Raw genomic sequence first — 72,089 nt, forward strand, 5'->3', positions numbered from 1 at the left:
TGTGAGGCACACTGAGGATCTTCCAGTACGGCAAGTCCCAGAAAACAGACCTCGTTTTCCATACCTTCAGCAGCGGCTCTGGCACCTTTCGCTTCTTTCCCGGCTCTGGCGCCTTTTGCTTCTTTCCCGGCAGTGGGCAATATTTCCAATTTTTCAACAGCTCGTCTATTTCCTCGCCGCTCCTCGTACGCGGGCGTCTTCGAGGTTCGGATTCACCATCGAACAGATCCTTGCGTTTTCTCCATGAGTCATCGTCACGAAGCCACCTTCGTTGTCCCATGAACACGGTTTTCGAAGACCCGGGATCTCTATCTAGATGGCGATACGTTGTGTCATCCATGCACCTGACGCATCCAGAAAATCTGTGGACCACCTTCCCCGCGACATATCCGTAACCGAGATAGTCCTGCACCGTCGTGAGCAGTGCGGCTCTCATAGGGAAATATTCTTTCTCTGCGGCGTCCCACGTATTGGCTGGCGTTTTCCACAGCGTTTCTAGCTCCTCTTTCAGCAGCCCCAGATACAGATTGATGTCGTTCCCTGGTTGTTTCGGCCCATCAATTAGCATACTCATGTGAATGTACTTCCTCTTCATGCACAACCAGGGGGAAGGTTGTACATCCACACAAACACAGGCCAGGTGCTATGTGTGCTTCTCTGGCTGCCAAACGGATTGACTCCATCGGTGCTCGCGCCCAGCACGATGTTCCTTGGATCGTCCCCAAATTCTGGGTGTTCGAAGTTCAACGCTTGCCACTGGCTTGTATCCTTAGGGTGACTCAGCATCTTGTCTTTTTTTATTTATCTCTGGATCATTTCCGTCATCTTCTCGCTTCTTCTCCTCCCTATCCGCGTGCCAACGCAGGAGCTTTGCTAGCTTAGGGTCCGCGAAATACCACTTCAGACAAGGAGTGATCGGAAAGTACCACACCACTTTTTGAGGAGCTTTCTTACTCTTCATGTATCGAGTGACGCCGCACACCGGACATATGGTAGACTCCGCGTGCTCGTCCCGATAAATGATGCAATTGTTCATGCACACATGGTATTTCACGTGCGGTAAATCCAGAGGACACACGATTTTTCTTCGCCTCCTCGAAACTGGTCGGGCACTTGTTCCCCTTGGGAAGACGTTCGTGCCAGAATGACATGTTCTCGTCGAAGCATGCATCGGTCATCTTGTGTTTTACCTTCATTTCCAGAGCCATGAGCGTTACTTTCAGGCGGGTATCCTCGGGCCTGCATCCTTCATACAATGGAGTAACCGCGTCTATCTCCAGTTGATCCAGCTTGGCTTTCTCTCGGGCGACAGCTCTTGCGTTATCCGTCTGCTTAAGAAGCAGCTCTTGAATATGAGGGTCCTGCACCCAGCCCATCGATGGTCCATCGTCGTCTGCTCCGGCATCTTCATCTTCATGATCATGCCCTTCGTCTTGACCTTCTTCATCATCATGTCCGGCATCTTCTACATGATGACCGTGTACTGCATCTACATCGTGATCATGTCCTGGAGATTCTTCGTCTTCTCGCCCGCCCTCGCCGCGGTTGTCTTGGTGCCCTTTCTCATTTCTTGCCCGGCCCCCATGGACGACTTCATAGTCATCTTCATCACCTTGCCACCGATAGCCATCCATGAAACCACGCAAGAGCAGGTGGTCCCGACCTGTACGGAATCCGAGTCCATAAGGCTCTTCAGCTTGCATCTTCGACACGGACATCTTATCTCCGTCTCGTTCTTTTGAAGCATCTCGGCCTTCGCGGAGCTCAAAAACGTATTCACGATGCCTTCGGTCATCGTGCGGACCATGGTCGCCTGCGGGGTAGAGCAAAACGATATTTTAGAACCAAATTTTTTTGGGCATGACTTTGCCTAAAATAGGACCAACAAGAATGCATAGTGCCAAATTCTCGCTAAAACAGAAATGAATCAACATTCCGGCAAAATATTGGCAACTATCGCATTTCAAATACCGGTACCTGCAAACACAAACATATGCAACACCACAAACATATGCAACACCACAAACATACGTAGATCTAGGCCATAAAAAGTGTGTACGTTGTTGGAGGGAGAAAAAAGTAGATCTAGAACATAAAGAAAGCTTTCCCCTTACTTACCTATCAAAAAAAAGGAAATTTAACCACTTAATTTGGGTGAATCTATGGTGCAAATGAGGTGAGGGGGAGGAGGCAGCCGAGACGAAGCTTGGTAGAGGTGGAGAGAAATAAGTGGGGAAAGTGAGTTTGGTAGGTGGCTGTCCAAAATATCTAGCTGCTCCCAGGTTACCAATGGCGCACCACCCAAAAATGCGCCATTAGTAACCAGGGTTACTAATGGCGCACCTGGGGAGTGGTGCGCCATTACTAGTTTTTCAAAACTAGTAATGGCGCACCGCACATCAGGTGCGCCATTAGTAATGAGGACATTAATGGCGCACCTGTATCTGGTGCGCCACTGCTATATAGCAGTGGCGCACCACATACATGATGCGCCATTAATGTCCATATTAGCTGTAGCCCGTTTCCTAGTAGTGCTAGCTAGGCATGATGATTTCAATGATGCTCACATAAAAGATAAGAATTGAAACATAAAGAGAGCATCATGAAACACATGGCAAGAACATTTAAGTCTAACCCACTTCCTATGCATAGGGATTTTGTGAGCAAACAACTTATGGGAACAATAATCAACTAGCATAGGAAGGCAAAACAAGCATAACTTTAAAACTTTTAACACATAGAGAGGAAATTTGATATTATTGCAATTCCTGCAAGCATATGTTCCTCCCTCATAATAATTTTCAGTAGCATCATGAATGAATTCAACAATATAACCATCACATAAAGCATTCTTTTCATGATCTACAAGCATAGAATTTTTATTACTCTCCACATAAGCAAATTTCTTCTCATGAATAGTAGTGGGAGCAAACTCAACAAAATAACTATCATGTGATTGAAAATTAAGATCAAGATGACAAGTTTCATGGTTATCATTATTCTTTAAAGCATACGTGTCATCGCAATAATCATCATAGATAGGAGGCATGCTTTCATCATAGTAAATTTGCTCAACAAAGCTTGGGGGACTAAACATATCATCTTCATCAAACATAGCATCCCCAAGCTTGTGGCTTTGCATATCATTAGCATCATGGGTATTCAAAGAATTCATACTAACAACATTGCAATCATGCTCATCATTCACATATTTTATGCCAAGCATTCTATGTAATTCTTCTTCTAGTACTTGAGCACAATTTTCGGAATCCTTCCCATCATTTTCACGAAAGACATTAAAAAGATGAAGCATATGAGCTAACCTTAATTCCATTTTTTGTAGTTTTCTTTTATAGAATAAACTAGTGATAAAACAAGAAACAAAAAGATTCGATTGCAAAATTTAAAGATATACCTTCAAGCACTCACCTCCCCGGCAACGGCGCCGGAAACTGCTTGATGTCTACTACACAACCTTCCTCTTGTAGACGTTGTTGGGCCTCCAAGTGCAGAGGTTTGTAGGACAGTAGCAAGTTTCCCTCAAGTGGATGACCTAAGGTTTATCAATCCGTGGGAGGCGTAGGATGAAGATGGTCTCTCTCAAGCAACCCTGCAACCAAATAACAAAGAGTCTCTTGTGTCCCCAACACACCCAATACAATGGTAAATTGTATAGGTGCACTAGTTCGGCGAAGAGATGGTGATACAAGTGCAATATGGATGGTAGATATAGGTTTTTGTAATCTGAATTTATAAAAACAGCAAGGTAAAAAGCGATAAAAGTGAGCGTAAACGGTATTGCAATGCGTTGAAACAAGGCCTAAGGTTCATACTTTCACTAGTGCAAGTTCTCTCAACAATAATAACATAATTGGATCATATAACTATCCCTCAACATGCAACAAAGTGTCACTCCAAAGTCACTAATAGCGGAGAACAAACGAAGAGATTATTGTAGGGTACGAAACCACCTCAAAGTTATTCTTTCGGATCGATCTATTCAAGAGTCCGTAGTAAAATAACACAAAGCTATTCTTTCCGTTCAATCTATCACAGAGTTCTTACTAGAATAACACCTTAAGATACAAATCAACCAAAACCCTAATGTCACCTAGATACTCCAATGTCATCTCAAGTATCCGTGGGTATGATTATACGATATGCATCACACAATCTCAGATTCATCTGTTCAACCAACACAAAGTATTTCAAAGAGTGCCCCAAAGTTTCTACCGGAGAGTCAAGACGAAAACGTGTGCCAACCCCTATGCATAAGTTCACAAACGGAATCCGCAAGTTGATCACCAAAACATACATCAAGTGAATCACGTGAATATCCCATTGTCACCACAGATAAGCACGGCAAGACATACATCAAGTGTTCTCAAATCCTTAAAGACTCAATCCGATAAGATAACTTCAAAGGGAAAACTCAATCCATTACAAGAGAGTAGAGGGGGAGAAACATCATAAGATCCAACTATAATAGCAAAGCTCGCGGTTCATCAAGATCGTACCATCTCAAGAACACGAGAGAGAGAGAGAGAGAGATCAAACACATAGCTACTGGTACATACCCTCAGCCCCGTGGGTGAACTACTCCCTCCTCGTCATGGAGATCGCCGGGATGATGAAGATGGCCACCGGTGAGGGACCCCCCCTCCGGCAGGGTGCCGGAACAGGGTCCCGATTGGTTTTTGGTGGCTACACAGGCTTGCGGCGGCGGAACTCCTGATCTATTCTGCTCCCCGATGTTTTTAGGGTATATGGACATATATAGGCGAAAGAAGTCGGTCAGGGGAGCCACGAGGGGCCCACGAGGGTGGGGGCGTGCCTAGGGGGGCAGGCGCGCCTCCCTGCCTCGTGGCCACCTCGAAGCTTCCCTGACATCTACTCCAAGTCTCCTGGATTGCTTCCGTTCCAAATATAACTCTCCCGAAGGTTTCATTCCGTTTGGACTCCGTTTGATATTCCGTTGCTTCGAAACACAGAAATAGGTAAGAAAACAACAATTTGGGCTGGGCCTCCGGTTAATAGGTTAGTCCCAAAAATAATATAAAAGTGTATAATAAAGCCCATAAACATCGAAAACAGATAATATAATAGCATGGAACAATCAAAAATTATAGATACGTTGGAGACGTATCAGAGTCAAATGACTCATCAGAAGAATATGAAGATTCACATGTAAAGCCAGATAAAGTAGATGGATCCACTGAAGGTCCCTTTGCAGCAACCCATAAGGTTTTGGGATACTGCTCAGGTTTCCAGTAGGTCCCATCAGCATTGAGTTTCCTCTCAAAGGCAATACCCTCTTTCCTGGGGTTCCTATTGAGGATCTGCTTTTTAAGCACATCACAAAGAGTCTGATGCCCTTTGAGGCTTTTGTACATGCCTGCCATATACAATTCCTTCAGCCCTGCATCGTCAGTGATACTAGCAATGTCCTCAGATGAGGAAGTAGTGATAGTAGAGACAGTTGAAGAATTTGCAGCAATGGAAGCATTTGAGCATTCAGGTGAAGAATTAGCAGATTCACATTCAATGCACTTCAAACATGGAGGAATAAATTCTTCCTGAGTAGCTCTGATTTGTTGAGCAAGTAATGAATCACGCTCCTTCTGAAGATCTTCATAACTCACTCCTAACTGCTCCAGATCCTGCTTTCTTTGAAGAAATTCATAAGAAAGCTTCTCATGATCAGATAAGAGAGTGTTATGATGACCTTGAAGATTGTTAAACTTGGACTGAAGTCTCTGAAGATTTTCAGTCAAAATTTTAGTGCGATCCATGTATTAACCAACATATCATTGCTTTTGTCTAGCATATTTTGAACCTTTTCAAGAGCCTTTTGTTGTCTCAAAGAAATCTTAGCAAGTTTAGAATAACTAGGCTTGAGATTTTCATCAGATTCATCCTCACTTGATTCAGAGGAGGGATATTTGAGTACCTTTGCACCTTTTGCAATGAAGCAATAGGTGGGAGCGTAGTCATCACGCCGTCGTCAGTGGTGTTGGAGAGCTCCTTTTCCTCAGAGTTGAAGATGGACTTGCTGACGAACGCGGTAGCGAGGGCTAGGCTCGCCACACCAGAGTCTGACTCCTCAGATTCCTCCACTTCCTCATTTTCCTTAGATTTAGCCTCAGAGTCCATTTCCTTGCCAATGAATGTCTGAGCCTTCTTGGAGCTGCTCTTCTTGTGAGATGAAGACCTTGAAGGTTTTGATGAAGAGGAATTTGAAGATTTCTTCTTCCTCTTTGAATCATCAGAACTGTAGTCCTTGTACTTCTTCTTCTTTGATATTCCTTTTCCCACTAAGGACAATCTTGAATGTAGTGACCGGGTTTCTTGCATTTGTGACAGAGTCTCTTCTTGTAATCATGGGATGAGGAATCTGATCTTAAGTCACCACTTCTTGAGGATTTTCCAAAACGACCACGTCTTGAGAACTTCTGGAATTTCCTCACGAGCATTGCTAGCTCCTGGCTCAATTCTTCAGGGTCACCAAGGCTGCTACCAGAATCTTCACCTTCAGATTCAGACACTGCCTTGGCCGTCAGAGCTCGTGATCTGCCATAGCTTGGTCCATAGAGATCTCTCTTCTCAGCAAGCTGGAACTCATGAGTGTTTAGTCTCTCAAGGATATCAGCGGGATCAAATGACTTATAGTCTCCACGTTCTTGTATCATCAGTGCCAAAGTATCAAATGAGGAATCAAGCGATCTCAGCAATTTCTTCACCACCTCATGGTCGGTGATGTCAGTGGCACCAAGTGCTTGAAGCTCATTTGAGATGTCAGTGAGGCGATCGAAGGTTTGCTGAACATTTTCATTGTCGAGTCTTTTGAAGCGGTTGAAGAGATTGCGAAGAACGTATCCTCGAGAGTCACACTGTGTTGAGACTCCTTCATTGACCTTGGACAACCTGTCCCAGATAAGCTTTGCTGTCTCCAAAGCACTCACTCTGCCATACTGCCCTTTGCTCAGATGGCCACATATGATGTTGTTCGCTTGAGGGTCGAGTTGCTTGAATCTCTTCACATCAGCAGCGTTGATGGTAGGAGTGACAGAGGGAACACCATTTTCCACAACGTACCAGAGATCGTTGTCAATTGCATTAAGATGCATGCGCATCTTATTCTTCCAGTGGGGGTAGTTCGTCCCATCGAAGGTAGGACACCTAGCAGAAACCTTGATCATACCTGCGGTCGACATAACTAAAACTCTAGGCGGTTAAAAGTGCGTTGAGTCGACTAGAGGGGGGGTGAATAGGCGATTTTTATGAATTCTTCACTGAGGAATTTCAGGGAGAGGAAATTCCTAAGAGAATAACTACTTGCAGCGGAATAAGTACTCAGATGTAAACATAACAGAACATAAGAATGGTCTTCATGATGAAATGAAAACAAGCACAGAGTACAGAAAGCGTAAACACAGGATAAAATAGGATGAAGACAAATAGACTGAAGAAATTGAACTGAGGAAATTGAGAAAGTCTTCAGTCAAAGTCTTCAGACAGATATGAACAAGCACACAACACGGTAATGAGGAAATGGAAGGGTTGAGGAAATAGAACCAGTAGGCTTGGTGAACACAATGATTTGGTAGACTAGTTCCAACTGATGTGACAGTTGTACGTCTGGTTAGGGCGGCTAGGTATTCAAACCTGAGGACACACAGTCCCGGACACCCAGTCCTGAACACGCAGCTCAGGACACTTAGTCCTCACCGTATTCCCCTTGAGCTAAGGTCACACAGACCTCGCCCAATCACTCGTGGTAAGTCTTCAGGTGACTTCCAAACCTTCACAGACTCGGTCACTCGGCGATCCACAATTTCCTCTTGGATGCTCTAGACTATGACGCCTAACCGTCTGGAAGATGCACAGTCTTCAAAGGTAACAAGCGTCAGATCCACGCAGGATCAATCTCTTCAGTGATGCTCAATCACTTTGGGTTTGTAGGTGTTTGGGTTTGGGTTTTCCTCACTTGATGATTTTCGCTCAAAGTCCTCGGAGGATGGGATGCTCTAAAATGACAAGTGTCAGTTTCTCTCAGAGCAGCCAACCAGCTAGTGGTTGTAGGGGGCGGCTATTTATAGCCTAGGGAGCAGCCCGACATGATAAGACATAAATGCCCTTCAATGATATGACCATTAGGTAGGAAGATATTTTGGGACAGCTGGCGCGTAGCACAGCAACGGTCGGAAATTTGACTATCAACTTCCTCAGGGCTATCATGTTCCTCACTTGTAGGCAATTCGCACTGGCGCATTCCTAACTCCTCAGTCAGAACAAATTCCTCAGAGACCAGAAGAGCTTCGTCTCTGTCACTGAAGAAATTGACTGAATTGCATGAGATTTCCAATGGCTTCACTCGAAGGGATTGGTAGGTGTAGGATTTTGAGTTGAGCATCACTTGGAAACTTTTCCTTAGTATTTCCTCGGCCCCCTTTAACAGTACGGTGTTTCCTATGACTCAAGAAAGAGAAAATGAAACTACGAAAACAAAAGTCTTCATGCTTCATGTTCCTAGAATGAATACCAAGTCCTCATGGTCACACCAATTTCTTCACTTTCAAAGTCTTCAGAAATCCAAAGTCTTCAGTTGAAGAACTTCATTTTTAGGGGTCGACTTTCTCTGTAAATATCAAACTCCTCATAGACTTATAAACATGTGTATACTCACAAACGCATCAGTCCCTTAACCTATAAGTCTTCAATACACCAAAATCACTAAGGGGCACTAGAAGCACTTACAGCTTGCACCCGAGCTGCGCGTCGGGGTCGTAGCCGGGAAGGGAGGTGGCGTCGCTGGGAGGGCGGGGGCGCACTGGGAGGGAGGTGGCGGCGCTAGGAGGGCGGGGGCGCGCCGGGAGGGAGGTGGCGGCGCTGGGAGGCGGGGGCACGTCAGGAGGGAGGTGGCGGCGCTGGGAGGCGGGGGCACGCCGGAGGGAGGTGGAGGAGCAGGGAGAGGGTAGTTTTTTAGGGGAGAATTTTTTAGGGAGGGGAGGACGTTTTGGCAAAAAGAACGTTAGCCACATCAGCAAATGGTGGGCTCCATCTGTCATAATCGTCATCAAATGGGCTAAAGCCATCAAATAGTGTTTTCTGCAAAAGATTAGGCCAAGAATCAGTGTTTTTGGGCACAAATTCGTAGAAGTCTTTTCTGCAAACCTACGCTTCAGTGTGGTGGTTTTTTGCAATTCGCTCGGCTATCCACGTCCACGAGTATAAAGTTGAGTAGATGTAATAATATTTTGAAGGTGTCGTCGTGGTCGAGCACTTCTAAGCCCTCCTCACCACAGCACGAAAATAAGATTTTGAAGGTGTCGTCGTGGTCGAGCACTTCTAAGCCCTCCTCACCACAGCACGAAATAAGTTTGCGACACCGCATGTGTATTTCTTCGTGATGGGTCTATTTTATTTTTTCCAATTGAAAACAAGTTTTATTACATCATAATAGGGTTACAATCGAGTGGCAGAAGATCCTCTATATATGGTGATGCTCTATGTAGCCATACCGCGGTGCTACTTTCCATACTATTATAGGACGCCAACCGATTTGCCATCCTATTTTGCTCACGCTTAATTTTCATGGGAATAAACTCTCTTCCTTCCATAAGAAACTTGATCTCTGCTACCAAATGAGAGTAAAATGCATAAAACCACCACTTCAGCGTCATAGCTCTCGAAAAACCACCACATTACAAGGGAAATTTATTAAAATCACCCGACTGATTTTTCGCGAATGTAAACCGCCCACGCTGCGCGTCTCTGCGGGTCGCTCACTCCTTATCCTTATCTTTTCCCCAGAAGAAGCATGAGCCACTTATTGTTCCTTTTCCTCCTTTTCTTCTTCCTTCAAGCAAACATACTTTCCCAGGGGACAACGCTCTCCAGCAATCCCAGTCGTTGCTTACCTCGCGTTCCTGTAGAGCTAGACTGAGAGGACCCTCCTGCCATGGCCGGTGGCAGAGCTGCGTTGGTGATGCGCGACGACGCTGCGGCCACGTCGACGGCGGAGCTGCGTGAGCAGGGGAGGTGCTAAGAGCTGTTGCCATGACCGATGGAGCTGCTGCACATCGACAGCGAAGCTGCATTGCAACAACAAAGAGCTATGAGCTGCTTCCGTGGCGGGGTGGTAGAGCTGCATCGCAGCATGCAGCAGGCGATGCATCAATGAAGCTTTGTCAGTGCGTCAATGAAGCTTCCTCGGAGCTCCATTGATTCGTCGGAGCTCCATTGAAGATTCGCCGATGGGTGAATGAAGCTTCGCTGGAGCCCCAATCAAGCTTCCACGGGGCGTCGTTGGTGCTGCGCCTTAGTTTTTTTGTAGCAATCCGACCTCAAACAGACAAATCTCTGTGCATAAGTGTCATCCCTGGATCGGTAATGCTGACACATACAATACTCGAGGATTTATAACAGAGTGCAATCATACACTTATTACATCAAATATCTCAAAGAGAGTACTTATTACAATAATATGGCTGAAGGCCATCTAAATAAGATATATGCGGAAGCTTCGATGGTAAATGAGTCCATCAACTCCAACGTCATAGCTGAGTGCACGACAACGACCTAGCGCACCTTACTCTTCGTCTGAAAACTCTGCAATATAATACATTGGAGCATGTGTAGGTCAGCACATGGAATATGCTGGCAAGATAACACTATAACTATATGCATATATGGCTAGTGGAGGCTCTATGGTTATCATTTTGCGTAAAGCCAGTTTTCCCCTACATCAAAGGAATATATTTTATTTAACTACAAGTTTGTTGAAAACATTGAGAAGGTTCCTCCAACTCAATCCCAAAATAATAATTATCAACCCAACAAATTAATTAAGTAAAGTGATAAGATCAAATCAATAATTCAAGTATCAAATACTCAAGATGTCCATAACCGTGGACACGGCTAACCATGATTAGTTTATATACTCTGTAGAGGTTTGCGCACTTTTCCCCACAAGACTCGATCTCCTCCGTTGTATTTCTCGCACTACATGGTGTTTGAGAAATGGATGACCGAGACACAGTCTTTCCGAAGAGGTCCCCTTAACCGATAGATAGGCCGGTACACCTACAATCCCCTACATCTGCTAGCCCATCATGGACAGGTTTCCCACAACTTACTCAACTATGCCAGAGCCCATAATGGCTTGTGTCTGCACACGGATGTTTCCAGCAAGAATAATCTTATCATCCCTTTGAGCCTGGGTGGCAAACCATAGGATGATCACACGGGTACTCCGGGATATCCTAGGACAACACTGGATTGCTCTAGGTGTCCGGACAACCACCGGGTGCTCCAGGGTGCCCCAACCAATCCACCCAGATGTGTATTAAAGTAGCCACCTTTAGTTAACCATTAATGATAACTCTCACATCTGTCATGGATCACTCAAACCAATCCACGTCTACGAGCATAGCATAGCAATATCAGCATAACGTAGTAACACCCAGGGTTTGATATAAAAAGGGCAATAGGTTCCTACCTCATCAACTACTTCCCAATACCCACATGTTATCAATCCTACTCATGCAACATTTGAGGGTAAAACTAATGCATAAAAACTAGGTAATAAGGGATATGATCAAAGCGTTACTTGCCTTGCTGACAATCTGAAAACCCTAGTGACTCGTAGTAGCAAGCCTCGCACTCCGGAAACTCTATCGTGAACAAAAAATAGCATACATAAGCACTCAAGCACCCCTGGCCCATGACCATTAGTCCCGGTTTGTGCCACAAACCGGGACTAAAGGGTTGGTCCTCGTTGCGGCCAGAGTTTAGTCCCACCTCGCCAACCGAAGGGCGCTCACACCGGTTTATAAGCCCGTCCCTCTCTGCCTTATTCAGCTCCTCTCAAAATGAAATAGATGCCCTTATACAAGGAATTTCACCTAAATTCATAGTGAGTTTCTCTGAAATTCATAGAAATTTATTATGAATTTAGGTTGAATTTTCTCTATAAGCGCATCTATGCTCATTCTTTTATGTTGGGGTTGGTGATCTTTACAGACTTTTGTGTGTTGAATATGCACCATTCAAAATCAGTCTCTGCTTTGAAAGGTTCATTTTGAACACACAAAAAGTCAGGAGTTCAAATAAGTTCAAGAAAATGAAATCCCTTTGTAACAGATGAGTTTTCGTCCGAAACCCTGATAATTCGAAAGAGATTCTCCATTTTGTTCATGAAGTGCATCCACCTTTTGCCGGGACCCTCTCAACTTTCTTGCACATGCTATGTGGATGAAATGATGATACCGTGCCAACTTTCAACCTTTTCAGAGTTCATTTGAACTGCTTTTCAATTTTAGGGTCTTATAGCTCAAAATAATTAGTAAATGCATGAAAAATAACAAATGAAGTCAGAAAGGATTGAAAAATGATGATGTGGCTTTGAATGGTGCATTTTGAACGCACAAAAAGTCAGGAGTTCAAATAAGTATTTAAAAATGAAATCCCTTTGTGACAGACGAGTTTCCGTATGAAATCTTGATACTTTGAAAGAGATTGTCCGTTTTGTACACGAAGTGCATCCAGTTTTTGCCGTAACCCTCTCAACTTTCTTGCACATGCTATGTGGATGAAATGATGATACCATGCCAACTTTCAACCTTTTCAGAGTTTATTTGAAATGTTTTTCAATTTATGGTCTTATAGCTCAAAATAATTAGTAAATGCATGAAAAATAACAAATGAAGTCAGAAAGGATTGAAAAATGATGATGTGGCTTTGAATGGTGCATTTTGAACACACAAAAAGTCAGTAGTTCAAATAAGTTTTAAAAAATGAAATCCCTTTGTAACAGACGAGTTTCCGTATGAAATCCCGATACTTGGAAAGAGATTGTTCGTTTTGTACACGAAGTGCATCCAGTTTTTGCCGTAACCCTCTCAACTTTCTTGCACATGCTATGTGGATGAAATGATGATACCATGCCAATTTTCAACCTTTTCAGAGTTCATTTGAAATGCTTTTCAATTTTATGGTCTTATAGCTTAAAATAATTAGTAAATGCATGAAAAATAACAAATGAAGTCAGAAAGGATTGAAAAATGATGATGTGGCTTTGAATGGTGCATTTTGAACACACAAAAAGTCAGGAGTTCAAATAAGTTTTAAAAAAGGAAATCCCTTTGTAACACACGAGTTTGCGTGTGAAATCCTGATACTTTGAAAGAGATTGCCCGTTTTGTACACGAAGTGCATCCAGTTTTTGCCGTAACCCTCTCAACTTTCTTGCACATGCTATGTGGATGAAATGATGATACCATGCCAACTTTCAACCTTTTCAGAGTTTATTCGAAATGCTTTTCAATTTTAGGGTCTTATAGCTCAAAATAATTAGTAAATGCATGAAAAATAACAAATGAAGTCAGAAAGGATTGAAAAATGCTGATGTGGCTTTGAATGGTGCATTTTGAACACACAAAAAGTCAGGAGTTCAAATAAGTTTTAAAAAATGAAATCCCTTTGTAACAGACGAGTTTCCGTATGAAATCCTGATACTTTGAAAGAGATTGTCCGTTTGGATTCGAAGTGCATCTAGTTTTTGCCGTATCCCTCTCAACTTTCTTGCACATGCTATGTGGATGAAATGATGATACCATGCCAACTTTCAACCTTTTCAGAGTTCATTTGAAATGCTTTTCAATTTTAGGGTCTTATAGCTCAAAATAATTAGTAAATGCATGAAAAATAACAAATGAAGCCAGAAAGGATTGAAAAATTCTGATGTGGCTTTGAATGGTGCATTTTGAACACACAAAAAGTCAGGAGTTCAAAGAAGTTTTAAAAAATGAAATCCCTTTGTAAGAGACGAGTTTCCGTATGAAATCCTGATACTTTGAAAGAGATTGTCCGTTTTGTACACGAAGTGCATCTAGTTTTTGCTATAACCCTCTCAACTTTCTTGCACATGCTATGTGGATGAAATGATGATACCATGCGAACTTTCAACCTTTTCAGAGTTCATTTGAAATGCTTTTCAATTTTAGGGTCTTATAGCTCAAAATAATTAGTAAATGCATGAAAAATGGTGCATGAAAAATAAAAAATAAAATAAATAAGTAATTAGAAACAAAATAATATAAACTTTATTAAAATATATAAGTAGAAACAAAATAAAATAAACTTTAATAAAATTTATGAAACTAAAATTAACAAAGTATTTTCTGTTCAAAACATTATACGAAACCTCTAGTATTATTGAAACTAAAATCATATAAAATTGATGCAACTAAAATTATCGAAGTATTTTCTGTTCAAAATCATTAAAAGCAAAAAGAATTTTCATAAAGAACTTTTTTTGATAGAAACTTTAATAGCAAAAAGAATTATCATAAAGTAAAATAAATAAGTAATTAGAAACAAAATAAAATAAAGTAAATAAGTATTTTGTTGTAAGTAGAAACAAAATAAAATGAATAAAGCAAAAAAGAAAACAAAATAACTGGGAAAAATAAAAATGCCACCTACTGGGCCACCACGGCCTGAATACGACTAGAAACCCGTCCATGGGCCAGGATTCAGGCCCGCAGAAGGCCCAGCAGGCCCACAGGCATAGCAGTGCAAGATTAGGCCCAGAGGCCTGCAGTTCAGAGGAGTTCAATGGAGATGGCGGGGCAGGGCTTATAAACAGGTCATGCCGCTCCTCGGCTAGCGAGGTGGGACTAAACATCCCACCGCACCGCGGCTTTGGCAGGCGCAGGACATTGGTCCCGGTTGGTGCCACGAACCGGGACCAATGCCCCCTTTGGTCCCGGTTCGTGGCACTAACCGGTACCAATGCCCCCCCTTTAGTCCCGGTTGGTGGCACCAACCGGGACCAAAGCCCTCTGCTTCCCGCCCTTTGGGCTGCTGAAAAGAGGCCTTTGGTCCCGGTTGGTGGTACCAACCGAGACCAAAGAGGGGCATTTGTCCCGGTCCGTGACAAGAACCGGCACACTTGTGAAAATTTTGGTTTGCATCTTGCAGTTCGCCCCCGACGACGCACGCGGAGAGGACGCCGCCAGGCTACCGAACGCCGTAGCCGTCGCCCCCGCCCCGGAGCCCACGCCGACGCCGTCGCCGTCTGCCGCCCCCGCCGTCGCCGTGGCCCCCGCCCCGGAGCCCACGCCGACGTCGTCCGCCGCCCACGCCGTCGCCGTCCGCCGCCAACGCCGTCGCCGTCGCCCGTGCCCTATCCCGCATCAACGTCGATGATGCCTATCCCGCATCCTCGTCGTCGACTCGGCGGAGGAGGCCGGCTTGATCAGAGGGGCCATGTCCGGGACTGGGCTCCGCCGGGCTGGTTTTGGGAGGTGCTACCTTCCGGTGGGCGTAGGTTGGTGAGGAGCCAGCCCGTCATTGACCCGATTCTTGTTTGGTGGCGGTCGTGTGGGCCAGTGACGGTGCCGAGGCTTCCGGACACTGCGGAGGTGGTACGTCACCGTGTCAGCGAGGAGGACCAGCACGTCTGTCGCTACATGGTTGCGTTGGAGGGCAGGTTCGACTATACCTGGCAGGTTCTTCAGGGATCTCACTTGAGCTATGATCCTGTGATGGTTCCGTCCCTTTGGGTGTCCACCGCCCGCGCCGATACCCGTCGGGCGCTACTGTTCTAGCTATACTAGCGATGCTATATGTATGATAGTATTCAAGGTGTATTAGTGATAATATTCGACGATGTACGGACGCATGGAGATGATGTAGTTTTGCTTATAATTGAATGCATCCTAATTTGAATACTACTTTATTTTGTGATTTGATTTTGCTTATTGAATGCTCAAAGTGGAAAACTACTACTACTTTGAATGCTAAAATTGGAGAGCACTATGCAAGGCGTATGCATATGATTAGTTGATAGCTTATAGGGTTTTTGTTTTTGCAGAAATCTAGGAGCCCCTGGCCCCTCCATCATCCCCGCCGTCGTCCCCGTCACCGCCCCCTCTGACATCGAGGTGAGACTAGCCAAATCCTCTTTTAGAAAGATAATTAAACGATATTTCGGGTTGACTGTAAGTCTGTCGAGTCTCCACCATATATGAGAGGACGAAGAATCCCGACTGTTGTCGTGGGGGTAGCTTCTCCTTCGTTCCCGTGTGCTAGACAATTTGGTGTAATGCACTCGAGAACGAAAGGAGGAGCTACCATACCATCACCGACGGTCGCAAATGTCAGAGAGGAATCAGTGAGGGAGAGTTCCACCATATATATATATATGAGAGGACGAAGAATCCCGACTGTTGTCGTGGGGGTCGCTTCTCCTTTGTTCCCGTGTGCTAGACATTTTGGTGTAATGCACTCGGGGACAAATGGAGGAGCGACCATCACCAAGGTCGAATGTATACACCACGTGAGCTGAGAGTTTTCAAGAAAAGACTCGACAAACCGATAGTCAACCCCTGATGAATAATAATGATCTAACTTAGGTTTTTTAGTACATATATTTAATTGTAGACGTTTAATATTTGAATTATGAACATAGGAAATGTCGTACTCGGACGACGAAAGTCTCCCGGGGGACTGCGACTGGTGCCACGACGACCGAGGTCAGTGCGACAGGCCTCACCTGGACGAAGATCGGCGCTTCAGTATTAAGCTGGAGGAGACCTTCGATGTTGAAACGGTACGCAACGACGACAAGTGTTATTTTTTCGTAATTAAGCACGACTTCAACTATTTCAACGTGTACTTTTTATCTTTTACAATTCGGCTAGCTTATCCTATGCCATGCAAGACGCTACGTCTTGGAGAGGATGGGTTTTGAAGACCATGAAAGTATGACAACAAACAAAATTCACTTAAGGACCCATCATGATATAGATTTTGAAGTGAATCTGTATAATTCTGAGAGCGTAACCCATTTTGGTTGCAAAAATTGGGAAGCATTTTGCAAGATGTATGGTTTTGATGAGGGTATGCTTGTCACCAGGGATCTTGGTGATCCTGACATCGAGCAAGACAATATGGACATTTGGGTCCTTGTTGATACGCCTCCAATTCTACCGCTATGTGAGTTTCTCAAACATAGTTATTAGCTAATTTATATTGTTCATTTCAAAATAGTTGACAGCTTATTTTCATTGACAGCTTATTTTGATTGTTCAAACAATGTGCGGAACATGGTAGACAGAACCTACTACACCGATGGCTCTGAGTTAACTTATAAGGAGAAAACTCATCTGGTCGGATTTTGTACTGATCTTGAGAATTACAATATCTATTGTAAAACTCCTCCACATTATGGTCAATACATGCCACTAGTGCACGTGTTGAACTACGGTAACTACTATGGAGATACCTTGGTAAGATTTCTTACTATTACGACATCCGTGCATCTTTTGCATACTTCTAAAACTAGTACATCATTGCTAACTATGAGGTTATTACTATGTTTTTCAACAGATAATCCCAGAGGATTGTGTGCCTCATTTGATGTATCAGAATGATAGGCTTGATGTTTTGAACATACAACCAGGTCATCCTACGAATCTCAACTGTCCATACCGGATTTCTAAAAGAAGTGGAGACATGCAAATCAAATAATGGAAAATATATATGGACAGTCGCAAGGAGGTTCTTGGAAGCAAAAGGAAGCGAAGCGCAAGAATTGGAGACAGGATGATCTCCATTCTCCATAATGGAGAGTCAGGGTCTATATTGTTTTATGCTATTTTACCTTAAAGAGGGTATTTTGGTCCTACCTAATATTGATGATCATGTGCTAAGAACAATTAAGTAGGGTTGGTTCGATGACTATGAGGATGATGATCGTATGACTGGTTATTAATAACGAGTAGAAGTTGTATGATGATGATTAGTAGGACTTGTTATTATATATGATGATGCATGATGCGCGCATGAAGAGTTATTATATATCAGCGGGTGAAATGAACATGGATTGGATTGAAGTGAAGGCAACATGCATGTGGTGCATGTCGAAAGTAGTACAATCCAAACTTGATTAAGTTAGGATTAGTATTACTTTCGACATGCACCACATGTTGCCTTCACTTCAATCTAAGCCATGTTTAGGCATAGCAGTACGTAGCGTTGGTAAACCAAGCACGGAGATATAAGAGAGGACACTTCTCTCTAATAGCTACCTAATAACAACCTAAATTAACCCCCAAAACCCCTAAATCAGCCCCTTTCAAAAAAAAAAACAAAAACATCAGCTCCAGCCAGATGCTGACGCGTGGATGCCTATTGGTCCCGGTTGGTGTCACCAACCGGGACCAAAGGCCCCCCCGGCTTGGGCTGGCCGCAGCGGACACGTGGAGGCCCATCTGTCCTGGTTCGTGTAAGAACCGGGACTAAAGGGTTAGAGCATTAGTAACGACCCTTTAGTCCCGGTTCAAAAACCGGGACAAAAGACCCTTACCAACCGGGACAATAGGCCCTTATCTGCAGTATAACGCCCTGACTCCGAACTCTTGATTTGCTGCCAAGTAACACCAAATTGTCGCATGTATAATGTTCCAAAATTGTAGGTGTAGTACTACTTCAGCGATGAGGATCTTATGATGGATGAGTGCATGTTTAAATTTTTGAACAGGAACAAGGATGGCTTTGGTAAGTACTGAGCCATTGTTTTAGGACATACATGTAAAAAAACACTCTGAATCGTGGTGCTCACAAGTGCAGATTCTTGGTTGTTGTGTAGGGATGCTCCTGATCTTATTTGTTTTGGCAACAGATCGTAATCTTACCCAGTTGGAATAAAGGGACGAGATTGTTCTTTCAGCATGATGATCTACAATTCATCATATGAAAACCTTTGTACTTGGATATTGTTACAGGCTTGGTGGCAGGAAATCAGAGCTTTAGATCGAGGTCCAACACACAAATCCCAACTTGTTTACTATTGACACTAGCCATCGGCCCTCTAATCATATCTTAACATGCTTGCTCTTCATCTATTAAAGATAGTTTCTTGCTTCTTATTCATCTCTTTAAATACCTTTTATTTTCTAATTTGTAACTCTTCTTACCTATATTTGGCAGAGGTACAATGGTTATTGACTTGTATGTTCTATTTCTGACCCAACAAATCTAATATGCAAGGATAACAATAAAATCAGAATGATCAAAAGTCAAAACACATGTGCATGCTTCATGAGTTATGTATACTTCTGAATCTATTTTTATCTCTACTATCTGATATGTTGAATAGTGCATGCTCTGCTCTTGCATGCCACATCTGCCTGTACTATGCTGTTATTTATGATTTCGGGGGAACTGATGTCTTGATTATAGGAAGTGGAGAGGAAAACCCCTGATCAGTAGGGAGTACAGGATAACGTGGTCCAGCTCACCATCGTAGGCTGCAGGCTGGTTTGGTAACAAGCGGAGACAAACTAAGGAAAAGGAACCAATGATGGAGGTGTGTGTGTGCCCACTTCGCCCATCTGGGTACACATGGAAGACCTTGCCACTAAGAGCTTCTTGAGGGGGCAAGAGGTGAACTGACGCTGAGTGTTGTGATCTGTGGGGAGTAGTGTGAGGTGTCCAGTGAAGGGACATGATTCAGGCAAGTAACTGTTACTATAGGAAAAGTCCCTTTGTACACTGAAGTCCCTTTAAAGTGATGTGCATAGCACAGTAAAATAGGAAAAGTTTAACCTTTGTTTTAGTTTGATTTTCTCAGCTATACTATATTTGGTTTTCCTTTATGTTTTCTGAGGTCGCAAAAGCCTTTGTAGCGATCAAAGATGAGGAGCAACAATCATTGTTATTGCACCATGTGTATTTTTCCTCACTTCTAAATAAGAAATTCAATACGGTATCATCTTTCGTGGTAGGTGAGAACCACATTATTTCTAAATTGGGCAATTTCATAGATTTGCAAAGGTTTTAAAATTGTGCCAAGTGATGGCAACACTAGATGTTGGACTGCTGTAACAACAAGGATGCTACAAGAGGTCTTTGTAAAAAAAAAAGGATGCTACAAGAGGTGCTTAAGGAGACACACACACCTTTGTCGAAGAGGATAAAAGCGGGAGAGAGGACTAATCCTTACCGTTATATAAGTGGATCAATATAAATGGAAGCTACATGTCATCATGTTCAGTACATATTTTGGAATTAAAAAATGTTTGATTAGAATTTTGTTTTTCGGTGACAACGCATGGGCATGTATGTGATGACCTAGAAGTACTATATTTGTGTCTGCAAAATTATGGTTACCCATAAAATTGTTTGCTTATTCATTGCAGCCTGTACACATTTGCTTATTCTATCCTTGCATTTTTATGTTCGCTTATTCTATGCTTGCATTTTGTGTTCTTTTGTGTGTTTTCGAGAATCATAAACATGTCATGTCCTTATCTTCCTCATGTTGAAGTATTCACGCAAAGACTGAACTCCATCTATCTTTTGTTAACAAAAATGTTAAGTGTTTCTAATTTCCCTCCATACAATTTGTGCATCTTTTCAACCTCCGTGGACTGAGCTCATGTAAGCTAGCTTTGTAACATGTGGCTGTAGGTGTAAATTGACCTGAACATAGAATAACATCCTAAATTGTAAAATACTAAAATTCAAGCCGGTTTTATTTCACCATCTTAATTTGTGGTTGAGGTAATCACAATGATAATAAAAATTACTTCACCATTTGAGGTAATCACATCTTATTTCACCATTTTAATTTCACTTTTTTTGAGAAACTTCCAACCTATTCATCTTCAAATGATGGCAGTATAAAAAACACCAACGATAATAAAAAAATTACAACTAGGTCCCTGGACCACCTACAACGAGTACAAGCACTGGAGCGAGCCGAAGGTGCGCCGTCATCATCGCCCCTCCCTCGCTGGAGCCGGGAAAACCTTGTTGTAGTAGACAACCAGAAAGTCGTCGTGCTAAGGCCCAATAGGACCATCGCACTAGAGCAGCAACCATTGTCGTTGAAGAAAGTCTTAGATCGGAAGGATCAAACCTGTATACACCAAAAATGAGGGCGAACGAAGACCTGATCCAAACAGATCCATCGACGACCAACACCGACCAAATCCCGCGAGATCCGACAGAGACACGCCTGCACACACTCTCTGACGATGCTAGAAGCATCATTAAGACTGGGACAGAACATGCGAGACATTGTTCCTACTAAGAGACATCGCCGCCACTGCACAGCCCAACCCAGACGTTGAACCTAATAAGAACGATAATGGGGGCCCTTCCGCCGGTGGAGGTCGAGGTCCTCCGCAACTGTATGGCCCGAAGGCCATCAGAGAAATAGTGTCATGGAGAAGGTGAAGTGGGCGTCATCCAATTTTAAAGGAGACGGCTCCAGCGAGAAATGTCCACCTATGAAGAAAACTGAGCAGGAAGAGAAGGGTCCGGAAGGAAAGGGGATGGATGCCTCGTGGGCTAGTTTTTTTTCTATTGGAGATGACATGGCAGATAGTCCGAACAACTATATTTCTTCCTCACATATGGTCTGGTTTTGGAGGAGCCTGGACTGTCCAGAAGGATGAGTTTTGGGGAGCCCGTGGGTGCCCGTTTGATGTTCAAACACGCACGGGCATGTTAGTAGGAAATGAACTTCGATCTGGAAGATAATTTTAATCATTTATTATCTCATTTATATGCATTATAGCCCGTAGCAATGTACGGGCATTTTACTAGTTTGTAGCAGCCGCCCATTACAAAACATTGACACTTTGCACTACATCAAAAAATAAGAGTGACAAAAAACACTAATCCAAAATGCTAAGCGCTTCGCTCACGTCACTAATTAGTCTGGCCCGTCCGTGGGCTAAGTTGGCACAAAAAAAGTGACACGCGGGCAAATTGACTTTGCCTTCTTCTTCCTCCCTCTTCCTTTCTTTGTGTCATTACAACAAACAAAATCTGGGCAACTCCTTTCTCTTTTTTAAGATCTCGCCGGAACGAGCTGTTCGTCGCGGCGGGGCCGCGGGCGCCGCGCTCACCACCATCCACAGGGAAGCTCCAACCCTCGGCCGCCCGTAGCTCCCGATTTGCTCCTCTCCGGATGGCTGCTGCTGCCTTCTCCCCGTCCTCCATCTTTCACGGACGAGAAGGCGCACGCGCACACAGAGGTAAACCCAGTAGACTGCCAAGCCATGGCCGATGACGACGACGCACACGCGGCCGCCGTTGAGCTCCAGAGGCAGGTCGATGGCCTCAAGGCGCAGCTCGCGTGCGTGCAGGCGGAGCTCACCGCTGCTCGTGCCCACCACGCGCACCTCGTCATAGCTGCACCATGCGCGCACCTCGTCGTAGGGCTGCCCGTGCTGCAGCTCCTCGTCGACAGCCACCGCGCCGCCGAGCTAGAGCCCGTCGGCGCTGTACAGGAAGCCAGCCGTAATTCTACCAAGGCTGGCTGCTTATTTTGCTCACTTCTTGCTGGTCCTAGTAGCACGTAGGTCACTGAAATTTGGTGATATATTGTACTCCATCATATAATAGCATACCAACGATTGGTGATATATAGTATTCCATCTTCGTCTCACTTTCTTCTCATCTCTGTATGCACACATTAGCCAGAATTTCGTGCTTGTGAATCTTAGATAGTAGATATAGTAGTTATATAAATGCATTCAGATTCACAGTGATAGATTTGCACCGTGGATCAGGCACTAATGCGGGTCATGAACATGGTGGTTCAGCTGTTTGTGGTCTGTGTTAAAGAACAAGTCGTTCAGTTTTTGCTGTTTGAAAAGACGTCGGCAAATCTGTGATGGGGATATATGCTGCAGGGATTGTCAGTTTAGCTAGAGTGAAAATAGAACCAGCATCTATCGAACTAACCCATTATAAATCCCTCAAAAAAAAAACTAACCCATTATCTCTTCTCTACTCCTAATGGACGAGTTGGTGAATAGTCTTCGCGGTTTATTTTCGTTGGATTTTTTTTGTCATCCCACCCCCACCCCATCGAACGATACCTCCACCAGTCGATCCCACCCCACCGATTTTTTCCTTTCCCTTGCAAAACTGATGGACATAAAACCAGGGAGAAAAACAACACAAAAAAACCACGCTTTCCTAATCTACCCCTCACCACGCTTTCCTAATGTATCTATCTAATCTAATCAATATATCAATTTATATTCAAAACAGATCTTTCCCTTGCACGCTTTCCTTCATTGTTTGGGTGAGGAGAGGAAAAAAAATCAATCTATCTATATTCAAAACAAATCTTTCCCTGGCGTGTCAATCAATCAATCTAAGCTTATCTTATATGATTACTAAAAATCAATCTATCAATAATTCCAAGTCTGCGGCGGTGATGGCACGTCGCTACGTCGTTCATTTGGTTTCGTTTCGTTCGTTTTGTTCCTTGATCCTTCCTACGATTTTCTTCAAGAACAAACTCCCGAAAAATCAGCCCACCCCACCCGTTCCTTGCGTGATCGATTCCGCCGCTGCCCCAGTCCTACTCTACCTCCCCTCTTCCTGATAGCAGTAGCAATGGGGAGAGTCACGCGAAGCAGCAATGGGACGACAACGGCGGCAAGCAGCAGGAGGCCGGATGACTATATCCCACGGGATCGTTCATCTCTCACCCTTTTTCTTTCTCCATATCGAAATCGAGATATAGAGCGGGTGCCCGGGGGCGACACTGATGGGGCGACGGATGTGTGTGGCGGCATGGTTGGAGCGCGACTGCGCGAGACGGGCGCCGGCATACTGATGGTGGAGGCTGACCGCGTCGCGAGTCGTGACCAAGAGCTGGGGACGCTGCTGGTGTCGTCGGAAACACGATCGGTGGCCTCCTCTAGCAGTGTCAGGTGGCGGATTGGGTCATGGCTGCCGCCTCCTTCCTCTGACCACCAGCAACAGCCCCCCCCCCCCCCCCCCCCCCCGCGCGCACGGCCTCACCTTTGCCATCAAGGAGATGTACTGCGACCCTGCTCGCTCGTTCGCTCCCTCCCTCGATCACATCGATATTCGGTAATCTCACTGACCGACTGAGTGGTCGATTGCAGCTTCAACATCGCCAGCCGCGTCACTGGGTTCGGGAACCCGGACTGGGCCCGGACGCACGCGCTGGCGAGCACCACGGCGGGCACCGTGCTGGCCACGCTCGCCGCCGGCGCCATGGGCGGGGGCAAGAACGTGATGGACGAGATGGCCTACAACATCAACGGCGAGAACGCGCACTACGGCACTCTCTCCAACCCCTAAGTGTGGACGAGAGAAAGAATGAGCAATCCACCTTAGGTGGTGCTGTGATTGATCTCTGCTTATATAGGGCCAGTACAGAGGGAGCGCCGAGCGCTAGCGAGAGCGCGTGGTCGATCGTGGAGATCGTGTACAGGAGCATGCAGGCGCATGCATGACGTGGGCGAGCGGGGGTTCTAATCTATACAACTAACACCCTGCCGAAGTTGAAGCATCCGGGGGCGGATGCATAAACTGGAACGAAAATCTTGGAACGCCGTGGTCGGGAGTCCCTTGGTGAGCACGTCCGTGAACTGCTGCTTGGTCGGCACATGGAGCACGCGAAGCTTGCCGAGCGCAACCTGTTCGCGGACGAAGTGGATATCCAGCTCTATGTGCTTCGTCCTCCGATGGTGAACTGGGTTGGAAGACATGTACACCGCGGAGATGTTGTCGCAGAACACCACGCTCGCTTTTGGCATGGGAATGAAGAGCCCCGCCAGGAGTTGACGAAGCCAGCAGCATTCCGCAACGGCGTTGGCGACAACGCGGTACTCTGCCTCCGCGCTCGAGCGGGACACGATGGCCTGGCGTTTTGATGACCAGGAGATGAGGGAGTCGCCGAGGTACACAGCGTAGCCGGACGTCGAGCGGCGTGTGTCGGGGCAGCCGGCCCAGTCCGCGTCGGAGTAGGCCACAAGGTCGAGTGACGGCGCGCGCTGGAGATGGAGACCATGAGACGTGGTGCCCCGTAGGTAGCGCAGCACCCGTTTGGCGAGGGCAAGGTGCGGTGCTCGCGGATCGTGCATGACCAGACATCATTGTTGCACCGCATAGGCGATGTCAGGGCGCGTCATGCACATGTACTCGAGGGCACCCACGATGCTGCGGTACTCGGTTGGATCCGGAACAGGTGCGCCGTTGACAACAGAGAGCTTGCCGTGCGTGTCAACAGGCGTGGGCAACGGCTTGCGGGACGTCATGTTGGCGCGCTCGAGCAGCTCCTCAGCGTACTTCTGTTGGGAGAGGAAGAAGCCGTGTTTCGTGCAGGTGACGGCGATCCCGAGGAAGTAGTGGAGGGAGCCGAGGTCCTCCATGGAGAACTCGCCGGAGAGTTGGCGCTGCAGGTGTTGAAGAAGAGCCGTCGACGAGGCCGTGAGGACGATGTTGTCGACGTAGAGGAGGAGGTAGGCGTCACCCGCGCTGCTATGGAGCACGAACAATGAGGGATCTGCGCGTGAGCTGAGGAAGCCGAGCTGGTGCGCGAAGGCTGCGAACCGGGCAAACCACGCGCGCAGTGCCTGTTTGAGGCCGTACAACGACTTGTCGAGGAGGCACACGTGCTCGGGGTGGTGCGCGTCGACGAAACCCGCAGGTTGTTGACAGTAGACGCGCTCGGTGAGACGCCCGTGGAGAAAGGCGTTGTTGACGTCCATTTGATGAACCGATCAGTTGCGCGTGGCAGCAATGGTGAGGACGACGCGGATCGTGGCGGCCTTGACGACGGGAGAGAACGTCTCGTCGAAGTCCACGCCAGGTCGTTGAGAGAACCCGCGCAGTACCCAGCGTGCTTTGTACCGTTCGAGCGACCCGTCCGCCTTGAACTTATGGCGAAAGAGCCATTTGCCGGTGACGACATTGACGCCGGGCGGTCGTGGCACGAGCCGCCAGGTTGCATTCTCCATCAGCGCCCTGTACTCCACCTGCATAGCAGACAGCCAACATGGATCTTGCAAAGCAGAACGCACCGATCGGGGTATGGGTGAGATGGTAGTGTCGGCGACAGTGGCAGTAAGGTTGTCGGCATACTTGGGGTTGGGAAGGAACTTGCCGGCCTGAGCGCGCGTAGTCATGGTGTGGGTTGGGATGGGCGCGACGCGGCGCCGTGGACGCGGTGGCATGGGTAGTGGCAAAGGGGTGCTGCTGGGAGCAGTGGTGGGTGTGCTGCTGGGAGCAGTGGTGGGAGGGGTGGCCGGATCAGCTGTCGGTGTAGGTGCCGTAGGCGAGGAAGGGGCGGACGGAGCTGTGTTAGCGGGAGGGGAGTGATAGACCACCGTGTCCACAGTGTGGTCTGGTGCAGCGGCGGGTCGTGCCCGCGCAGTACGAGCTCGCCGGGGAACGAACGGGAGCGTTAGCTCGTCGTCAAGGGGGGGGGGCGTTGGATCAAGTGGCGACGCACTGGATTGATCGCGAAAGGGAAAGCGACGCTCGTCGAAGACGACATGACGAGAGATGATCACTCGCCCGGTTGCAGGGTTGAGACATCTATATCCCTTGTGATCGGTGGCATAGCCGAGGAGAACGCACGGCGCCGAGCGCGGGGCGAGCTTGTGAGGGGTTGTGGCTGTGAGGTTGGGGGAAGCATAGACACCCGAAAACGCGCATGGCTATGTAGTCGGGGTGAGCACCGTACAGAAGGAAGAACGGTGCCTGGTCGTGGCGAGGTCGGCACGGCCGTCGGTTGAGTAGGAAGGTAGAGGTTTGCAGCGCTTCTGCCCAATAGGAGAACGGCATATGGGCATGGGTTAACAGTGCTCTGGTGATGTCGTTGAGTGTACGGAGCGCGCGCTCGGCGCGCCCGTTCTGTGGAGACGTGTACGGGCACGACATGCGCAGGGCAATGCCGAGCAAGGCGAAAAGGGCACGTGAGGAAGCATTGTCGAATTTTCTACCGTTGTCTGTTTGGACTGTGAGGACAGGAAGATTGAAGTGGTTTTTGACGAATGCGATGAAATTGTGTATGGTAGGAAAAACGCCTGATTTGTGGCGAAGAGGGAACGTCCATGCAAAATGACTATAGTCGTCGAGCAATAATAGATAATATTGACAACCAGAATTGCTAGGTACAGGGGAGGTCCAAACATCACTGTGAACAAGCTGAAACGGAAAGTAAGATGCATGCGATGATGAACTAAAAGGTAGTCTAGTGCTTTTGCCGAGCTGACACGCCTGACACACGCCGGTGGTGCTGGGTTCTGGGGTGATGACGGAGGGGCGTAGGGTCCGGTCGAGGGTGTCGACGGCGGGAAGACCTAGGCGTTGGTGCCAAAGGTCACGCGAGACCGCGGTGAGCGCGTGGTGAGCATGGGTCGGTGGCGTGTACGGTAGGGGGTAGAGCTCGTCGCCGGCGTCATTACAGCGGAGGATCACCTTCCTCGTTCTTCGATCCTTGAAAGAGAAGCCAAGATCATCAAACTCCACATTAACTGGGTTATCACGGGCGAGAGCTTTGGCAGTTCATCATCTAAACATACTCAAGTTCATCATCATCATTTAAACATACTCAAGTTTATCATCTAAAGATCATCACCGGTGAAAGTTCATGAACATAAATAGTGCAAGACATGGAACATCATTTGAAAGCAGAAACTAACAAGTAGGATCATGAAAGGTATGGCACGATGGCCACATGCACGGTTATCATCATCGACATCAAGCAAGACCGCCGCCGCCAAAACCACCACCGCCAAGACCACCACCGGCAAAACCACCACCGCCAAGACCACCTCCGCCAAGACCACCTCCGCCAAAACCACCACCGCCAAGACCACCTCCGCCAAAACTGCCACCGCGACCACCATCACTCCCTAAACCCTAAACCACCACCGCCAAGACCACCTCCGCCAAAACTACCACCGCGACCACCATCACTCTGCCAGATCGGAGTGACTGGGGTCGACGGAGCAGGAGTCGAATCACCGGTCCCCTACATGTTTGAGAGAAGATTCTAACGGTAAATATGATATGATAGTGTTGAATGAACGAGAACTAGTTTGTCAGTAGTTAGGCACATGTACTAACCGGACTATCACTGCCTAGTGCCAACCATTCATCGAACGTGGCCACGTGTCGGGGTTCTCCCGCAGGTGGTGGTGGGGGTCCCATTTCTGGTGGATCCGTGCGGTTACTCCAAGATGCCAACATAGCCTGGATGTTAGTTAAACAAGCAAACTAGAAGGTCAGAAGGAATGAAAGTGCAAAATTTTAGCTTGGTTTTAAGAGGACAAAACTAACCGTCATCATCTGACGGTTGTAATCATCGTTTGCCTTCACTCGTTTAAAGTACTCCCGCACCTCGAGATTCCTATGCTCGACAAACTCCTTATATGCCTACATAATTTAGGTTGTTTCTAAGTGAGCAATGCTGAAAATAAACTGAGAATGTTAAGAGAGAAAGAAGATAAAGGGGAAGTACTTACAGCATGCTGGCGGGCTAAGGGAGTCTTTGAATGCCCCGTACTCTCTAACTAGCTCGGGTTGGTAGCCCGAAGCCGTGTGTACAAGATCGAAGGAGTGATCAAGCCATCGAAACACGGATACCGGCCATGTGACTTCCCCTGGATGGCCACCACCGCCGTGTCGTCGATCTGAGACTGGGCGACCTCAGGAACAGGAACATCCGGGTGCAAGTTCTGATAGTTCTGAGTGTAAGACTCCAGGTGCTCCTCGGTCTTGCCATAGTACTGGCTCTCGCCGTCCTTGCGATCACTCCGCTCGTGGGCCAGCTTCCACGACTCAATGTCTGAGAGCGGCCTCTTCAACTTGTCCTCCTGCAACGTCAAACAGAAGTTAGCCATACATAAGAACATGACGGTAAAGAAGAACAAAAATGCATCATGCATATAGATATACCTTCATGGCCTTGAAGCCCCAGTGGTTGCTGTTTCCTTGGCCGTGTGTCCCGTCTTTTCCACGGTTAGCCTGGGCCTTGCTGCTCTTGGCAGCAAACTCCGCATCGTCGCCGAGCCACCTATCCACCAAACTCGCCCATCCTTCATGCCTTCCATAGCACCAACGAGGAACAACCTATGCAAATTTTGGAAGCATGACATGTGAGCATGAAACATATAGTTGACTGCTTGAAACAATGAAAAGTCAGTAATAGTTACCTTCATGAACTGCTCCCTGTTCAAGGTAAGTCTTTGCCTCTGCGCTTGAGTTTTGGTCATCTTTTGTTGCAGGTAGATGTGGTAGTACTGCGAGACGGCTACCCAGCGCACCTCGTACTGCAACTGACGATCTTTCTTCTTCGCAGCCGCAAGCAAGACCACGTTGGCTCTGGCCTTGTGCTCGTCAAGAACTCTATAGAGTTGCTGCAATCATGCATAAACCAGAAGCAAACAAGGCATGAGTTGAATGATTCAATGATAAACTATGAACAAAACTGAAGACAAGTGATTCAGAAGAGAACTTACCCAAAATTTGGTGATCACGGCCTTAGCGGCCGTCCCGTACTCCGCGTTGCTGCAAGCCTCGTAGTGGGCCCAGCTCGTGGCCAAAACCCGCAGCTGCGGGTCCCTGTCTGGCCGCGGGCAGAATAGGCCAGGCCAAAACTCCTTCAATAGGACAGTGATAAGGCCGTTCGGTTTACGGCCCTTTCCGCGAACGATCCAGTTACTGCAAAAGGATCAAAGGATTGCCATGTGTACAATAAGAAAATGTTGTCATGTGTTGAAAATATGATTGAGAGGCACTTACTCTGTCCCCGCAGGTTCAATGAGCCACTCGTGCGCCTCGATAGAAGGTGGTGTAGGTACTCCGGCAGTACCACACAGCCATTCCCGCGGAGCACTCGGTGGCAAGTCACCCCACAGCTCGGGGTCAACCTCCCCTCCACCACCCTCCTCGCCCTCCTCCTCACCCTCCTCCTCGGCCTCCTCCTCCTCGGCCTCCTCCTCCTCGCCCTCCTCCTCCTCGCCATCAGGAACATACTCCTCCTCCTCAGACTCAGAAGGTGCCTCAGTATAGGAGGGCATCGAAGAAGACCCTCCTATTTCGGACACGGCCCAGAGTTTTTTGCCCCGGCTGCCTCTCCCCCCACCTCCTCCTCCTCTAGGGTGTCCTCCCCCGACCCCTCCACCTCCCTGTGAGGTGTCATCCTCGCGTAGTCGGTGGGGAACCTTGTGGGCTCGTCCACTCCGAGTAAGTCCTTTGAATTTACCAAGGAAACTGGCGCCGCTGGACTTGCCCATGATTAGCAAACCAGCATAGAGAAGAGAATAAACAATTAGTAAGGATATCAAATAACCAAGCATACAGGAAAAACATTAATAACAGAACAGCACTTTAAGCATACTATTGTAATGATCATTAAAAGAACTTACATTTTCTAGAACCCATATGAATCATCACTATTGTAATCTATTTGTCGACCGGTCTCATCATCACTATCACGCATATCTTCTTCGTTGTCTGACAGAGGTGGAGGCTCTTCCTCATCGTCAGCGTCTTCATTTAACTTTTCAAGCATAATTATGTCTCTTTGATTCACAACTGCCTCACCATCAATCCGTGCGTCGTCGTCGTTTGGGTCCAGGTCAACGTAACCCAAGTCATCATCCTCGTTGTTTCGGACCACGTCATCATGTTCCTCTTGAAAGAACACTCCCTTGTATGTCATGGGGTTTATGTTGTAGTAATCATCATCGTTCGGGTCCGGTAGCTTACCATGTGGCGACACCTTGAACACAACTTCCCAACCCCTTAGGTACTCTTTCTGGCATGGGTAAGGCAGGTAATATACTTGTGTGGCCTAGGTAGCGGCGATAAAGAGATCAGCTCCGGCATAGACGGTTGATGGTTTAACTTCAACTAAACCAACAGAAGGCGTATGTCTCAGACCCTTTTTGGGGTCGAACCATCGGCATTTGAACACAGTGAGACTTAGGGGTTCGCGGCCACGTTTGAATGTAAGCTCGTATATTTTTCCTACCCTTCCGTAGTAATCTACTTTATTATCTCCTTCAGTGAAGACTCCGGTATTTATGGTTTTGGGATCAGGCCGACTGTTCTGGTGCTCCTCTGTATGGAAGCGATACCCATTCACATCATACTTTTGGCATGTCATGACGGCAGGGTCAAAACCCATGGAAACCCATCTCAATTCTTCATCCATTAATTCGTTCGGATCATTTCCCTACAAGTTTAATTGAAATTATAGGGTGCATGAGTTTAGTTGGAATTGTACGGTGAAATAGGTAATAGGGAAGTGTGAATATTACTTTCTCCATGAACCACGCAACGAAATTTTTCCTTCCATCAGCACCCTTTCGGAGAAGAGCAAGTGCCTCCGCTTCAGTAGGAGGCAGCATTCCCGTCCACTCTTCATCAACGAATTGACTAGAATAAGAAAAGCGGTATAAGAACTAGGCAAAGTGAACATAACGAATTGACTAAAAGAATGGTGCAAAGGTATTACCTCATCCACTCATCCTCAACTTCCTTGATGTTGTGCAAGATATAGAACATGACATCCTCCCACTCATCTCGTGGCATGAGATAAGGTGTCGAGCATCCAGCCCTGCCACCTTGCCCGATGCATAGAGGCAACTTGGGTTTATACTTGGGTTCTTCTGTATTGTATCGAGACACCTTATTGTGCAACGTGGGAACATGGTCCGGATAGTAGGCTGTCCTGAGGTCTGCTACCTCCTCTAGGATAACTGCCTCAGCTATGGAAGCTTCAATCTTAGCTTTGTTTCCACATTTCTGTCTCAGATGCTTGTTCTGTCTCTCAGGGCCGTACTGCCAACGATTCTGCTCAGGGCCTCCCAACAATACCTCGTTCGCGAGGTGCAAAATGAGATGTGTCATCGGAGTAAAGAAGCTTGGCGGGAAGATCTTCTCTAGCTTGCATATCAACTCTGGCGCCTTCTTATGCATTTCTTTTATCTTCTCAGGACATACTTCTTTAGCATAAAGCGTGCGGAAGAAATGGCTTAACTCCGCAAGCACACGCCAGACACGCTCGGGAACATAGCCCCGAACCATCACCGGCATAATCCGCTCAATCCATACATGATAGTCATGACTCTTGAGCCCGGTCACTTTGCCCGTTGAAAGATTGACCCCCTTACTTATATTCGACGCATAACCATCAGTGAACTTCACGACGTGTTTCAGCCACTTCAATGCCTCCATCTCATGATCCTTTTTAAGTACGAAGCCAACATCTGGCTTGAACCAAGATTTTCGACTGCCTGTGGGAGGCTGCATGTGTAGACGTGGTCTATCACAAATATTCTGTTGATCGACTCTAGCATTAACATTATCCTTTGTCTTATCAGGAATGTTGAGGATCGTGCAAAAAAGGGACTCTGCGACATTCTTTTCGGTGTGCATCACGTCGATGTTGTATGGAAGTTTGAGGTCCTTAAAATAGGGAAGCTGCGTGAAGGGGGTAATGTGAGTCCAGTTATGCGTCTCACCATAAGCTTCAAAACATTTTTTCCCTTTACCTTTTCCTTTGCCCTCGCCCTGGTCTTCGCCTGTGGCTTTGCCTTTGCCTTTGCCTTCGCCGGCAGGCTTAAGAGCTTTCAGCTGAGCAAGCACATCCGCACCAGAAAACGTTGGAATCGCGTTTACTTCATGGACAACTTTGCCTTTTGTGAAGTTCTTCTTGTCTTCCCTATCAGGATGGTCTGGAGGGAGGAACTGTTGATGCAGGTCAAAGGCAACATACTTGCTACCCTTCTTCAGCCAAATGAAAATCAAGGCCTGCATGCACACTGGGCAAGGCATCTTTCCACTTGTACACCATCCGCAGAACAGGGCATAGCCGGGAAAGTCATGCATGCAATACTTTAGCCAAACTTTCATCAAGAAATTTTTCTGCAGATGCCGGTCGTATGTCAACCTTGGGAAGTACCAAGAATGGTGCAAATCATCCACCAACGGCTGCATAAACACACTCAAATTCTTCCCCGGATATTCAGGCCCCGGAATTATAAGTGACAGGAACATGGTCTTGCATTGCATTATGGCGCGGGGAGGGAGATTGAGCGGAATAACAAATACGGGGCAACAGCTGTATGGATTAGACGACATACCATATGGATTGAACCCATCACCTGTTATAGCAATTCTGACATTCCCAGCCTCGGCTGCTTCCTCCGGGTACTCAATATCGAATGACTTCCATGCTTCACCTTCTGATGGATGTACAATTTTTTTGGATTGTACCTTTTCCCTTCCTTGTGCCACTTCATCATTTTGGCAGACTCCTCGGTGATGAAAAGGCCCTGCAGTCTTTTATAAAATCAAGATACCGAAGAACCTTCACAGGGATTTTTAGCTGCCGCTTCTGACCATGCTCATCGACCACCTCAATATACCAAGAGGAACCGCACTTCCTACAGTAGTTGTCATCCGCATACTCATGCGTAAACAAAAGGCAATTATTTGGACAAACATGTATTTTCTCATATCCATGGAGAGCACCTTCATGATTTTCTTCGTAGTGTACATGGTTTTCGGCAGTTCATGGCCCTCAGGCAGGCTGTTAGCCCATACTCTCCCAGAAATGCTTTGAAGCAACCTCGGCTACAGCCGTACTCAGTCTTGACTGCCATCAGTTGCGAGATGTCATCCATCACAGACAGCTTGGCACCCTCATAGAGAGGTTTCTTTGACGAGGCCAAGATATCCAGAAAGGCCTTTGCGGTTTCCTCCGGCTCCTCCGGTTCATTCGCTGAATTTGACGGAGATGTCAGTTGTGCATCAAAGACATCATCTAGCATGTCTCTAACCCCACCGTCCTCATAACCAGCAACGCGTTGTCGTATCACCTCCTCTCTACCACGGTCCCGCTGGGCAAAGTTTATCGGCATATTAAAGTTGGGCAGAAATCCATGCGTGCGAAGCTGCTTAGTCATCTCACTCTTATCTCTGCGGACACGTCTCTTACATTTGGCACACGGGCATTCTGGCACCATCCTCATTGGACTACGGAATATCTCTTTCAAAAACACATCAGTTTTCTCGACCCACTCTGTTGTTACTTGATTCCGACGGAAAAACCCACTATACATCCACTGATTATCTGCCATCTCTGCTTTATTGGAAGCCACACAACAAAATTAAGGATTCGTTTAAATTACTCACATCAACATTTTATTTTTTAGAGTGTTGACGAGAAACGACATTTAATCCACCTACATCTCTAATAGGTAAAGATGGATCCGAATCCCACCCGAGAATGTATATATTGAGTACGTTGTCCATGCTCTACCCCATTCCGAGACAAAATTTCGGCAGCACCTCCCCGCTGTTCTCCAAATACACGTCTCAGCAAAATGCCGAGAGAATGTGCATCTGGAGAACAACAGGGAGGCACCGCCGAAATCCTGTCTCGGAACGGGGTAGAGCATGAACAACGTACCCAATCTACACATCCTCGGGCTGTCCGTGGAAAGCGCTAGACAATCCGAAAGAGCTGCGGTGATAAATATGCAACTAAATGCATATTTATCGATGCAACCCTTTCGGACGGGAGACCTAGGTTACGCGACTTGATGTGAAAATTTAATCTAGTGACATGATTAAAAGAACGTATGAGGTGATGGATTTGTAGCTCACCCTCGGATGTAGATGATGTAGTCGATCAGCGAAGGGACAATCGAAGACCAAGAGCTCCAACGTCAACGATCACTCCACCGGAGGCAACACTAGAAATCCTCTAAATTCCACCAAATGAAAAAAATTAGGTCATCACATCAGATATAAAGCATCATCACACATCACATCATATCATAAACGTTTTTTTAGCAAGATCAACATGATGAAGTAACCACTCATCATATCCAAATTTTAACTTTCGTCTATCTATCTTCACAAAAAGTGTACTCTTCCCTCTCATCTCATCTTCACAATACATATATCTATAATATTGAGTATGTATCTAAAAACATAGTAAAATTACACAAATATCCATTCATCTAACATCTATCTATCTCACATTGTGCACTTAATTTTTTTTTCACATTTATACTCTCTTCCATTTCATTCATCTATCTAATCATCTATTACTATATATATGCATTCATCTACAACATTACTACACAAAAAATGTAAAAAACATTGTTCTTACCTACGGATGAGGGGGCGACCACCGGAGCAGGGGGGCCGTCCGGTCAGGGCAGGGGACGACCACCGGAGCGGCAGGGGGCGGTTGCCGGAGGGGTCGGCCGGTCGGACCAGCAGGGGGACGGCCAGGCTAGGCCGTGGGCCGGCCGGGGCGGCGTCCACGCAGGGCGGGTTGGGGTCGAGGAGGTAGGGGCGGGGGCGGCTGTAGCGAGGGAGGGGCGGGGGCGGTTGGAGCGAGGGCGGCGCCGGCTGGAGCGAGGGAGGGGCGGCGGCAGGCGACGCGGGTGCGGTGGGATGGGCGGCGGCGATGCGGGTGGGGCGGCAGGGGGCGCGGGCGAGGCGAGTGGGCGGCGGCAGGGGGTGGGGGCGAGTGCGGCGGCGGCGAGTGGGCGACGGCAGGGGACGGGGGCGAGTGCGGCGGCGGCGACAAGGGGCGGGGAGTCGGCGGCGGCGGCGAGTGGTTCGCGGGGTCGCGGGGAGCTGGGAGAGATTGAGTGGAGCATAGACGCCGCGCGAGGGGATAAGGCAGTCTATGCCGACGGCTGCCGTCGGCATAGACGGCACGTCACCGATCCGCGTATGGCCGAAGCTATGCTGACGGCTTTGCCGTCGGCATAGTTATATTTTTCATTTTTAATGTTTTTAATAGTTTATGTTTTTTTATGTTTTTTTATTTCATATAGATTTTTTTAATGTTTTTTATAGTTATATTTTTCCTTTTTTATGTTTTTATGTATTATTATTTCATATAGATTTTTAATTTTTTTAACCGCTCGACCCTCTCCTCTCCCGGAACCACACAGAGGGGAGGGGAGGGGAGGCCCCGAACTCGAGCAGCTTCATCCGCCGAGGGCGTGGCCTGGTCGCGGGTCTGGGAGCACATGGCCGCCGCCTCGCGTGCTCGATCTGGAGCTTAGTAGGTCAGCTGAGTGATGGGGGAGGGGTCGTCGACGGTGGGGGTGGGGTGTGGCAGGGGCGGATCCAAGTCTGTCGGAGGGAGATGGTTCGCGCGGGGACACCTGGGAGCAACATCCGGGCCAAACCCACAGCAACATCCCCTCCGTGCAGACCTGACGCGTCCGTTTCGCCCTCCACGTGCCGGCGGCGGCGCCGTCCGTGAGGGGGCCACACCCCGGCAACGTGTGCCGCCTCTTCGGACATGCCACAACACCACCCCGCATGTATGAGGGGCCAGCGCAACGCTCCGGTGGCATTACTACCCCCCAGGGCCACCGTCCCGCCTAACCCTGGAGCGGTTGACCATGAGATCTAGCCCTTTGACTTCCCACGGACGAGCTTTGACCAGTGGACCTCTCCACCCAGTCGTGTCAGGTCAGCACAGAGGGACACCTGGGAGCAACATCCGGGCCAAACCCACAGCTACATCCCCTCCGTGTAGACCCGACGCGTCCGTTTCCCCCCTCCAGGTGCCGGCGGCGGCGCCGTCCGTGAGGGGGGCCACACCCTCGAGATGCGTCCCGGCCGTTTGCAGCCGCCACAACACTTTCAGACTTGTGAGAAGCAGCGTACGCAAGATTGGCGGCATGCTAGCCCACGCAGGCCGCCGGCCACAGTCGTAGACATGCGAAGGGCAATCCGAGTAGAGGGAAGTGTTCGGATACTTCTCCATCACCAAAAATTATGAAAAATTACCATCGTTCTATAGCACATGTGCCCACGTCGTGTAAAAAAACTCATGATTTTATCGCGATCCGAGTATTTAATAATATTCAGCCGCACCGTTACCGCACAACGTCTACTACTGTGTCTTCGCCGTCCGTGAGGGGGGCCACACCCTGGAGACGCGTGCCACCTCTTCGGACATGCCACAACACCACCCCGCACGTATGAGGGGCCGGTGCGATGCTCCTGTGGCATTGCTACCCCCCCCCCCCAGAGCCCCCGTCCCGCCTAACCCTAGAGCGGTTGACCACGAGATCTAGCCCTTTGGCTTTCCACGGACGGGCTTTGACCAGTGGACCTCTCCACCCGGCTGTGTCACGTCAGCACAGAGGGACACCTGGGAGCAACATCCGGGCCAAACCCAGAGCTACATCCCCTCCGTGTAGACCCGACGCGTCCGTTTCCCCCCTCCAGGTGCCGGCGGCGGCGCCGTCCAAGAGGGGAGCCACGCCCCGGACACGCGTGTCGTCCGTTTGCAACCGCCACAACACTTTCAGACTTGTGAGAAGCCGCGTATGCAAGATTGGCGGCATGCTAGCCCACGGAGGCTGTCGGCCACAGTCGTAGACATGCGAAGGGTAATCTGCGTAGAGGGAAGTGTTCGGATACTTCTCCATCACCAAAAATTATGAAAAATTACCATCATTCCTATAGCACATGTGCCCACATCGTGTAAAAAACTCATGATTTTCTCGCGATCCAAGTATTTAATAATATTCACGCCGCACCGTTACCGCACAACGTCGACTACTGTGTCATCGCCGTCTGTGAGGGGGGCCACACCCCGGATAAGCGTGCCGCCTCTTCGGACATGCCACAACACCACCCCGCATGTATGAGGGGCCGGTGCGACACTCCGGTGGCATTTCCACCGCCCCAGGGCCTCCGTCCCGCCTAACCCTGGAGCGATTGACCACGAGATCTAGCCCTTTGACTTCCCACGGACGGGCTTTGACCAGTGGACCTCTCCACCCGGTTGTGTCAGGTCAGCACAGAGGGACACCTGGGAGCAACATCCGGGCCAAACCCATAGTTACATCCCTTCCGTGTAGACCCGACGTGTCCGTTTCCCCCCTCCAGGTGTCGGCGGCGGCGCCGTCCGTGAGGGGGGGCCACACCCCGGAGACGCGTCCCGGGCATTTGCAGCCGCCACAACACTTTCAGACTTGTGAGTAGCCGCGCACGCAAGATTGGCGGCATGCTAGCCCACGGAGGCCGCCGGCCACAGTCGTAGACATGCGAAGGGCAATCCGCGTAGAGGGAAGTGTTCGGATACTTCTCCATCACCAAAAATTATGAAAAATTACCATTGTTCTTATAGCATATGTGCCCACCTCGTGTAAAAACTCATGATTTTATCGCGATCCGAGTATTTAATAATATTCACGCCGCACCGTTACTGCAGAACGTCTACTACGGTGTCATCGCCGTCCGTGAGGGGGGCACACCCCGGAGACGCGTGCTGCCTCTTCGGACACGCCACAACAGCACCCCGCATGTATGAGGGGCCGGTGCGATGCTCCGATGGCATTGCTACCCCCAGGGCCCCCGTCCCGCCTAACCCTGGAGCGGTTGCCATGAGATCTAGCCCTTTGACTTCCCACAGACGGGCTTTGACCAGTGGACCTCTCCACCCGGTTATGTCAGGTCAGCATAGAGGGACACCTGGGAGCAACATCTGGGCCAAACCCACATCTACATCCCCTCCGTGTAGACCCGACGCATCCGTTTCCCCCCTCCAGGTGGCGGTGGCGGCGCCATCCGTGAGGGGGGCCACACCCCGGAGACGCGTCCCGGGCGTTTGCAGCCCCCACAACACATTCAGACTTGTGAGAAGCCGCACACGCAAGCTTGGCGGCATGCTAGCCCACGGAGGCCGCCGGCCATAGTGGTAGACATGCGAAGGGCAATCTGCGTAGAGGGAAGTGTTCGGATACTTCTCCATCACCAAAAATAATGAAAAATTACCATCGTTCCTATAGTACGTGTGCCCACGTCGTGTCAGTTGGTTGGTGCGACATATGCCAACGGGTGGCTTATCATTGTGGGTGCCAATAAGACGTCGCCGGTGCCTGGAAACGGGATGAGGCGAAGACATGCACGCTGGCGTATCTTACCCAGGTTCGGGGCTCTCCGAGGAGATAACACCCCTAGTCCTGCTCTGCGGGGTCTCCGCATGATCACTAGATCAGTAAAAGTAGCTACAATCGCTCCTAGAGCTGTTGGGTTCATGGGAGAAGAAGAACAAGGCTAGCTCTTACTTCTCTCTCTCTATGGTGTGTGTGCTATGCTCAGAAGCCAACCCTTTGCATGGGTGTCCCGGGGGGTTTATATAAGCCTACCCCCCGGGAGTACAATGGTAATCCGGCTGGGCACTGGTCCCAGCCGTCAGTGTCTAAGCTTTACGGCTTCTCCGCCGGCCGTTGGGGCCCGCCGACTGGTGGGTCCCGCCGGCTGCCGGCCTCTTGGTCGACAGGCCGGCCCCACCGCCTTGGGTCTTGTCGGCGGCTGCTTACTGTAGCCTCGCCTCTGATGAAGAGGGCTTCGTCGAGGTAAGCGTGGCTACAGTGTGCCCCCTCGAGGGCTCTCACTGTAGCCTTACCTCGTCTTGTCTCCTTAATGTGGCTCCTGCTTCGAGGAAGGGAGTAGCCGGCTTCTGGGGGCCGACTACACTCTTGGCCGACTGGGAAGGTCGGGCCGCCTTTGCGCCTCTCTCTGGCTAAAGGGGCCCGCCGCCCGCGGGCCGTACTGGCGTCCGTCGTGGGTGACGTTGAGGCCGGCGTGGCTACAGTGCCGAGCCGGACGGGAGATGGCCGTCCCGTACGGCGTCCTGTGGCCATGCCTGCCTCGGGCTTCGGGGGTAGTGGGCCTCATTGTAGCCACACCCCGTCTCGTCACCGTTATGTGGGCGTAGTTTTGGTGGTTGCGGTCTTGGCCGGCTTCTTGGAGTCGGCGCTCTTCTTGGCCGGCTTCCTGGAGTCGGCCACCCCGTGGTTGTCCTGGGGGGGAGGTTGCTGAGGCTGGGTCGCCTTCCGAGAGTCGGCTTCAGAGGTAGCCGGCCAGGGAAGGCGGCCAAGTGCTTGAAATGCTTGGAGGCCCAAATGGTCTGATAATTTTCTGAAGAGCCAGGGGCAGTCGGTTGGGCTACCCGTAGCTATTTACTCCGACAGTAGTCCCCGAAGCTGATTGGGCTCCGTGGCTGGGTAGGAGTCGAGAAGCTCGATCAGCTTCCTATCTTGACAAGCCGGCAGCTGGGAACCGGCTTTAGTTAGGCGCGCCGTCTTGGCCAAAAAATTCTGGAGTCGGAGGGCGGGAGCTTGCCAACGCGTGCACCGGGCCGCGGGCCGGCCACTTGCTGCCTGCAGACCACGTGGCCTCTCTCGGCCAGAAAGCCTGCCAGCCCACGCGCGCGACAGGACGTCGCCGCAGGGCGGGGGCCCGCCACGTCCACGCCCGGGCCCAGGCGCGGATTCTCTGCAGCCCGAAACCGCCCGCACGTCACCTTGCGGCAGTTTTGGCACGTCTTTAGGGCGCAATAACCGCGAGGCGTGGGGGGAGCGGGTGCAGTTAATCCCACCTCTCACCCCAGGTCCCGCCTCCTCGGCTTCGCCCAGCGAAGCTATAAGTAGGGGGAGGGGGAGAGCGGCAGGCTCTCGCACGCTCCTCCTCTTTCCCCCATCTTCTTCTTCTTGCCGTTTCATGCGACATTGCCTCGCCGCCGCGCTCTTCCACTACTCGTTCCTCCGCCGCCGCGCTTGTTTTCACCATGCCTCCCGCCACGGAGCAATATTGCGGGGATTGGGACGGCTCCAATGTCCACGAAGATCACATCGAGTTCCTCCGCCAGACGCGGCGGCTGCCCGGCGCGGACAAGGTGGAGGTCTGTCTCGCACCGGCGAAGGAAATTACGCCGGAGCCGCGGGAGGGCGAGCGGGTTGTCTTCCGCTCGCATTTCTTGCGCGGCATCGGCATGCCCGCAAGCGCCTTCTTCCGCTCCTGGCTCGATTTCTACCAGCTCCAGCCGCACCACCTCACCCCAAACACGGTGGTGCTGCTGTCTGCCTTCGTCACCCTGTGCGAAGGCTACCTCGGCGTCCTCCCTACCCTCAAGCTCTGGGGGGAGTTCTTCCAGTCCAAGCTGGGCACGCGTATGCAGGGCGTGCCGGCTCAGACTGGCGCCTTCATCGCGTCGCGGAGGTCGGTCACCGACAACCCCTTCCCCGTCATCACGCTGATCCAGTCGGTGAAGAAGTGGCAGAAGTCGTACTTCTACGTGCGGAACATGGCCCCACGGGGCGACTACATCAACCTGTCGGCTTACGTAGCCGGCCCACCGGCGGGCAGGCGGCCCTAGTGGTCCTTCCGGGCCGTGACTCTGACGCCGGCTGGGTCCGCAGCCGTCGCCCGAGTGCGAGTGATGACCCAGTCAGAGGCCTTGACGGGGCCCGACCTGCTGGCCGCCTTCGTCACGCGCCGAGTACTCCCGCTCCAGATCCGCCCTCATCTGATCAGTCAGATGAGCGGCCAGCTCGATCCGAGCCGGATGTGCACCAAGGACATACCGCACGCGGAGGTCGCCTATATGGTGAACTACCTCGCGAACTGCAAACTCATCGAAGAGTGGCAGTTCGGCAAGGAGCCGTATAGTCGAGCCAATTCGCCGCCTACGGTATGTTCTCCTTGTCTCTTTTTCTTTTCTCTGTTCTGTTGCCGAGTTCCTCTTGGCCGACTCTAACTTAGTCGGCTTTTCTTTCGACAGAGCCCTCTTCTTCGGCCGGCCGGCGGGTCAGACGCGGAGCGTCGATTCGTTCCCGACCGGACGGAGCACGATCTGGAGGACCCCGACTTGGGGGCGGCCGCTATGGACGACAACATCGAGCCGGGTGGTGGCCAAGCCGGCGGCGAAGCAGGCGGCTTCGGGCACGAAGTCACCTTCGACGACTGGCCGGACGATGACGAGGCCGAAGTCGTCCCGCGCCGTCAACCGGCATCTGTCGCGGCACGGGTTCCTCTGCCGCACCGCTTGCTCGGGGCGGCGGTCAAAAGCGTCGCGCCGCACAGGGTTTGTTCGGCAGTCGAACGAAGAAACCCAGGGGTGGAGCGGCGGCGACCAGGCAGGAGGAGGCGGCCGCAAAGGCGGCTCGCTTCCGCAAGACGGTGAAGCAACCGCAGACGGTGTCGGCGTAAGTTCAAACCCCTTCATGTACTCTTTTTTCTTTCTTTTCTCTGGCGGTTCCTGGATCCTTGTCTTTTTCTCCAAACGACCAGAGCTCCGTTGTCGCTTGAGCGGGCGGCTGCTGCCTCCGTCGTCGAGTCGCCGAGGGGGTCTGGGAGCACCACTCGCTGTGTGGACCCCCGCGCCGCGCTTCAGGCGGCGACGGAACGAAACGCGCGGGAGGCGCGGGAGGAGCAGGAGGCGCGGGAGGCGGAGGCACGGAAGGCGGCCGCCGCCCAGGCGGCGCAGGAGGAGGAGGCTGCGAAGGCGCTCGCCGACGCCGCAGCCAAGGCCCAGGCGGAGGCTGCAGCTGCGGCGGCGGCGGAGGAGGTCTTGATGGTCACCCCGCTGCGCGTCGCGGCACCTGGGGCCATGGAGCCCTCGCCAGAACGCGCCGGCGGCGACCAGCCAGGGCTGGAGAGGGACGACGTCGTCGTCCTAGAGAGGGCGCCGATGCCGACCCCGCCAACTCGGGCGGCTCAAGGCGGCCGGCCTAATCTGCCGCCTGCGCAGTCGGTGGGGGGCGAGCCGGCCGCGAGGACTGAGATGGCGGTCCGGATGCCGCCGAGCCGGTGCGCGGGGAAGTCTGTGTCAGAGCCACAAAAGGCCGCGTCAGAACCGCAGCCGGCCGTGGGCTCCAGCTCGTCGGCCCAGGATGTGGAGGTGGCCAGCGCTACCTCGGGGTGGACGGCGGGCGGAGGGATGGCTGTGATGAACGTGGCCGCGCAGGACGTCCGGACCCCGCTCCAGGCCCAGGCGACGGTGCTGAGGCGGTACACCGACGAATTCCTTGCGACGCGGGCGGCCATCCGGGTTAGTCTTCTTATCTTGCTTCTTCTTGACCTTGATTTCTTCCGTGGGGGCGCATCAGCGCACCCACTGGGTGTAGTCCCCGAGTTCCGAGTCGGCTGCTGAGCAGGCGGCTTGGAACTTCTCAGTGGATTTGGCTTTGTTATTCTTGTTCTTACTTCGATCTTCTGTCAATCTTGCAGGACTAGCACAATCTTCGTGCGGCTGCCTTCAACTCCCAGGCTCGGGAGCTGACCCAGAAGACCGCCGACCTTACTGAGAGCCGGGGTAAGTGCTTTGTTCTTTATCTCACGTGGGGGCGCGTCAGCTCACCCACTGGGTGTAGTCCCCGAGATTCGGGCCGACTGCTGAGCAGTCGGGTTGGATCTTCCTTGACGACTTCCTCTTATTGTTTCTTCTTTTTCTGCCGTCTCTGCAGCGGCCAACGCCGGTCTGAGGGTACAGCTGGGAGAGTCTCAGACTGCCCTTCGTGCCAAGGAGGCCGAGCTCGCCGCCTTGGTGCAGGAGCGTGACCGCCTGGCCAAGAGGTTGGCCGACCAGGAGGAGAGTCATAAGGCGGCTCTGAAGGTGGTGCAGGAGCGTGAAGCCACTCTCCAGGCCGAGTACGAGACGGAGGCGGCTGGCTGGGCTGAAGCGAGGCAAACTCTGATCTCTGGCTATGGTCGGATCGAAGATCTGGTTGACGGTAAGCCACCTACTTCTTCGTCCTTTCCTGCCGTCTGCCGCTTTGGCTCGATTTCTGACTTGGTGTTCTTCTCTTCTTTTCTTCTTCTTTCTCGTACAGAGTATTTCCCTGGCTATTCTATCGCCGCCAACCAGGTCATCGAGGCCCGCCGCCAGGCGCGGAGGCAGGCTGGCTTCGAGATTTCGCCAACTGCCGGCCGTTCTCTGGAGGAGCAGCTCTTGGCGATCCAGGCCCGCATCCAGCCGGCTCACCGACTGCTCCGCCGGCTTCAGCGTGCCGGGGCGCAAGTACTGGCCGCCCTCTGGCCCGGCCAAGAGATTCCTTGCACCCCCAGTCGAACTGCTGACTGGCTGGAGGTGGCAGTCGGCCGCTTCGAAGCCTGGAAGGCCTCGGCGGCTCGGTCCGGCGCCAGGCGGGCGCTGGAGTTCGTCAAGGCCTGGTATCCCGGCCTGAGCCTGGATCAGCTGGCTACCTGGCGGCAGCAAGCCGACATGGAGCTGGAGCCGGCGCGGCCGGTTATCATCCGGCGGGCTTCGGCGATCGCTGACTACACCGACACCAGCGTCTTCGCCCCCGAGGTGGATGACAACGGTGTTGCCCAGCCGGAGGAGTGGTTCGGGCTGAACCCGGCGGACGGTGAAGACTCGGCGGAGGAGATCGACTCCACCGACGAGGGCGAAGAGGAGGAGGAGGAGGGTGAAGACGCCGAGCCGGCTGGTGGAGCAGCCGACCAGCCTCAGCCTGACCGCGCCTCCAGCACCACGTCACGTGCGAGTGCGTCGCCCGCGACTGGTGGTGACCAGGCCGAGACCCGCTAGGCGGCCACTCCTTCAGCCGGCGATGCCGTCTCCACCGACCAGCCTAGCTCCCGCACTGCGCCCTAGTCTAGTTTGCCATCTTTTGTTTTCCTGTTTTGTCACTTTTGGAACAATACTTTGTTAAGTCTGCACAATTCCACCCACTGGGGGTGTATTCGAACTTATGTCCGTAGCCAGCCTGTTTGGGGCTTTATATGTATATATAACTTATGCATGCATTTGGCTTTTCCTCGTACTTTGCTTTTTATCCTCTGGCTGTTTCCTTTGCCGCCCTCCCTTGGTTGCCGCCTCCCCAGTCAGACAGTTGCTCTGCAATCTGTAGCTGGAGGAGTACTTGGCCAATTGGGAGGACAAGTACTCTAGCTTTGTTGGATTAGAGCTAAGTGTTTAGGAAGCCGGCCAGCCGGCTGCTCTGACAGCCGGCAAGCGTGCTTGGAGGCCGCCTTTTTGCTATATAAGTTTGTTGGCCCTTAGCCGTTTTTCGTGTGGGCATCCTTTCTGCCTTCTCTCTTGCTAGTCGGACAGTCGGTTTCTTCGAGCTGTGACTTTCAACAAGAGAGGACTCGGGAGCCGGCACACTACTTGTCTGACTTCAGGTAGAACTTTTAATATAGCTTAAGGCGGCCAGTCCCCGGGCCGACTAGTCGAACCCGGTGCCAGACAAGAGATCAAATGTAATAATACATTCATGGATATGACACTTGTCATTCATAAATAAAGGCAGTCCCCGAGTTCTCCTCAGGGAGCCTGTTGGTTCGTACTTAATACAAAAGGGTAGCATGATACATACTGCTTTCAACTGTAAAATCTTCTCAGGAGGTTTGCGTTCCATGGTCGCTCCGACTCCTTGCCGGAGTCGTCTCTCTTGCGTGCTCTTGGTTTTTGCGCGTCGATCAAGTAGTAGGAGTCGTTGCCGAGTGCCTTGCTGATGATGAAGGGGCCCTCCCAAGGGGCCGAGAGCTTGTGCTGGCCGGCTGTTCGCTGGATCAGCCGGAGCACAAGGTCGCCCTCTTGGAAGGATCTTGGCTTGACCTTGCGGTTGTGGTAGCGGCGCAGCCCTTGCTGGTAGATGGCGGACCGGCTGAGTGCTAACAGCCGGCCTTCTTCCAGTAGGTCGACGCCGTCTTCTCTTGCTTCCTTGGCCTCCGCCTCCGTGTACATGGTGATCCGAGGCGAGTCGAACTCGATGTCTGTTGGGATGACAGCCTCGGCACCATATACAAGGAAGAATGGAGTAAAGCCGGTTGATTTGTTGGGTGTAGTGTGCAGACTCCAGAGGACAGCCGGCAGCTCCTCGAGCCAGTAGCCGGCTGATCGCTCCAGTGGTACAACCAGTCGGGGCTTGATGCCGGAGAGGATGAGTCCATTTGCTCGCTCGACCTGGCCGTTTGACTGCGGGTGGGCAACGGAAGCTAAGTCCAGTTGGATGCCCTGCGTCGCGCAGAAACGTGCCAGTGCTCCTTTGGCGAAGTTCGTGTCGTTGTCGGTGATGATGCTGTGCGGCACGCCGTACCGAGTAGTGATGTCAGTGATGAATGTCACGGCAGTCGGCCCATTCAGCTTCTTGATCGGCTTTGCTTCGATCCACTTTGTGAACTTGTCCACAGCAACAAGTAGATGCGTCAGGCCGCCGCGGGCTGTCTTGAAAGGGCCCACCATGTCCAGTCCCCAGACGGCAAAAGGCCAGGTGAGGGGAATGGTCTTGAGTGCAGAAGCCGGCAGGTGTTGCTTGGAACTAAAAACTTGGCATCCTCTGCAGCTCTTGACTATTTCTTTAGCGTCCTCCAAGGCAGTCGGCCAGAAGAAACCATGGCGGAAAGCCTTGGCCACAAGTGATCTTGAGGCTGCGTGGTGGCCGCACCCTTCGAAGTACCCGCTGATCTGCTGGACGAGGAATCGATAGCTCGCCATGTTCGCGTCCTTGGCGTCCCAGTCGCCAGATGACTGCTGGGCCACCAAGTCTGAGTCGCCATAACACAGGATCCGGCGTATGCCGAGTTCCTTGGCCAGCCGGAGCCCATGCACGAGCGCCTCGTACTCGGCCACATTGTTGGAGGCGGCGAAGTGGATCTGCAGCGTGTACTTGAGCTTGTCGCCTTTGGGAGAGGTGAGGACGATGCCGGCTCCCAAGCCGGTGCGCATCTTGGACCCGTCAAAGTGCATCCGCCAATGGGTAGAGTCGGGAGCCGGCGGTAGGTACTGGGTCTCGGCCTAGTCGACGAGGAAGTCGGCCAATGCTTGGGACTTGATGGCGGTGCGGGGTTGGTAGAAGATCGTGTAGGGCGCCAGTGCAATGGCCCATTTAGCCACCCGGCCGGATGCATCCCGGCTGCCTATGATCTCGGCGAGCGGGGCGGTGCACACGACCGTGATGGGGTGCTCTGGGAAGTAGGGCTTCAGTTTCTTGGCAGCGAAGTACACCCCATAGCACATCTTCTGGTAGTGCGGGTAGTTTTGCTTTGAGCTGGATAGCACTTCGCTGAGATAGTACACCGGCCTCTGGACTAGCTGGGCTCGGCCTTCTTCCGGGCGCTGGACCGCAACAACAGTACTGACGACTCGGCTAGTCGCGGCGATGTTGGGCTCCTTTTCAGTCGGCGCTGCCAGGACAGGCGGAGTGGTCAGCATTTTCTTCAACTCATGGAAGGCTTGGTCGGCTTGGTCGTTCCACTCGAAGTGAGTGGACTTCTTCATGAGTCGGTACAGGGGGAGAGCCTTCTCTCCTAGTCGGCTGATAAAACGATTCAGGGAGGCTAAGCAGCCGGTGAACTTCTGCACATCTCGCAGTTTGGTGGGGATCTCCATCCTCTCGATGGCCTTGATCTTGACGGGGTTGCACTCGATGCCGCGTTCGGAGACCAGGAAGCCTAGCAGCTGGCCGGCTGGCACTCCGAACACGCACTTCTCGGGGTTGAGCTTGATTTGGAATCAGCGCAAGTTGGCGAATGTTTCTTTCAGGTCTTCCAGCAAGGTACCGCGCTTCTCTGTCTTCACCACAATGTCGTCTACATAGACGTGGGCATTTCTGCCGAGTTGTTTCAAGAGGCATTTCTGCATGCAACGCTGAAAAGTGGCACCGGCATTCCTCAAGCCGAATGTCATAGTCAGGTAGCAGAAAGCTCCAAAGGGTGTGATGAAGGCAGTCTTCAGGCGGTCAGCTGGGTCCAACTTGATCTGATGGTACCCTGAATAGGCGTCCAAAAAACTCAACAGCTCGCATCCGGCTGTGGAGTCTATCACTTGGTCAATCCGTGGCAGAGCAAACGGATCCTTTGGGCAGGCCTTGTTCAGGCTAGTGTAGTCTATACACATACGCCACTTGTTATTCTTCTTCAGGACCAGAACTGGATTGGCAAGCCATTCTGGAAAGAACACTTCCATGATAAAGCCGGCGGCAAGGAGCCGGGCTATCTCTTCTCCCACAATTCTTCGCTTCTCTTATGACAGTCGGCGGAGGGGTTGCTTGACCGGCTTCGCATCAGCTCGGACATGTAACTTGTGCTCGGCGAAATCCTTCGGGACACCCGGCATGTCCTTTGGGGACCATGCAAAAATGTCTCGATTCTCACGGAGGAAGTCGACGAGCTCGCCTTCCTATTTACTGTCCAAGTTCGCCCCAATGACAGCGAACCTCTCCGGGTTCTCCGGGTCCAGAGGTATCTTCTTTGTCTCTTTGGCAGGCTGGAAAGAGCCCTGTGCATCACAATCCTTGGGGTTGGGGGACAAGGCCGGCTGCTTGCCGGCCATGGCCACAGCTACATCCCCTCCGTGTAGACCCGACGCGTCCGTTTGCCCCCTCCAGGTGCCGGCGGTGGCGCCGTCCGTGAGGGGAGCCACGCCCCGGACACGCGTGTCGGGCGTTTGCAACCACCACAACATTTTCAGACTTGTGATAAGCCGCGTACGCAAGATTGGCGGCATGCTAGCCCACGGAGGCCGCCGGCCACAGTTGTAGACATGCGAAGGGCAATCCGCGTAGTGGGAAGTGTTCGGATACTTCTCCATCACCAAAAATTATGAAAAATTACCATCATTCCTATAGCACATGTGCCCACGTCGTGTAAAAAACTCATGATTTTCTCGCGATCCGAGTATTTAATAATATTCACGCCGCACCGTTACCGCAGAACGTCTACTACTGTGTCATCGCCGTCCGTGAGGGGGGCCACACCCCGAAGACGCGTACCGCCTCTTCGGACATGCCACAACACCACCCCGCATGTATGAGGGGCCGGTGTGATGCTCCGGTGGCATTGCCACCCCCCAGGGCCCCCGTCCCGCCTAACCCTGGAGCGATTGACCACGAGATCTAACGCTTTGACTTCCCACGGACGGGCTTTGACCAGTGGACCTCTCCGCCCGGTTGTGTCAAGTCAGCATAGAGGGACACCTGGGAGCAACATCCGGGCCAAACCCACATCTACATCCCCTCCGTGTTGACCCGACGCGTCCGTTTCCCCCTCCAGGTGTCGGCGGCGGCGCCGTCCGTGAGGGGGGCCACACCCCGGAGACGCGTCCCGGGCGTTTGCAGCCACCACAACACTTTCAAACTTGTGAGAAGCCGCGCACACAAGATTGGCGGCATGCTAGCCCACGGAGGCCGCCGGCCACAGTCATAGACATGCGAAGGGCAATCTGCATAGAGGGAAGTGTTCGGATACATCTCCATCACCAAAAATTATGAAAAATAACCATTGTTTCTATAGCATATGTGCCGACGTCGTGTAAAAAACTCATGATTTTATCGCGATCCGAGTATTTAATAATATTCACGCCGCAGCGTTACCGCAGAACGACTACTACTGTGTCATCGCCGTCCGTGAGGGGGGCCACACCCCGGAGACGCGTGCTGCCTCTTCGGACATGCCACAACACCACCCCGCATGTATGAGGGGCCGGTGCCCGAGTATTTAATAATATTCACGCCGCAGCGTTACCGCAGAACGACTACTACTGTGTCATCGCCGTCCGTGAGGGGGGCCACACCCCGGAGACGCGTGCTGCCTCTTCGGACATGCCACAACACCACCCCGCATGTATGAGGGGCCGGTGCGACGCTCCGGTGGCATTGCTACCCCCCCAGGGCCCCCGTCCCGCCTAACCCTGGAGCGGTTGACCATGAGATCTAACGCTTTGACTTCCCACGGACGGGCTTTGACCAGTGGACCTCTCCGCCCGGTTGTGTCAGGTCAGCATAGAGGGACACCTGGGAGCAACATCCGGGCCAAACCCACATCTACATCCCCTTCGTGTAGACCCGACGCGTCCGTTTCCCCCCTCCAGGTGTCGGCGGCGGCGCCGTCCGTGAGGGGGGCCACACCCCGGAGACGCGTCCCGGGCGTTTGCAGCCACCACAACACTTTCAAACTTGTGAGAAGCCGCGCACACAAGATTGGCGGCATGCTAGCCCACGGAGGCCGCCGGCCACAGTCATAGACATGCGAAGGGCAATCTGCGTAGAGGGAAGTGTTCGGATACTTCTCCATCACCAAAAATAATGAAAAATTACCATCGTTCCTATAGCACATGTGCCCACGTCGTGTAAAAAAACTTATGAATTTATCGCGATCCGAGTATTTAATAATATTCACGCCGCACCGTTACCGCACAACGTCTACTATTGTGTCTTCGCCGTCCGTAAGGGGAGCCACACCCCAGAGACGCGTGCCGCCTCTTCGGACATGCCACAACACCACCCCGCATGTATGAGGGGCTAGTGCGATGCTCCGGTGCCATTGCCACCCCCCAGGGCCCCCGTCCCGCCTAACCCTGGAGTGGTTGACCACGACATCTAGCCATTTGACTTCCCACGGACGGGCTTTGACCAGTGGACCTCTCCACCCGGTTGTGTCAGGTCAGCACAGAGGGACACCTGGGAGCAACATCCGGGCCAAACCCACAGCTACATCCCCTCCGTGTAGACCCGAAGCGTCCGTTTCCCCCCTCCAGGTGCCGCCGGCGGCGCCGTTCGTGAGGGCGGGCACGCCTCGGAGACGCATGCCGGGCGTTTGCAACCGCCACAACACTTTTAGACTTGTGAGAAGCCGCGTACGCAAGATTGGCGGCATGCTAGCCCACGGAGGCCGCCAGCCACAGTTGTAGACATGCGAAGGGCAATCCGCGTAGAGGGAAGTGTTCGGATACTTCTCCATCACGAAAAATTATGAAAAATTAGCATCATTCCTATAGCACATGTGCCCACGTCGTGTAAAAAACTAACGACTTTCTCGTGATCCGAGTATTTAATAATATTCACGCCGCAGCGTTACCGCAGAACGTCTACTACTATGTCATCGCAGTCCGTGAGGGGGGCCACACCCCGGAGACGCGTGCCGCCTCTTCAGACATGCAACAACACCACCCCGCATGTATGAGGGGCCGGTGCGATGCTCCGGTGGCATTGCCACCCCCAGGGCCCCCGTCCCGCCTAACCCTGAAGCGGTTGGCCACGAGATCTAGCCCTTTGACTTCCCACGGACGGGCTTTCACCAGTGGACCTCTCCCCCCGGTCGTGTCAGGTCAGCACAAAGGGACACCTGGGAGCAACATCCGGGCCAAACCCACAGCTACATCCCCTCCGTGTAGACCCGACGCGTCCGTTTCCCCCCTCCAGGTGCCGGCGGCGGCACCGTTCGTGAGGGGGGCCATGCCCCGGACACGCGTCTAACACTTTCAGACTTGCGAGAAGCCGAGTACGCAAGATTGGCGGCATGCTAGCCCACTGAGGCCGCCGGCCACAGTCGTAGACATGCGAAGGGCAATCCGCGTAGAGGGAAGTGTTCGGATACTTCTCCATCACCAAAAATTATGAAAAAATACCATCATTCCTATAGCACATGTGCCCACGTCGTGTAAAAATCTCATGATTTTCGCGCGATCCGAGTATTTAATAATATTCACGCCGCACCGTTACCGCGGAACGTCTACTACTGTGTCATCGCCGTCCGTGAGGGGGGCCACACCCCGGAGAGGCGTGCCGCCTCTTCGGACATGCCACAACACCACCCCGCATGTATGAGGGGCCGGTGCAATGCTCCAGTGGCATTGCCACCCCCCAGGGCCCCGTCCCGCCTAACCCTGGAGCGGTTGACCACGAGATCTAGCCCTTTGACTTCCCACGGATGGGCTTTGAACAGTGGACCTCTCCACCCGGTTGTGTCTGGTCAGCAAAGAGGGACACCTGGGAGCAACATCCGGGCCAAACCCACAGCTACATCCCCTCCGTGTAGACCCGACGCGTCCGTTTCCCCCTCCAGGTGGCTTCGGCGGCGCCTTCCGTGAGGGGGGCCACGCCCCGGACACGCGTGCCGGGCGTTTGCAACCGCCACAACACTTTCAGACTTGTGAGCCGCGTACGCAAGATTACCGACATGCAAGCCCACGGAGGCCGCCGGCCATAGTCGTAGACATGCGAAGGGCAATCCACAATACTTCTCTATCACCAAAAATTATGAAAAATTACCATTGTTCCTATAGCACATGTGCCCACGTCGTGTAAAAAACTCATGATTTTATCGCGATCTGAGTATTTAATAATATTCACGCCGCACCGTTACCGCAGAACGTCTACTACTGTGACATCGCCGTCCATGAGGGGGGCCACACCCCGGAGACGCGTGCCGCCTCTTTGGACATGCCACAACACCACCCCACATGTATGAGGGGCCGGTGCGACGCTCCGGTGGCATTGCTACCCCCCAGGGCCCCCGTCCCGCCTAACCCTGGAGCGGTTGACCACGAGATCTAGCCCTTTGAGTTCCCACGGACGGGCTTTGACTAGTAAACCTCTCCACCCGGCTGTGTCAGGTCAGCACAGAGGGACACCTGGGAGCAACATCCGGGCCAAACCCACAGCTACATCCCCTCCGTGTAGACCCAACGCGTCCGTTTCCCCGCTCCAGGTGCTCGCGGCGGCGCCGTCCGTGAGGGGGGCCACGCCCCGGAGACGCGTGCCGGGCGTTTGCAACCGCCACAACACTTTCAGACTTAAGAGAAGCCGCGTACGCAAGATTGGCGGCATGCTAGCCCACGGAGGCCGCCGACCACAGTCGTAGACATGCGAAGGGCAATCCGCGTAGATGGAAGTGTTGGGATACTTCTCCATCACCAAAATTTATGAAAAATTGCCATCCTTCCTATAGCACATGTGCCCACGTCGTGTAAAAAACTCATGATTTTATCGCGATCCGAGTATTTAATAATATTCGCGCCGCACCTTTACCGCAGAACGTCTACTTTTGTGTCATCGCCGTCCGTGAGGGGGGCCACACCCCGGAGATGCGTGCCGCCTCTACGGACATGCCACAACACCACCCCGCATGTATGAGGGGCCGGTGCGACGCTCCGGTGGCATTGGTACCCCCAGGGCCCCCGTCCCGCCTAACCCTGGAGCGCTTGACCACGAGATCTAGCCCTTTGACTTTCCACGGACGGGCTTTGACCAGTGGACCTCTCCACCCGGCTGTGTCAGGTCAGCACAGTGGGATACCTGGGAGCAACATCCGGGCCAAACGCACAGCTACATCCGCTCCGTGTAGACCCGACGCGTCCGTTTCCACCCTCCAGGTGCCGGCGGCGGCGCCGTCCGTGAGGGAGGCCACGCCCCAGAGACGCGTGTCGGGCGTTTGCAACCTCCACAACACTTTCAGACTTGTGAGAAGCCGCGTATGCAAGATTGGCGGCATGCTAGTCCACGGAGGCCGCCGGCCACAGTCGTAGACATGCGAAGGGCAATCCGCGTAGAGGGAAGTGTTCGGATACTTGTCCATCACCAAAAATTATGAAAAATAACCATCGTTCCTATAGCACATGTGCCCACATCGTGTAAACAACTCATGATTTTATCGCGATCCGAGTATTTAATAATATTCACATTGCACTGTTACCGCAGAACGTCTACTACTGTGTCATCGCCGTTCATGAGGGGGGCCACACCCCGGAGACGCGTGCCAGCCTCTTTGGGCATGCCACAACACCACCCCGCATGTATGAGGGGCCGCTGCGACGCTCCGGTGGCATTGCTACCCCCCAGGGCCCCCGTCCCGCCTAACCCTGGAGCGGTTGACCACGAGATCTAGCCCTTTGACATTCCACGGACGGGCTTCGACCAGTGGACCTCTCCACCCGACTGTGTCAGGTCAGCACAGTGGGATACCTGGGAGCAACTTCCGGGCCAAACCCACATCTACATCCCCGCCGTGTAGACCCGACGCGTCTGTTTCCCCCCTCCAGGTGCCGGCGGCGGCGCCGTCCGTCAGGGAGGCCACGCCATGGAGACGCGTGCCGGACGTTTGCCACCACCACAACAATTTCAGACTTGTGAGAAGCCGCGTACGCATGATTGGCGGCATGCTAGCCCACGGAGGCCGCCGGCCACAGTCGTAGACATGCGAAGGGTAATCCGCGTAGAGGGAAGTGTTCGGATACTTCTCCATCACCAAAAATTATGAAAAATTACCATCATTCCTATAGCACATGTGCCCACGTCGTGTAAAAAACTCATGATTTTCGCGCGATCCGAGTATTTAATAATATTCACGCCGCACCGTTACCGCAGAACGTCTACTACTGTGTCATCGTCGTCCGTGAGGGGGGCCTCACCCCGGAGACGCGTGCCGCCTCTTCAGACATGCCACATCACCGCCCCGCATGTATGAGGGGCCGGTGCGATGCTCCGGTGGCATTGCCACCCCCCAGGGCCCCCGTCCCGCCTAACCCTGGAGCGGTTGACCACGAGATCTAGCCCTTTGACTTCCCATGGAGGGGCTTTGAACAGTGGACCTCTCCACCCGGTTGTGTCAGGTCAGCACAGAGGGACACCTGGGAGCAACATCCGGGCCAAACCCACAGCTACATCGCCTCCGTGTAGACCCGACGCGTCCGTTTCCCCCCTCCAGGTGCCGGCGGCGGCGCCGTCCGTGAGGGGGGCCACACCCCGGACACGCGTGCCGGGCGTTTGCAACCGCCACAACACTTTCAGACTTGTGAGAAGCCGCGTACGCAAGATTGGCGGCATGCTAGCCCACGGAGGCCGCCGGCCACAGTCGTAGACATGCGAAGGGCAATTCGTGTAGCGGGAAGTGTTCGGATACTTCTCCATCACCAAAAATTATGAAAAATTACCATTGTTCCTATGGCACGTGTGCTCACGTCGTGTAAAAAACTCATGATTTTCTCGCGATCCGAGTATTTAATAATATTCACGCCGCACCGTTACCGCAGAACGTCTACTACTGTGTCATCGCCGTCCTTGAGTGGGCCCACACCCCGGAGACGCGTGCCGCACTCTTTGGGACATGCCACAACACCACCCCACATGTAAGAGGGGCCGATGTGACGCACCGGTGGCATTGCTACCCCCTAGGGCCCCTGTCCCGCCTAACCCTGGAGCGGTTGACCACGAGATCTAGCCCTTTGTGTTCCCACGAAGGGCTTTGACCAGTGGACCTCTCCACCTGGTTGTGTCAGGTCAGTACAGAGGGACACCTGGGAGCAACATCCGGGCCAAACCCACAGGTACATCCCCTCCGTGTAGACCCGACGCGTCTGTTTCCCCCCTCCAGGTGCCGGCGGCGGCGCCGTCCATGAGGGGGGGCACGCCCCGGAGACGCGTGTCGGGCGTTTGGAACCGCCACAACACTTTCAGACTTGTGAGAAGCCGCGTACGCAAGATTGGCGGCATGCTAGCCCACGGAGGCCGCCGGCCATAGTCGTAGACATGCGAAGGGGAATCCGCGTAGATGGAAGTGTTCGGATACTTCTCCATCACCAAAAATTATGAAAACTTAAAATCGTTCCTATAGCACATGTGCCCACGTCGTGTAAAAAACTCATGATTTTCTCGCGATAGGAGTATTTAATAATATTCACGCCGCACCGTTACCGCAGAACGTCTACTACTGTGTCATCGCCGTCCGTGAGGGGGGCCTCACCCCGGAGACGCGTGCCGCCTCTTCAGACATGCCACAACACCACCCCGCATGTATGAGGGGCCGGTGCGATGCTCCGGTGGCATTGCTACCCCCCAGGGCCCCCGTCCCGCCTAACCCTGGAGCGGTTGACCACGAGATCTAGCCCTTTGAGTTTCCATAGACGGGATTTGACCAGTGGACCTCTCCACCCGGCTGTGTCAGGTCAGCACAGAGGTACACCTGGGAGCAACATCCGGGCCAAACCCACGGCTACATCCCCTCCGTGTAGACCCAACGCGTCCGTTTCCTTGCTCCAGGTGCCGGCGGCGGCGCCGTCCGTGAGGGGGGCCACGCCCCGGAGACGCGTGCCGGGCGCTTGCAACCGCCACAACACTTTCAGACTTGTGAGAAGCCGCGTACGCAAGATTGGCGGCATGCTAGCCCACGGAGGCCGCCGGCCACAGTCGTAGACATGCGAAGGGCAATCCGCGTAGAGGGAAGTGTTCGGATACTTCTCCATCACCAAAAATTATGAAAAATAACATCGTTCCTATAGCACATGTGCCCACATCGTGTAGACAATTCATGATTTTGTCGCGATCCGAGTATTTAATAATATTCATGTTGCACCGTTACCGCAGAACGTCTACTACTGTGTCATCGCCGTCCATGAGGGGGGCCACACCCCGGAGACGCGTGCCAGCCTCTTTGGACATGCCACAACACCACCCCGCATGTATGAGGGGCCGGTGCGACGCTCCGGTGGCATTGCTACCCCCCAGGGCCCCCGTCCTGCCTAACCCTGGAGCGGTTGACCACGAGATCTAGCCCTTTGAGTTCCCACGGACGGGCTTTGACCAGTGGACCTCTCCACCCGGTTGTGTCAGGTCAGCACAGAGGGACACCTGGGAGCAACATCCGGGCCAAACCCACAGCTACATCCCCTCCGTGTAGACCCGACGCGTCCGTTTCCCCCCTCCAGGTGCCGGCGGCGGCGCCGTTCGTGAGGGGGGGCACGCCTCGGAGACGCGTGCCGAGCGTTTGCAACCGCCACAACACTTTTAGACTTGTGAGAAGCCGCGTACGCAAGATTGGCGGCATGCTAGCCCACGGAGGCCGCCGGCCACAGTCGTAGACATGTGAAGGGCAATCCGCGTAGAGGGAACTGTTCGGATACTTCTCCATCACCAAAAATTACGAAAAATTACCATCGTTACTATAGCACATGTGCCCACGTCGTGTAAAAAACTCATGATTTTATCGTGATCCGAGTATTTAATAATATTCACGCTGCACCCTTACCGCAGAACGTCTACTACTGTGTCATCGCCGTCCGTGAGGGGGGCCACAGCCCGGAGACGTGTGCCGCCTCTACGGACATGCTACAACACCACCACGCATGTATGAGGGGCCGGTGCGACGCTCCGGTGGCATTGCTACCCCCCAGGGCCCCCGTCCCGCCTAACCCTGGAGCGGTTGACCACGAGATCTAGCCCTTTGACATTCCACGGACGGGCTTTGACCAGTGGACCTCTCCACCCGGCTGTGTCAGGTCAGCACAGAGGGACACCTGGGAGCAACATCCGGCCAAACCCACAGCTACATCCCCGCCGTGTAGACCCGACACGTCTGTTTCCCCCCTCCAGGTGCCGGCGGCGGCGCCGTCCGTGAGGGAGGCCACGCCATGGAGACGCGTGCCGCACGTTTTCCACCACCACAACAATTTCAGACTTGTGAGGAGGCGCGTACGCAAGATTGGCGGCATGCTAGCCCACGGAGACCGCCGGCCGCAGTCGTAGACATGCGAAGGGCAATCCGCGTAGAGGGAAGTGTTCGGATACTTCTCCATCACCAAAAATTATAAAAAATTACCATCATTCCTATAGCACATGTGCCCACGTCGTGTAAAAAACTCATGATTTTCTCGCGATAGGAGTATTTAATAAGATTCACGCCGCACCGTTACCGCAGAACGTCTACTACTGTGTCATCGCCGTCCGTGAGGGGGGCCTCACCCCGGAGACGCGTGCCGCCTCTTCAGACATGCCACATCACCACCCCGCATGTATGAGGGGCCGGTGCGATGCTCCGGTGGCATTGCCACCCCCCCCCCCCCCAGGGCCCCCGTCCCGCCTAACGCTGGAGCGGTTGACCACGAGACCCAGTCCTTTGACTTCCCACGGACGGGCTTTGAACAGTGGACCTCTCCACCCGGTTGTGTCAGGTCAGCACAGAGGCACACCTGGGAACAACATCCGGGCCAAACCCACAGCTACATTTCCTCCGTGTAGACCCGACGCGTCCGTTTCCCCCCTCCAGATGCCGGCGGCGGCGCCGTCCGTGAGAGGGGCCACACCCCGAACACGCGTGCCGGGTGTTTGCAACCGCCACAACACTTTCAGACTTGTGAGATGCCGCGTACGCAAGATTGGCGGCATGCTAGCCCACGGAGGCCGCCGGCTACAGTCGTAGACATGCGAAGGGCAATTCATGTAGCGGGAAGTGTTCGGATACTTCTCCATCACCAAAAATTACGAAAAATTACCATCGTTACTATAGCACATGTGCCCACGTCGTGTAAAAACTCATGATTTTATCGCGATCCGAGTATTTAATAATATTCACGCTGCACCGTTACCGCAGAACGTCTACTACTGTGTCATCGCCGTCCGTGAGGGGGTCCACAGCCCGGAGACGTGTGCCGCCTCTACGGACATGCTACAACACCACCACGCATGTATGAGGGGCCGGTGTGACGCTCCGGTGGAATTGCTACCCCCCAGGGCCCCCGTCCCGCCTAACCCTGGAGCGGTTGACCACGAGATCTAGCCCTTTGACATTCCACGGACGGGCTTTGACCAGTGGACCTCTCCACCCGGCTGTGTCAGGTCAGCAAGGAGGGACACCTGGGAGCAACATCCGGGCCAAACCCACAGCTACATCCCCGCCGTGTAGACCCGACACGTCTGTTTCCCCCCTCCAGGTGCCGGCGGCGGCGCCGTCCGTGAGGGAGGCCACGCCATGGAGACGCGTGCCGCACGTTTTCCACCACCACAACAATTTCAGACTTGTGAGAAGGCGCGTACGCAAGATTGGCGGCATGCTAGCCCACGGAGACCGCCGGCCGCAGTCGTAGACATGCGAAGGGCAATCCGCGTAGAGGGAAGTGTTCGGATACTTCTCCATCACCAAAAATTATAAAAAATTACCATCATTCCTATAGCACATGTGCCCACGTCGTGTAAAAAACTCATGATTTTCTCACGATCCGAGTATTTAATAATATTCACGCCGCACCGTTACCGCAGAACGTCTACTACTGTGTCATCGCCGTCCGTGAGGGGGGCCTCACCCCGGAGACGCGTGCCGCCTCTTCAGCCATGCCACATCACCACCCCGCATGTATGAGGGGCCGGTGCGATGCTCCGGTGGCATTGCCACGCCCCCAGGGCCCCCGTCCCGCCTAACGCTGGAGCGGTTGACCACGAGACCCAGCCCTTTGACTTCCCACGGACGGGCTTTGAACAGTGGACCTCTCCACCCGGTAGTGTCAGGTCAGCACAGAGGCACACCTGGGAACAACATCCGGGCCAAACCCACAGCTACATTTCCTCCGTGTAGACCCGACGCGTCCCTTTCCCCCCTCCAGGTGCCGGCGGCGGCGCCGTCCGTGAGGGGGGCCACACCCGAACACGCGTGCCGGGTGTTTGCAACCGCCACAACACTTTCAGACTTGTGAGATGCCGCGTACGCAAGATTGGCGGCATGCTAGCCCACGGAGGCCGCCGGCCACAGTCGTAGACATGCGAAGGGCAATTCGTGTAGCGGGAAGTGTTCGGATACTTCTCCATCACCAAAAATTATGAAAAAATACCATCATTCCTATAGCACATGTGCCCACGTCGTGTAAAAAACTCATGATTTTATCGCGATCCGAGTATTTAATAATATTCGCGCCGCACCTTTACCGCAGAACGTCTACTTTTGTGTCATCGCCGTCCGTGAGGGGGGCCACACCCCGGAGAGGCGTGCCGCCTCTTCGGACATGCCACAACACCACCCCGCATGTATGAGGGGCCGGTGCAATGCTCCAGTGGCATTGCCACCCCCCAGGGCCCCGTCCCGCCTAACCCTGGAGCGGTTGACCACGAGATCTAGCCCTTTGACTTCCCACGGATGGGCTTTGAACAATGGACCTCTCCACCCGGTTGTGTCTGGTCAGCAAAGAGGGACACCTGGGAGCAACATCCGGGCCAAACCCACAGCTACATCCCCTCCGTGTAGACCCGACGCGTCCGTTTCCCCCTCCAGGTGGCTTCGGCGGCGCCTTCCGTGAGGGGGGCCACGCCCCGGACACGCGTGCCGGGCGTTTGCAACCGCCACAACACTTTCAGACTTGTGAGCCGCGTACGCAAGATTGCCGACATGCAAGCCCACGGAGGCCGCCGGCCATAGTCGTAGACATGCGAAGGGCAATCCACAATACTTCTCTATCACCAAAAATTATGAAAAATTACCATTGTTCCTATAGCACATGTGCCCACGTCGTGTAAAAAACTCATGATTTTATCGCGATCTGAGTATTTAATAATATTCACGCCGCACCGTTACCGCAGAACGTCTACTACTGTGACATCGCCGTCCATGAGGGGGGCCACACCCCGGAGACGCGTGCCGCCTCTTTGGACATGCCACAACACCACCCCACATGTATGAGGGGCCGGTGCGACGCTCCGGTGGCATTGCTACCCCCCAGGGCCCCCGTCCCGCCTAACCCTGGAGCGGTTGACCACGAGATCTAGCCCTTTGAGTTCCCACGGACGGGCTTTGACTAGTAAACCTCTCCACCCGGCTGTGTCAGGTCAGCACAGAGGGACACCTGGGAGCAACATCCGGGCCAAACCCACAGCTACATCCCCTCCGTGTAGACCCAACGCGTCCGTTTCCCCGCTCCAGGTGCTCGCGGCGGCGCCGTCCGTGAGGGGGGCCACGCCCCGGAGACGCGTGCCGGGCGTTTGCAACCGCCACAACACTTTCAGACTTAAGAGAAGCCGCGTACGCAAGATTGGCGGCATGCTAGCCCACGGAGGCCGCCGACCACAGTCGTAGACATGCGAAGGGCAATCCGCGTAGATGGAAGTGTTGGGATACTTCTCCATCACCAAAATTTATGAAAAATTGCCATCCTTCCTATAGCACATGTGCCCACGTCGTGTAAAAAACTCATGATTTTATCGCGATCCGAGTATTTAATAATATTCGCGCCGCACCTTTACCGCAGAACGTCTACTTTTGTGTCATCGCCGTCCGTGAGGGGGGCCACACCCCGGAGATGCGTGCCGCCTCTACGGACATGCCACAACACCACCCCGCATGTATGAGGGGCCGGTGCGACGCTCCGGTGGCATTGGTACCCCCAGGGCCCCCGTCCCGCCTAACCCTGGAGCGCTTGACCACGAGATCTAGCCCTTTGACTTTCCACGGACGGGCTTTGACCAGTGGACCTCTCCACCCGGCTGTGTCAGGTCAGCACAGTGGGATACCTGGGAGCAACATCCGGGCCAAACGCACAGCTACATCCGCTCCGTGTAGACCCGACGCGTCCGTTTCCACCCTCCAGGTGCCGGCGGCGGCGCCGTCCGTGAGGGAGGCCACGCCCCAGAGACGCGTGTCGGGCGTTTGCAACCTCCACAACACTTTCAGACTTGTGAGAAGCCGCGTATGCAAGATTGGCGGCATGCTAGCCCACGGAGGCCGCCGGCCACAGTCGTAGACATGCGAAGGGCAATCCGCGTAGAGGGAAGTGTTCGGATACTTGTCCATCACCAAAAATTATGAAAAATAACCATCGTTCCTATAGCACATGTGCCCACATCGTGTAAACAACTCATGATTTTATCGCGATCCGAGTATTTAATAATATTCACATTGCACTGTTACCGCAGAACGTCTACTACTGTGTCATCGCCGTTCATGAGGGGGGCCACACCCCGGAGACGCGTGCCAGCCTCTTTGGGCATGCCACAACACCACCCCGCATGTATGAGGGGCCGGTGCGACGCTCCGGTGGCATTGCTACCCACAGGGCCCCCGTCCCGCCTAACCCTCGAGCGGTTGACCATGAGATCTAGCCCTTTGAGTTCCCACGGACGGGCTTTGACCAGTGGACCTCTCCACCCGGTTGTGTCAGGTCAGCACAGAGGGACACCTGGGAGCAACATCCGGGCCAAACCCACAGCTACATCCCCTCCGTGTAGACCCGACGCCTCCGTTTCCCCCTCCAGGTGCCGGCGGCGGCACCGTTCGTGAGGGGGGCACGCCTCGGAGACGCGTGCCGGGCGTTTGCAACCGCCACAACACTTTTAGACTTGTGAGAAGCCGCGTACGCAAGATTGGCGGCATGCTAGCCCACGGAGGCCGCCGGCCACAGTCGTAGACATGTGAAGGGCAATCCGCGTAGAGGGAACTGTTCGGATACATCTCCATCACCAAAAATTACGAAAAATTACCATCGTTACTATAGCACATGTGCCCACGTCGTGTAAAAAACTCATGATTTTATCGCGATCCGAGTATTTAATAATATTCAGGCTGCACTGTTACCGCAGAACGTCTACTACTGTGTCATCGCCGTCCGTGAGGGGGGCCACAGCCCTGAGACGTGTGCCGCCTCTACGGACATGCTACAACACCACCCCGCATGTATGAGGGGCCGGTGCGACGCTCCGGTGGCATTGCTACCCCCCAGGGCCCCCGTCCCGCCTAACCCTGGAGCGGTTGACCACGAGATCTAGCCCTTTGACATTCCACGGACGGGCTTTGACCAGTGGACCTCTCCACCCGACTGTGTCAGGTCAGCACAGTGGGATACCTGGGAGCAACATCCGGGCCAAACCCACATCTACATCCCCGCCGTGTAGACCCGACGTGTCTGTTTCCCCCCTTCAGGTGCCGGCGGCGGCGCCGTCCGTGAGGGAGGCCACGCCATGGAGACGCGTGCCGGACGTTTGCCACCACCACAACAATTTCAGACTTGTGAGAAGCCGCGTACGCATGATTGGCGGCATGCTAGCCCACGGAGGCCGCCGGCCACAGTCGTAGACATGCGAAGGGTAATCCGCGTAGAGGGAAGTGTTCGGATACTTCTCCATCACCAAAAATTATGAAAAATTACCATCATTCCTATAGCACATGTGCCCACGTCGTGTAAAAAACTCATGATTTTCGCGCGATCCGAGTATTTAATAATATTCACGCCGCACCGTTACCGCAGAACGTCTACTACTGTGTCATCGTCGTCCGTGAGGGGGGCCTCACCCCGGAGACGCGTGCCGCCTCTTCAGACATGCCACATCACCGCCCCGCATGTATGAGGGGCCGGTGCGATGCTCCGGTGGCATTGCCACCCCCCAGGGCCCCCGTCCCGCCTAACCCTGGAGCGGTTGACCACGAGATCTAGCCCTTTGACTTCCCATGGAGGGGCTTTGAACAGTGGACCTCTCCACCCGGTTGTGTCAGGTCAGCACAGAGGGACACCTGGGAGCAACATCCGGGCCAAACCCACAGCTACATCGCCTCCGTGTAGACCCGACGCGTCCGTTTCCCCCCTCCAGGTGCCGGGGCGGCGCCGTCCGTGAGGGGGGCCACACCCCGGACACGCGTGCCGGGCGTTTGCAACCGCCACAACACTTTCAGACTTGTGAGAAGCCGCGTACGCAAGATTGGCGGCATGCTAGCCCACGGAGGCCGCCGGCCACAGTCGTAGACATGCGAAGGGCAATTCGTGTAGCGGGAAGTGTTCGGATACTTCTCCATCACCAAAAATTATGAAAAATTACCATTGTTCCTATGGCACATGTGCTCACGTCGTGTAAAAAACTCATGATTTTCTCGCGATCCGAGTATTTAATAATATTCACGCCGCACCGTTACCGCAGAACGTCTACTACTGTGTCATCGCCGTCCTTGAGTGGGCCCACACCCCGGAGACGCGTGCCGCACTCTTTGGGACATGCCACAACACCACCCCACATGTAAGAGGGGCCGATGTGACGCACCGGTGGCATTGCTACCCCCTAGGGCCCCTGTCCCGCCTAACCCTGGAGCGGTTGACCACGAGATCTAGCCCTTTGAGTTCCCACGAAGGGCTTTGACCAGTGGACCTCTCCACCTGGTTGTGTCAGGTCAGTACAGAGGGACACCTGGGAGCAACATCCGGGCCAAACCCACAGGTACATCCCCTCCGTGTAGACCCGACGCGTCTGTTTCCCCCCTCCAGGTGCCGGCGGCGGCGCCGTCCATGAGGGGGGCACGCCCCGGAGACGCGTGTCGGGCGTTTGGAACCGCCACAACACTTTCAGACTTGTGAGAAGCCGCGTACGCAAGATTGGCGGCATGCTAGCCCACGGAGGCCGCCGGCCATAGTCGTAGACATGCGAAGGGGAATCCGCGTAGATGGAAGTGTTCGGATACTTCTCCATCACCAAAAATTATGAAAAATTAAAATCGTTCCTATAGCACATGTGCCCAGGTCGTGTAAAAAACTCATGATTTTATCGTGATCCGAGTATTTAATAATATTCACGCCGCACCTTTACCGCAGAACGTCTACTACTGTGTCATCGCCGTCCGTGAGGGGGACCACACCCCGGAGATGCGTGCTGCCTCTACGGACATGCCACAACACCACCCCACATGTATGAGGGGCCGGTGCGACGCTCCGGTGGCATTGCTACCCCCAGGGCCCCCGTCCGGCCTAACCCTGGAGCGGTTGACCACGAGATTTAGCCCTTTGACTTTCCACGGACGGGCTTTGACTAGTGGACCTCTCGACCCGGCTGTGTCAGGTTAGCACAGAGGGACGCCTGGGAGCAACATCCGGGCCAAAACCACAGCTACATCCGCTCCGTGTAGACCCGACGCGTCCGTTTCCCCCCTCCAGGTGCCGGCGGCGGCGCCGTCCGTGAGGGAGGCCACGCCCCAGAGACGCGTGCCGGGCGTTTGCAACCGCCACAACACTTTCAGACTTGTGAGAAGCCGCGTACGCAAGATTGGCGGCATGCTAGCCCACGGAGGCCGCCGGCCACAGTCGTAGACATGCGAAGGCCAATCCGCGTAGAGGGAAGTGTTCGGATACTTCTCCATCACCAAAAGTTATGAAAAATAAACATCGTTCCTATAGCACATGTGCCCACGTCGTGTAAAAAACTCATGATTTTATCGCGATCCGAGTATTTAATAATATTCACGCTGCACCGTCCGTGAGGTGGGCCACACCCCGGAGACGTGTGCCGCCTGTACGGACATGCCACAGCACCACCCCGCATGTATGAGGGGCCGGTGCGACGCTCCGGTGGCATTGCTACCCCCCAGGGCCCCCGTCCCGCCTAACCCTGGAGCGGTTGACCAGGAGATCTAGCCCTTTGACTTTCCACGGACGGGCTTTGACCAGTGGATCTCTCCACCCGGCTGTGTCAGGTTAGCACAGAGGGACACCTGGGAGCAACATCCGGGCCAAACCCACAGCTACATCCCCGCCGTGTAGACCCGACGCGTCCGTTTCTCCCCTCCAGGTGCCAGCGGCGGCGCCGTCCGTGAGGGAGGCCACGCCACGGAGACGCGTGCCGGTCGTTTGCCACCGCCACAACACTTTCAGACTTGTGAGAAGCCGCGTACGCAAGATTGGCAGCATGCTAGCCCACGGAGGCCGCCGGCCACAGTCGTAGACCTGCGAGAAGGGCAATCCGCGTAGACTGAAGTGTTCGGATACTTCTCCATGACCAAAAATTATGAAAAATGACCATCATTCCTATAGCACATGTGCCCACGTCGTGTAAAAAACTCATGATTTTCTCGCGATCCGAGTATTTAATAATATTCACGCCGCACCGTTACCGCAGAACGTCTACTACTGTGTCATCGCCGTCCGTGAGGGGGGCCACACCCCGGATACGCGTGCCGCCTCTTCGGACATGCCACATCACCACCCCGCATGTATGAGGGGCCAGTGCAATGCTCCGGTGGCATTGCCACCCCCCCCCTCGGGCCCCCGTCCCGCCTAACCCTGGAGCGGTTGACCATGAGATCTAACGCTTTGACTTCCCACGGACGGGCTTTGACCAGTGGACCTCTCCACCCGGTTGTGTCAGGTCAGCATAGAGGGCCACCTGGGAGCAACATCTGGGCCAAACCCACATCTACATCCCCTCCGTGTAGACCCGACGCGTCCGTTTCCCCCCTCCAGGTGTCGGCGGCGGCGCCGTCCGTGAGGGGGGCCACACCCCGGAGATGCGTCCCGGGCGTTTGCAGCCACCACAAAAATTTCAGACTTGTGAGAAGCCGCGCACGCAAGATTGGCGGCATGCTAGCCCATGGAGGCCGCCGGCCACAGTCATAGACATGCAAAGGGCAATCTGCGTAGAGGGAAGTGTTCGGATACTTCTCCATCACCAAAAATAATGAAAAATTACCATCGTTCCTATAGCACATGTGCCCACGTCGTGTAAAAAAACTTATGAATTTATCGCGATCCGAGTATTTAATAATATTCACGCCACACCGTTACCGCACAACGTCTACTGCTGTGTCTTCGCCGTCCGTAAGGGGGGCCACACCCCGGAGACGCGTGCCGCCTCTTCGGACATGCCACAACACCACCCCGCATGTATGAGGGGCCAGTGCGATGCTTCGGTGCCATTGCCACCCCCCCAGGGCCCCCGTCCCGCCAATCCCTGGAGTGGTTGACCACGAGATCTAGCCCTTTGACTTCCGACGGACGGGCTTTGACCAGTGGACCTCTCCACCCGGTTGTGTCAGGTCAGCACAGAGGGACACCTGGGAGCAACATCCGGGGCAAACCCACAGCTACATCCGCTCCGTGTAGACCCGACGCGTCCGTTTCCCCCCTCCAGGTGCCGGCGGCGGCGCCGTTCGTGAGGGGGCCCACGCCCCGGACACGCGTGCCGGGCGTTTGAACTGCCACAACACATTCAGACTTGTGAGAAGCCACACACGCAAGATTGGCGGCATGCTAGCCCACGGAGGCCGGCGGCCACAGTCGTAGACATGCGAAGGGCAATCCGCGTAGAGGGAACTGTTCGGATACTTCTCCATCACCAAAAATTATGAAAAATTAGCATCATTCCTATAGCACATGTGCCCACGTCGTGTAAAAAACTCATGATTTTCTCGTGATCCGAGTATTTAATAATATTCACGCCACAGCGTTAGTGCAGAACGTCTACTACTATGTCATCGCAGTCCGTGAGGGGGGCCACACCCCGGAGACGTGTGCCGCCTCTTCGGACATGCCACAACACCACCCCGCATGTATGAGGGGCCGGTGCGATGCTCCGGTGGCATTGCCACCCCCAGGGCCCCAGTCCCGCCTAACCCTGAAGCGGTTGACCACGAGATCTAGCCCTTTGACTTCCCACGGACGGGCTTTCACCAGTGGACCTCTCCCCCCGGTTGTGTCAGGTCAGCACAAAGGGACACCTGGGAGCAACATCCGGGCCAAACCCACAGCTACATCCCCTCCGTGTAGACCCGACGCGTCCGTTTCCCCCTCCAGGTTCCGGCGGCGCCGCCGTTCGTGAGGGGGGCCACGCCCCGGACACGCGTGCAACACTTTTAGACTTGTGAGAAGCCGCGTACGCAATATTGGCGGCATGCTAGCCCACGGAGGCCGCCGGCCACAGTCGTAGACATGCGAAGGGCAATCCGCGTAGAGGGAAGTGTTCGGATACTTCTCCATCACCAAAAATTATGAAAAATTACCATCATTCCTATAGCACATGTGCCCACATCATGTAAAAAACTCATGATTTTCTCGCGATCCGAGTATTTAATAATATTCACGCCGCACCGTTACCGCAGAACGTCTACGACTGTGTCATCGCCGTCCGTGAGGGGGGCCACACCCGGAGACGCGTGCAGCCTCTTCGGACATGCCACAACACCACCCCGCAGGTATGAGGGGCCAGTGCGATGCTCCGGTGGCATTGCCACCCCCCAGGGCCCCCGTCCCGCCTAATCCTTGAGCGGTTGACCACGAGATCTAGCCCTTTGACTTCCCACGGACGGGCTTTGACCAGTGGACCTCTCCACCCGGTTGTGTCAGGTCAGCACAGAGGGACACCTGGGAGCAACATCCGGGCCAAACCCGCAGCTACATCCCCTCCGTGTAGACCCGACACGTCCGTTTCCCCCCTCCGGGTGCCGGCGGCGGCGCCGTCCGTGAGGGGGGCCACGCCCCCGACACGCATGCCGGACGTTTGCAACCGCCACATCACTTTCAGACTTGTGAGAAGCCGAGTACGCAAGATTGGCGGCATGCTAGCCCACGGAGGCCGCCGGCCACAGTCGTAGACATGCGAAGGGCAATCTGCGTAGAGGGAAGTGTTCGGATACTTCTCCATCACCAAAAATTATGAAAAATTACCATCATTCCTATAGCACATGTGCCCACATCGTGTAAAAAACTCATGATTTTCTCGCGATCCGAGTATTTAATAATATTCACGCCGCACCGTTACCGCGGAACGTCTACTACTATGTCATCGCCGTCCGTGAGGGGGGCCACACCCCGGAGAGGCGCGCCGCCTCTTCGGACATGCCACAACACCACCCCGCATGTATGAGGGGCCGGTGCAATGCTCCAGTGGCATTGCCACCCCCTAGGGCCCCGTCCCGCCTAACCCTGGAGTGGTTGACCACGAGATCTAGCCCTTTGACTTCCCACGGACGGGCTTTGAACATTGGACCTCTCCACCCGGTTGTGTCAGGTCAGCAAAGAGGGACACCTTGGAGCAACATCCGGGCCAAACCCACAGCTACATCCCCTCCGTGTAGACCCGACGCGTCCGTTTCCCCCCTCCAGGTGGCGGCGGCGGCGCCGTCCGTGAGGGGACCACGCCCCGGACACGCGTGCCGGGCGTTTGCAACCGCCACAACACTTTCAGACTTGTGAGAAACCGCGTACGCAAGATTGGCGGCATGCTAGCCCACGGAGGCCGCCGGCCATAGTCGTAGACATGCGAAGGGCAATCCATGTAGCGGGAAGTGTTCGGATACTTCTCCATCACCAAAAATTATGAAAAATTACCATTGTTCCTATAGCACATGTGCCCACGTCGTGTAAAAAACTCATGATTTTATCGCGATCCGAGTATTTAATAATATTCACGCCGCACCGTTATCGCAGAACGTCTACTACTGTGACATCGCCGTCCATGAGGGGGGCCACACCCCGGAGACGCGTGCCGCCTCTTTGGACATGCCACAACACCACCCCACATGTATGAGGGGCCGGTGCGATGCTCCGGTGGCATTGCTACCCCCCAGGGCCCCCGTCCCGCCTAACCCTGGAGCGGTTGACCACGAGATCTAGCCCTTTGAGTTTCCACAGACGGGATTTGACCAGTGGACCTCTCCACCCGGCTGTGTCAGGTCAGCACAGAGGGACACCTGGGAGCAACATCCGGGCCAAACCCACAGCTACATCCCCTCCGTGTAGACCCAACGCGTCCGTTTCCTTGCTCCAGGTGCCGGCGGCGGCGCCGTCCGTGAGGGGGGCCACGCCCCGGAGACGCGTGCCGGGCGCTTGCAACCGCCACAACACTTTCAGACTTGTGAGAAGCCGCGTACGCAAGATTGGCGGCATGCTAGCCCACGGACGCCGCCGGCCACAGTCGTAGACATGCGAAGGGCAATCCGCGTAGAGGGAAGTGTTCGGATACTTCTCCATCACCAAAAATTATGAAAAATAACATCGTTCCTATAGCACATGTGCCCACATCGTGTAGACAATTCATGATTTTGTCGCGATCCGAGTATTTAATAATATTCATGTTGCACCGTTACCGCAGAACGTCTACTACTGTGTCATCGCCGTCCATGAGGGGGGCCACACCCCGGAGACGCGTGCCAGCCTCTTTGGACATGCCACAACACCACCACGCATGTATGAGGGGCCGGTGCGACGCTCCGGTGGCATTGCTACCCCCCAGGGCCCCCGTCCTGCCTAACCCTGGAGCGGTTGACCACGAGATCTAGCCCTTTGAGTTCCCACGGACGGGCTTTGACCAGTGGACCTCTCCACCCGGTTGTGTCAGGTCAGCACAGAGGGACACCTGGGAGCAACATCCGGGCCAAACCCACAGCTACATCCCCTCCGTGTAGACCCGACGCGTCCGTTTCCCCCCTCCAGGTGCCGGCGGCGGCGCCGTTCGTGAGGGGGGGCACGCCTCGGAGACGCGTGCCGAGCGTTTGCAACCGCCACAACACTTTTAGACTTGTGAGAAGCCGCGTACGCAAGATTGGCGGCATGCTAGCCCACGGAGGCCGCCGGCCACAGTCGTAGACATGTGAAGGGCAATCCGCGTAGAGGGAACTGTTCGGATACTTCTCCATCACCAAAAATTACGAAAAATTACCATCGTTACTATAGCACATGTGCCCACGTCGTGTAAAAAACTCATGATTTTATCGTGATCCGAGTATTTAATAATATTCACGCTGCACCCTTACCGCAGAACGTCTACTACTGTGTCATCGCCGTCCGTGAGGGGGGCCACAGCCCGGAGACGTGTGCCGCCTCTACGGACATGCTACAACACCACCACGCATGTATGAGGGGCCGGTGCGACGCTCCGGTGGCATTGCTACCCCCCAGGGCCCCCGTCCCGCCTAACCCTGGAGCGGTTGACCACGAGATCTAGCCCTTTGACATTCCACGGACGGGCTTTGACCAGTGGACCTCTCCACCCGGCTGTGTCATGTCAGCACAGAGGGACACCTGGGAGCAACATCCGGGCCAAACCCACAGCTACATCCCCGCCGTGTAGACCCGACACGTCTGTTTCCCCCCTCCAGGTGCCGGCGGCGGCGCCGTCCGTGAGGGAGGCCACGCCATGGAGACGCGTGCCGCACGTTTTCCACCACCACAACAATTTCAGACTTGTGAGGAGGCGCGTACGCAAGATTGGCGGCATCCTAGCCCACGGAGACCGCCGGCCGCAGTCGTAGACATGCGAAGGGCAATCCGCGTAGAGGGAAGTGTTCGGATACTTCTCCATCACCAAAAATTATAAAAAATTACCATCATTCCTATAGCACATGTGCCCACGTCGTGTAAAAAACTCATGATTTTCTCGCGATAGGAGTATTTAATAATATTCACGCCGCACCGTTACCGCAGAACGTCTACTACTGTGTCATCGCCGTCCGTGAGGGGGGCCTCACCCCGGAGACGCGTGCCGCCTCTTCAGACATGCCACAACACCACCCCGCATGTATGAGGGGCCGGTGCGATGCTCCGGTGGCATTGCTACCCCCCAGGGCCCCCGTCCCGCCTAACCCTGGAGCGGTTGACCACGAGATCTAGCCCTTTGAGTTTCCATAGACGGGATTTGACCAGTGGACCTCTCCACCCGGCTGTGTCAGGTCAGCACAGAGGGACACCTGGGAGCAACATCCGGGCCAAACCCACAGCTACATCCCCTCCGTGTAGACCCAACGCGTCCGTTTCCTTGCTCCAGGTGCCGGCGGCGGCGCCGTCCGTGAGGGGGGCCACGCCCCGGAGACGCGTGCCGGGCGCTTGCAACCGCCACAACACTTTCAGACTTGTGAGAAGCCGCGTACGCAAGATTGGCGGCATGCTAGCCCACGGAGGCCGCCGGCCACAGTCGTAGACATGCGAAGGGCAATCCGCGTAGAGGGAAGTGTTCGGATACTTCTCCATCACCAAAAATTATGAAAAATAACATCGTTCCTATAGCACATGTGCCCACATCGTGTAGACAATTCATGATTTTGTCGCGATCCGAGTATTTAATAATATTCATGTTGCACCGTTACCGCAGAACGTCTACTACTGTGTCATCGCCGTCCATGAGGGGGGCCACACCCCGGAGACGCGTGCCAGCCTCTTTGGACATGCCACAACACCACCCCGCATGTATGAGGGGCCGGTGCGACGCTCCGGTGGCATTGCTACCCCCCAGGGCCCCCGTCCTGCCTAACCCTGGAGCGGTTGACCACGAGATCTAGCCCTTTGAGTTCCCACGGACGGGCTTTGACCAGTGGACCTCTCCACCCGGTTGTGTCAGGTCAGCACAGAGGGACACCTGGGAGCAACATCCGGGCCAAACCCACAGCTACATCCCCTCCGTGTAGACCCGACGCGTCCGTTTCCCCCCTCCAGGTGCCGGCGGCGGCGCCGTTCGTGAGGGGGGGCACGCCTCGGAGACGCGTGCCGAGCGTTTGCAACCGCCACAACACTTTTAGACTTGTGAGAAGCCGCGTACGCAAGATTGGCGGCATGCTAGCCCACGGAGGCCGCCGGCCACAGTCGTAGACATGTGAAGGGCAATCCGCGTAGAGGGAACTGTTCGGATACTTCTCCATCACCAAAAATTACGAAAAATTACCATCGTTACTATAGCACATGTGCCCACGTCGTGTAAAAAACTCATGATTTTATCGTGATCCGAGTATTTAATAATATTCACGCTGCACCCTTACCGCAGAACGTCTACTACTGTGTCATCGCCGTCCGTGAGGGGGGCCACAGCCCGGAGACGTGTGCCGCCTCTACGGACATGCTACAACACCACCACGCATGTATGAGGGGCCGGTGCGACGCTCCGGTGGCATTGCTACCCCCCAGGGCCCCCGTCCCGCCTAACCCTGGAGCGGTTGACCACGAGATCTAGCCCTTTGACATTCCACGGACGGGCTTTGACCAGTGGACCTCTCCACCCGGCTGTGTCAGGTCAGCACAGAGGGACACCTGGGAGCAACATCCGGGCCAAACCCACAGCTACATCCCCGCCGTGTAGACCCGACACGTCTGTTTCCCCCCTCCAGGTGCCGGCGGCGGCGCCGTCCGTGAGGGAGGCCACGCCATGGAGACGCGTGCCGCACGTTTTCCACCACCACAACAATTTCAGACTTGTGAGGAGGCGCGTACGCAAGAT

At 53.1% G+C, this 72,089-nt stretch overlaps 1 protein-coding gene and 1 long non-coding RNA gene across 2 annotated transcripts; both read right to left on the reverse strand.

Annotated features, from left to right (window-relative positions):
• Positions 1-25,574: 25,574 nt before the first annotated feature.
• Positions 25,575-26,027, reverse strand: LOC109785578 (uncharacterized mitochondrial protein AtMg00820-like). Its single transcript, XM_020344172.1, has one exon. The coding sequence runs from the start codon at positions 26,025-26,027 to the stop codon at positions 25,575-25,577; it is 453 nt and encodes a 150-aa protein (XP_020199761.1).
• A 2,536-nt stretch (positions 26,028-28,563) lies between these two features.
• LOC141041834 (uncharacterized) lies at positions 28,564-34,976 on the reverse strand. The gene is made up of 3 exons (XR_012203556.1): positions 34,483-34,976; positions 28,759-28,932; positions 28,564-28,676 (listed from the first exon to the last, which is right to left on the reverse strand). It is a non-coding gene; the product is annotated as an uncharacterized lncRNA (long non-coding RNA).
• Positions 34,977-72,089: the final 37,113 nt, after the last annotated feature.

This window comes from Aegilops tauschii, chromosome 2, assembly GCF_002575655.3.
Source record: "Aegilops tauschii subsp. strangulata cultivar AL8/78 chromosome 2, Aet v6.0, whole genome shotgun sequence".
Classification (NCBI taxonomy): Eukaryota; Viridiplantae; Streptophyta; class Magnoliopsida; order Poales; family Poaceae; genus Aegilops; species Aegilops tauschii.

What these genes read in the sequence shown, in the direction of transcription:
- LOC109785578 (XM_020344172.1), bottom strand. Translation starts at nt 26,027, where the DNA reads ATGCCACCGCGTCCACGGCGCCGCGTCGCGCCCATCCCAACCCACACC.